The 72,089-nt window shown below is 42.3% G+C and overlaps 1 long non-coding RNA gene across 6 annotated transcripts; it reads right to left on the bottom strand.

Annotated features, from left to right (window-relative positions):
- Nucleotides 1-21,146: 21,146 nt before the first annotated feature.
- Nucleotides 21,147-36,016, bottom strand: LOC147754546 (uncharacterized). Of its 6 annotated transcripts, XR_015317253.1 has the most exons (4): nt 32,418-35,484; nt 27,134-32,307; nt 26,585-26,671; nt 21,148-25,912 (listed from the first exon to the last, which is right to left on the bottom strand). It is a non-coding gene; the product is annotated as an uncharacterized LOC147754546 (long non-coding RNA). The 6 variants fall into 6 exon arrangements; XR_015317250.1 differs by adding an exon at nt 35,495-36,016 and having other exon boundaries at nt 21,147-32,307; nt 32,418-32,593; XR_015317251.1 differs by having other exon boundaries at nt 21,147-25,912; nt 26,585-32,307.
- Nucleotides 36,017-72,089: the final 36,073 nt, after the last annotated feature.

Raw genomic sequence — 72,089 nt, 5'->3', positions numbered from 1 at the left:
GCAGATCTCACTCGTACATCGAGTGTTTTTGAATGGCATCGAAATTCTACTGTTTTACAGTTATATATGCTCCGAATCTGCAAATCAGTGCCGTTTAATTCGTCACGAACTAAACAGAATTTTATCTAGACGATCATACAATTGCCGAAATTCTCTGAGCTATTACCCCGTACCACCATCGGTCGTGTCGAGCACTCAGAGTTGCTAACATGCTTTAGGTTTCCATTGTACTAATTTGGTGTTGATGCTGTGTTTATACGCTACTGAAGTTAGTTGGGACGAACACGTCCTTTGGGTCCTGAAACTGATATTTGAATAATGATTATTTGAATTGATAATTTAATTAAATCGATAATGTAGCACGCTAATGTGTCGTTCCCCTGCTGCGTGTGCTTTCTCCCCATTTCTAGATTACAATGCACTGAATTACGGCTGAACGAATCTACCACACGCTCCATCATCTAGCCTTCAATACAAACATGCATCAGATCAACAGATGTTGCTCATTTGTGCTTCGTATAACATACCCACTTTTTCACCGATCACGATCATCTGCCACTTGGGCAGTCTATGAAACCATTTAAGTAACAGTTGATGAGCACGATTTAATACAGCTGCGTATTTGCTAGCAAATGCTGTCGGACGAACAGGTTTATTTAGTGATCTATTGAAAATCGTCTGTTGTGACCACCGCATTCTAATATAGGTTGATTGCAGATCAGTTCCTATAAGAAATATCTCAGTTCTGCCAAGAAAGCCTCAATGCGTTTGCCGGACGTCGGAACGAAGTGTATGCTGCAGGGTACTAGTTGGACATTTGCATTCAATACGAGTAACGGCAAGTAGTGGAGACAACGAGACATTGGTTCGGCAGCGAACTTCGGGGCTCTCAAAGTCTCTTGCGATCTTCTGTCACTTTTCACATGTAGTTAACAACACCTCAACTCTAATCCGTAGCTAAGCCGGATTATGAGCTAGATCATGTTGGCGGAGCCCGAGATAGAAAAAACGAGAGCACTGAAATCGACGCTGACTACGACGACGAAAATGACGATTAACGCAATGCGGGTTGTAGTGGTTGTGGAACCCGTGCAGTTGCCATTTCTACAACTTCGATCGCCAGTGCCGCCGCGCAACAAAAGCCTGTTCAGGTGTCGCAGCGGCCTCTCAACTAGTTGAAAGATCTCTCCTACCTACTGTTGCGGCTATCGTTGCTGTGGAAGTGTTGGACACTTTAGAGCTAAGCCTTTTTAAGGTCTGTACCCAACTAATCTCACGGGGCTGGCACCGGGAAGGACGGAGATCAGTGGTGAAAAAGGCTTTCTGAAGTAGGACAAATGAGCCTTTGATACGCTAATAGCGTAGAGTTTGATTACCTGTTTGGACGAGCGTAAGTCTTGGCTAGACGATGCTGATCATACTTGCGCTTGCGGTTTATCTAGAGGTGACTAGATGAAACCCAATTTTGTTTCCTGCTCCGAGCCTCCCGGCCGGGCGATATCTGAATCAGTCGCAGACTACGAATGACCGTTCGGCAGAAATAGGCTGCATCAAAGGTTTTTGCATACCGCAGAAGCTATGCGTGTGTCATCTATAGTAAATGGATGAGCTCGGAGAGTCTAAGGTTGGACGGGTCCGTTTTCGTGTTGTGTCTGATAGCCATCCGATACTTCGGGCAATCCAGCTAGCCTGTGATGCAGTGACAATAGTCAGACTTCTATTTAAATGCACTAAAGTACACGCATGAAAAAGCCGTAAGAACAATCATAATATTATTGAGTAGGACGATTTTAGCATCGAAGGTACAAGGACGTACCAATGCGTTTCTGTTCAGCGTATCTAACAATGATTGTCTCATGCTCGTAAATGCCTGTCCTATTTAGGTGATATTAAGCGTTAAATGCAGACCAGAAAGTTTAGAATAGGCGGGCAAGTTAAAGCGTACAAGCAAAAGGGGTAATTTTATTCTAGTAATACACTTAACCTGTTCGCTGAGTACATAGCAGATTGTTACGTAACCATTAACCCAACAGCTAGGGATTATCAGTTGTTCAGGTTCAAATTCAGGTTTATCAATAATGTATCAGATTCCGTATTCGATTCCTATAATAACTGCGCCTGCACGCTTATTATGATCCTAAATTATTATTAGGGTGCATTTCGCTTGCTTATCATAATCTCAATTATATCTACCATTATACTCAGATTATTACTTTATTATTATTATTTTTTTTGACTCTTTCTCGTTCCTTCCCCCTTGAGCTCTCTCTATGTTTGCCTGTACGAAAATGTATCGCTATCCGTTCATACTTTTTATCCTTTCTTTCAACAACGAGATGAATCATCTCCTTAGCCAGCGTACCATACGCGTCTTTATACGCATCTGCTTCTTGTCCACTCTTCAACTTTTGACGATTGTTTCCTCACGAAGTAGCTGGCGCGCGCGACCCGCTTCGCTATGATTTTATCGGAAAGGGACGGAAGGACCGAGCGAGACCCTCTGCTGTTATTATTATTATTATTATTATCATAAGAACTGCAGCCTTTGTCGCATACAAGGTCGTATCTGATAATTCCTTGAACTTCTGTAGCCTAATCGATCCTTGTTCTAAACAGGCCACAAATACTGCTACTATCATGACAAAATAGCCATTTTACTTAATACGAGTACACAAAGACAACATATTAGAAGGGAAAATAACGCAGGCGATGACCAAATATCGGCACTGTTTGCTATGTTCATGTATTTAGATTAATCTTGTTGTTTTTGGATTTTTCATTTCCTACAAATTCTGTATTGTCGGTCGTATCGGTGTACAGGAATATCGAAGAACCATTTTTCATTTTGCTTCACTCGTAGGTGAAAACAAAACCCAGATTAATATCCATTTTGGCTACTTACTGTTTATTTCCGTTCAGTTAATTTTGTGAAACGTTGAGACCTAGGGGAAATTTGCCAACGTCACTGACTTTAGCGCGCACCGGCGACTAGTTACTAACAGCTAGACTCAGGCGTTGCGTCGCCATCGAATGGCGGTACCTTTTGCCAAGAGCACCTGAAAACGCTACTTTGTAGGGATGTTTAATAATAGCGTACTTTGACTTGACTCATCACTATTGCTGCTACTAGATATAGCTGATGAATCCTTATTTACGACATTCTTTGGCCTATCGGCCATTCATTCTCTGCCCTATGTCGTCCGAGAAAAAGACTTCGCCTGTGTTCGTTTTTTGAGAGCCGATATTTGTCGATAGAGACGGGAAAGAGAGAAAATGTTCTATTTGCGATCTTACTGGTGGAGAACACGATTATTACACGGAAGTCAGGATTAAATAAGAGGTTTAGTATCCGACCACTGAATGTCGTTTCGAACCAAGAAAGTACGCTATATTTCCAGTGACTTAAATATTCGAGCATTGCACTGGCGTGCAACGCAGATGTACCTGGCCACAGTTTACGTTGACTATGGCTCTCTATGCGCATATGGAATCTAGACCACTATAATTTTCTACTTAATTCGGCTTCACTGTTTCATTCCGACCTTCGATGCGGGCAAGTTTGCAGTGGCTGACTAGATTCAGCGGTGTCGCACGTAAGTATGCCACAGCTACGCTGACAAGACGTCCGCGTCCGCTATACGAGCAAATATATGTCGGCTAACTAGTCAGTCACCTCCATTTAAGTCAATTAAGGGCCTGTTTCAAGCGGCAATGACTTATTGCCATTGTTCTGCGCGTGCAACCAACAGCACCTCTATCACGATATCTACTACTATCAGATCTTTTTATTGCGTTGGGTCGCCCCATAATCCACAGCAACTGCTGCCGACAGCTTGGACTAGACGGTGGTTTCTCCGACGCATCTCTCGTTTAGCCAACTGTTCTCGACGCAACGATGAGCGATTCGTAACTAGTCAAAAGTCGCCGACGCCAGCTGAGCAGCCTATAATAACGTTAGCAGTAGGGAAAAAACTAATATTGATATTAATAATAATAATAACGGGCGAGGGGAAAGAAAGCTTGCTGGACCCGGGCGGCTTTCAAGAGCCTGCCTGCTATGTTGTTCTCATGAGAACTGTCATCACACTCTTACGAGCACCAGTGGGTGACCGTTCGCGTGAGGTGGCAGGGAAATTAATGGTGCAGCCAATTCGTTACTTCTTTAACAGACTGGGTCGCCGCTCACTCAGTTTCAAACCGCGTACACCAAATATACAGAGTCTGCTATTTTGATTAGGTTAGCGATGTGGCAAGTCTTTCGCTGCCAAGTCGCGTTTCAGTGTTAGAGTGGCCTTACGGACGACGAGAGGCGTAAACCGGAAGGAAAGCTGTAAAAACTACCAAGCTCTAGCGAAGTCGATACGTGTTTGAGCCAATCTATAATACGTTCCACATTCGCTGCTCGATACTCTACGCCATCCCGGCGAAACGTCATAGATTTATATTAAGTATACAAAGGGTTCCTTACCCGGCCAACGAACGCAAGTGTCTTGTCGGAAGGACGCTGACTACATAACGAGTTAGCGCTAATTTCATCCATGTTCAGCTTCAAATCTGTTATACATAAAATGACTAGATAATTCACCTGCCAGCCTTAAAAGCTTCGTTTCACATCTGCCAAAGTAACAGGAAAATAAAAAGTAAGGGTTCAGAATTAAACCGACCCTACAACTGGCAAGATGCGCTATGTGCATGTCCGTACCATATTGCACTTAGACAGATTGCGAGATTTATGAGAAAGCTCGCCAAAAACAAGAAACATTGTCACAACATAGGTATTAGCATCTACAGTGAACGTTATTTTACTGTAAAAGCCTTGGAAACTGATCAAAGCTCAAAGGCTTACTGTCCTTCCAGGCTTGTTGAAGTATATTAGCGTACTGTAGGACGCCGTTGCGCGGATTCGTTAATCTGCGCTTTTAGTAGAAGAGCCTGGATTCCGGTGCAATCTGTTAGTAATGTTATTAAAGAAAAAAAGAACAAAACCTATTACGACTTGAAGCTACACATTCTAGTAGTCCTACAGGTCAAGCAGAACCGCACGTTATCCCCAATTAAACTAAATTCACAGTAACAAATTGGCCACACCACGGAAACCGAATGGACGTAATAATATCCTGTCATCCGTATATGAATTCCTCACGCACATAGCCGCACGTAGAGTGAAGCTGAAATGAGCATTTGAATACAAGCACTAGATATTATTGGATGCTCGTAAGTTACTCCCGATGATACTAGTAGTAATAATTATGATTATTAGTACTATGAAACCCTCAGTAGAAGCTACCGCTTGCGTCATTATCAAGCATTATACGCACCTCAAAAAATAAAAACACAAATGAAAAATTGAAAAAGAACGAAACCATCGTGACTAAATACGGATTAACATCTACTACTGTTCGAAAACGAGTGGGTCGACGGCGCTAGCATAACGGCAAGTTAGTTCTCTTTTGGGTCGTCGGCTTCATCTTTGCAGACCCATCAAAAGTAGATTTTTGAATAGCACAGCGTTCGAATGTATCGCCATATGCCACTGCCGAGCATACGCGTATACAAACCAGACATATGTTCGCACACAGCAATATGGGGCGGTTTAGGCAGAAAGTGCCTAAGGGGTCAGTACATAAACGCCATACACCGCTTGACGACAATAAGTCAGTCAGCAACATCTCAAGCACATACAAATATGTATGGTGATAAGAATAATAGTAATAATCACTGTCAGTGATAGTAAAAAGCATAGGGACAGTCATTATATGACACGTCTGGTTATCGTTCGTTTCATGCTTCCTTGCCTTCGGTGTTCGTAGTTGCTGAGAATATGACAATAATCTCTTTATGAGTGCGAAGGAGATTTGGCCACGGTTGTTTGCGACGCCGCTGTTGCTATGACAGCGCTGTAAACGATGGCGATCTTTTACAGCCGTTTTGCCCTACCTCTTTCCGTCCTGCTGAGCGTTAGTGAGAAAAATGAAATGTCACGCGCACCCGTCGCAACACAGAGGCGTTCCGACTTTTCGTACGGAAATATGCATGGCATAACTGAACGACAGTGGGGAGTGCGGCATAAGGATAATTGACAGGAAGCACCGCGGGCCCGAGAAGTCTCAGGCTTGTCTGCTTCGGCGATGCCTGACAGGCCCGTGTGTTAGTTCGTTTTGCCGGAAGAAGACAAGCGCTAGTCTCTATATCGCTGTTCGCCTGCACAAGGTTGTTCTGTGATATGCTGCGATCGTATAAGCGATGCAGTTACGTTCGTTTTTATATACGTATACAACACAGTGACGACGCACTAGTACCGGCACAAAAACGGTATACTTGCTCCATATATAGCAATAGCGAGTATAGTCCTTACATAGCACTAGCAATGGAAATACCGAGGACTTACTAAATTAGCCTTAACATTCGGCCGGATTACCCACGTATGTGTCCAGACATACGTTTAGAACGGTCTGTACCCTGGGCTAGTTTCCTTTTCAAAACGCTAAACCTCCAGGCTTATAAGAAGACTCGCTTGAGAGCTAGCCAAAGTTTGCTGTAACAAGGTTGGCCAATCATGCACAGTATCTTCGTACCGTCCTTCGAACACTAGGGCGTCTGTTCTGTTTGTTCAAACCGGAGTTCTTTTACTGCTGAAACCGCCCTCGTTGAGCCTTGCGCGTGCGCGTCTCAGCATTCTCTGCAACCGATCATTTCTTTGACGCTAGGTTCCTTTGAATAGAAGCAGACGCCCCAGTACGTGCGCTTGCCCTTCCAGCCTTTGAGCTTAAGCAACCTTCAATGAAGCATCACTTTCTTAACCTGAGGCTACACGTCGGAGTCGATGTAGAAGAGCTTTAAAATCCTCTGTAGCGTTTTTCAAATGCTTGCATGCCCACCCGTCTTCCTAAATAGCGGAGCATGATTGCGACTTTAGTCTGGCATGCGCAATTCGCGGCCGCTCATCATTCTTTTGGATTGGTCACAGGAGGCCATTGACAAGTACGTACTGGGTGCATCTACCGCTGACATTGTTTAGGCGAAGATCTGCCCGTTGTACCCTCCCAACATTGGCCGCCTTAAGACCTCCGAACTCCAGAGTAAACACCATCAGGAGCCTCGTATCCGATACGGGTCCTTTGTTGCCTGCCACACGAATTCATCGGATTTGACTGCTTTTCGCGCTGGGACCCTTAACTCAGAAGCGATTCGGTACATCACAGAAGACACAGAGGCTCTACCTACCAGCTAGCTTCCCCAGTCGCGTGCAAACCTCGCAAGGGCTGTGAAGTGAGTTAGCGATGCCATAGTCCGATGTTTTGCGGAACCGTCTCACAGGCACGACTCCTTGATGTCTTTCAGGAATTTCTTGAAATCAAATGGAAACCCAAAACTCTCCAGCAGAAGCTGTTTCTCCTCAGTAAACGCGTACAGGTTTCCATCATCTCGTTATTTTAACTTGATTGAGCGAGGGAAAACTCTACGAACACGGTGTATTAGCACAAGAAGCGCTTGAATATTTTGGACATTAATTCTATACTTGGCAAACCATCTACTAGTAATAAACTAACCGTTAGATATTCCAAAGCGCATGATGACAAATATGCTGTCAAAAATCTGGAACTGTGGTTCTGTCACGCTTGTTCAACTTACGCATATCATGCAGAACCTTTCCTGGCTGCAACAGAGTCCGTTATAATGTTTACATGAAAAAGTATTCTGTTTTAACTTAATGTCATTCGAGTCCCTGTTCAATAAATCTGCTAGTCTGCTATGCCTTAGTAGCTGAGAACGTTTTACCTAAGTTGGAGGATGTTTGTTTCGTTTCGGAAATGCGCCCGTGCTATTTCGATTCGTACAATAATATATTACATATCTTCTACCGGTCCCAAAATTGCTTTCGTCGGACACGGCCCTGGGCAGACCAAACGAACTTTGACTTTGGTCGATAGGACAAGCTAGGACCAGACAGACCAGCCGTACATCGACGGAAGCTTGCACTGTATACCGTCAAATCCTTCAAACAGTGTTGCCTAAAGGACTATATATAGCATGAACTCGGTGCAAAGTAAGGCAAGAGAAGGTTTCGGCTTTGACGTTGCCCTACGCGCTTCAGCCCATATCTCGGTCAGAATGTTACTCATTCAAACGGTTATTCAGAGAGCGAGTGCAAATAAACTGCTAAACAAAGAGAAGCTTTCTTAGCAAACGACTAAAAGGTTCAACATCATCAGCGGTGTAGAAGTTTTCTTATCTTTTAATGTATGGACACTGCGAAGTTGCTTCAACATCCACCGAACCAGCTGATGGAAGAAGAACAGCTTCCAAGTGGGAGTTTGATCCTTCTGAACGACTACTGGTTCAACTGGAAAAGTAAATTAAAAAGAGTAAAAGACGAGTAAAAAAGAGAGAAGGGAAGACGTAGAGGTTGAAAGGAAGAAGCGGAAGGACTGATGAATTTAAGGGCTACGGTTGCGACATCTCAGCGCTGTAGTGTAGAAGTAGCGCTACGCCCTGCAACAAGTAGAAGCCACACGATAGGATATTAAAAAAAGTACGAAAAATCGCACATTTGGGAGTCAAAATCGTAATGGAAATTCTTTGTTCCTTATCACTCTGTTCGACGCCGAAATTCCAGCTTTGCTACTCGCAGCGATGTCATAACGCCTTCTGCTTCTGTTTGTTTGTACGAGGTTACTAACAATGTGGACAAGGGGACCTTCAACGAAGCAGCAGTTTGCAGCTGCTATAGTTGTTTTAAAAAGTGAAATGATGATGTAACTGCACCTCAAAACCATAAACGAAAAGACCGATTCCTATGATGACGGAAGCTTTTGAGCAAAACAAAGCATGGAGAATGCGCTTTCTATCGGCTCAGTATGGGACTTCCAGAAGCAAATGCTGTGAAAGTGTAGTGAAAACACTGATTATAGAGATGGAAAGCAAACAGTGGGCTTCTCATGCACTGGAAACAGATGGGAACCTGTCTGTTGTACTCTAAGGACAATCTATGCAACTTTTCCCAACAAAAAGGCCACTTAGAGTACACCGTCGCCATTGTCGAGACCTGGTTCAGTCCGTGCTATTCACCCGGGGAATAGTCGGGCAGTAGAAAGAGAAGAAGAAAGAAATAGAAAAGAGGAAGCAACTTGGAATAGGTTCGGGCGTTAGCTGATGCTCATACTCGTAATGAATGGCAGGAGTAGACAAGATGTTGCATGAAATATTCTTCCAAACGTTACAAAATATACTGACAGTTATCTTGAAAGCTTGTTGGAAAATGATACGGGACCGGATTCAATACGCCGTGTAAGACCGAAGGCCGCGTATGATGGCCTACCTGTCGGCGATGTCGGATTATCTGAGTAATGTCGTCCTGCACGCCTCAATTGCATTCGTAATTTAGATTAGATATACTAAAATCTCTATAACGTTACAAATTCCATTTCGACACAAAAACATCATGTACCGGCGCCTACTTACCCATACACTTCTATTTGTGGTACAATGACCGCAGCGTCGTCTGTTCATAAAAGCCTTGCTTATATAGTCTTCCTTCAACGTACTCGTTTCTTCCCGCTCGTATACGCGGTACCAAAGGTGTTGGATTTATTGGCTTGACTTCTACAATACTTCAATCGGTGTTTCATTGCGCGCTACGGTGCATGGATGACAACAAATCGCGAACACTCGTGCGAAGTGCGTTAAATTAGATTACGACGGTGCATAATGACATCGTGCACATTCAATGCCGCGCACGACAGAGAACAAGAGATAATCCAAATATCTTCCTAGTTTGATAAACGCCCGACAGAAATGATCGTAGTGGAGTAGTGCTATGAAGATAAGTTCGTGTTAAATGTATGTACAGGCGTATGTGCTTACATGCACACGTTGGTATAGATGCGTCCAGACCCTTAAACATATAGTCGTCACAGCGCAAACGGAATAACAAGTTAGCTTCAGTGCGGATCATGGCGTCTGCTTAACCGTACCTTTTTTTGCATAGGATTTTGCTGCGTGCGAATGTTACGCATACGGAGCACATCGTCTCCCGCCGCTGAAGCAAAAAATTCTCTTATATCAACAGGCTGCAAGGTTGGTACAGGGCCTTTTTAGGTGATGGCGGTGCATTACATTTAGCTAGGGATACCGAGTCAGAGCACGACCCATCAGAGATTACCGGGCAATCAATCCTCGGTGGGTTGCAGGGGATCATCCGTATTAACGAATTTTGCGTTACTGCAATATTGTCCGTGTAAGCTGCAATTGTTTTCAGATAAAATAGCCTTATGGAAAACGCGCCAGTTCCCTGGACGCTGTCCTATATATAGAGTTGTCGTGCGCTTAGAACTGTTTGATCACTTACCCGACGGCGGGCACATGTATACCATTGCTTCTGCTTTGCCTCAATCTAACAAACACATTGCTTGCAACAATGTAACGCATGTAATAGCCAAGACGAGATACAACTCATAAAAGAAGAAAAACAACGTAACTAATCAGTATTGGTATAACACCTTATTATCAAATTTCCGCGGTCGTCTAGCAAAAAAAAAAAAAAACGCGTTACTCTTTGTTACCCGGTAGACAGTTAGGATAATAGAAAAATATCGAAATTATTAAAAGATGTTGGTTTTTTACAATTCCGCCGATAATCAATAAGACTGCCCAAAAATCCCAGTGTAGTCACAGTTTACCGAACCATGCAACCAATGTTATTCGGAAAAGCTAACGGTATTGTATTCAAAATTTTTAGGAAGGTCGTCACATATATTTAAAAAAAAAAAAAAAAAAAGAAAAAGAGATATGTATTTAACAAATACACGTACCTCAAACACTTCATTTTCTCCGAATAAGAAAAACACCGAAAGCTTCAATAGCAGCCTTCAAGCTATATTGCTTTATTTACATAGACAGTTATCGTAAGACCCCTACACGTAGGACTAGGGATATGGTTTTATACCATATGTGCAGATAGTCGTATGTAGATAGATTACAGCCTATCTTAGTTACATGGGGATCATTCGACTGAACTTTGATCGCCAGTCGTTTCTCATTGTGAAAATAGCACCCCATAATGTTGGGCGCTGTCACTGTAATATTCATGCAATATTAACTATACACGTAACTACGATGAGCACGGCTTCACGTAGATTACGCTTACGTTATTATTATTATTTATTACGTCTAATTCAGCTATCAGCTGAATATAATAGATGGATGATAAGGAACATCATTGTATAATGCAACGTCCGTTGATCCCTGGCAGCTGATCCGATGTCCGTTCCGCCATGCCGTCCCTTCACCGCAGTGAGATTCGATGAAGGTGCACGACCTCACAAAAAGGATTTGAATACTTGAGAATCAATATTAATTTCAATTAATTACGCCGACCTCACGGTATTCATTAGAATGACGAAGGCCATACTTAGGCACCGTAGCGTACCTTGGACATCGGATTACTGTGTCACCTTCACTGTTACAAAATACAAGACTAATAGGGTCGTGATGACTTTGTCTTTGTTGTGAGGGATCGTGCGAAGAAGAAGCGTCGCGTATTCGCACATGACATACGCTCACGATAATGGTATTAGTAAATATAGGCTTCATACGCAGTAATAAAGGTTTTTGGCCATGACAGGGTAACATCTTTTTATGTTCTATTATATTCGAGTCATGTTGACCATTGTGCAAAAGTTATGTATGAAATCCTTTTTCTTTTTTAGGAGCCGGCATCTTCCTGGCAAATAAAGGAAATCCTGAACAACTGTCCATATCAAAGTCAGAAAAGCGTTTACGCTTAGCTCAATTCGGATCTTTGCTGTCGGAAAGTTGTTGTCTTTATGAATTTTTATGTTGCAACAGTTTATGACCTCGTCTGACCCAGAATAACTCTAACTAAAGTCAGTGTATCAGTCACCCGCTACGACCCATAGGGCTAACGCCATTTAACTTATATTACACAAACTTTGGTTATTTTATCGAAGGCCCTCTCACGCACAAACATCTATCTACCAACCGACTTATAACAGATATCATGGATTGCCATATTATCTGTCTAATAGTATATATTAGACGTCAGGTGTCGGGATGTCTCTGTTCACTCGCTGGGAGTTCCGTTTTTTGGGCGACACTTTTTCTCTCTCGTTTTAGATCGAGAGGATGCTTTATTGACACATACTACTAGCGCTGTCTTCCTCTTCTTTAAAAGACGCCGCAGACGAAAACGAAAATGGCGGCGGCAGCGACAACGAAGATGAAATAGAATAATAGAAGTCTGTCAAATTGAAGTCACACTCGACGCTAGCTTTTGCTTCCTCCCATATTTCTACAAGCGACCATCGCATCTACAGTCTACAACTTCCAGCTCCTGTTACCCTCTCTAAATGCCATCTCTTAAGATCGTCGTCGCCTGGTAAAAACGTTTCTCTTATTAACATCGAATAGAGGAATACTAGGAGGATCGGAAGCCCAGGCGTCGGCGAATAGGGACAGAGCAGCGGGCGACGAAAAAAGGTTTAAACTTTAGATTTCTCGGTGTATTAGCGCTCTCGAACAGCGGACGAATGCGCGATCAGCGAAGATGACCACCACCAATCCCGCTTGATAATAGCAACGCTTCTTGGTGTTTTTTTTTATACATCTTAGTCGCTATAGCTACCCTTGCTCCATTGTTTTGTTCCTGTATGTCTGTATGTAGGATCGTGTCTGTACGTCTCCGGAGATACCTATATTACGTCTAAAAAAAGCAGCCGTGGTAGATATACGCGAGGTGGCATCGACGATCCTCTGTTTCGCGTCGTTACCTTTACTGCTTTACAGTACGGGTACGACTTGATATGCTCCTCGCTCAGTGGTATGTCAACCAATGCCAGGCTGTCTTTGCCCTAGCTCTCAGCTTCCAACTAAACTTCAGCAGGGGGCGTCCTGCGGCACGTCTCCCTTAAGGTTCCTCCGCTAGTAGCTTTCCTTCCCACTTTTATTAGGAGCAAGCCGTTTCGTTCGTTTCGCTATGAGGCAGTAGCCGACGATGTAGTGAACCGGTCAAAGTGACACATGATATCTATATCAGAAGTGACCGCCACCTATGGATAAAGAGGAGAAGAAGTACTGAAAAAATTGGCAAACGAAAGAACATAAGGGAGGGTGAATATGTGTGTATGTTGGAGAAAAAATCAAATAGAAATAGAAAAAGAAAAAATAACAAAAAAAAACAGCAGAAAATCAAATGAAACGAGCCGGTGTGTGTCTATGAGAAGGCAGCCCTATTTTCGGACACTTCCTTCTTTTATCGCCGCTCCACGAACAGCAGCAGCAGCAGCAAAAGCAAAGCGTGAAGGAACGCGCCTATTAACCAGCGAGATATTACTAAAATGGCCATTGTGTTGTATGCACTTATCGTTCGTTTTTGGCGCTGTCCTATCCACCCTTCTGATCACCAAAGGCCCGTGGAGACCTGACCTCAATGACGCCGAGAAAATGACGCCGGCGAGCGAAATACAAATAATGTGGCGGCGTTGTGTATAACGCGAAGATATGAAGGAAGTGGCATCGTAAATTCACAAAAGGGAGTTTTCTATGCTGCTTTTGGCCTCTACCGCCACTTCGCCAGAAGTCGAGGCAACGGCAACGAGGAAGGCAACGGTTACGATAGAGACGACGACTACTGCGGACCAACTCTACCTCTTCTATTTCGTTGATTAGCCCCGAGGGTGTCAAACCAGAGCACGTGTCCAACGGGGAGGCAGTCCATGAACAAACGGGGGGAAAAAGAAAGAAAGTAAACAATCTAACAGCAGTTGCTTTTCGTTTTCTTGTTGAGGCAAAAAAAAAAATTAAAGGGGGTGAACGAACGCAGAAGGGGAAATTTGACGAACGGAATTAAACTTTTAGCACGTTTGGGCTTTAAGGACTCAATTCTATTCTGAAGGAAGAAAATCGCCGCTGGGAGAAAAAAACGAGCACGCTATAAGTTCGCAGTTGTATAATGGCGACGCTCGCTTGACTTGAGTGCATTGATTAGGTGTGCAGTACGATTGTAGTGCTTAGTTTATTTTGCTTAACGCCAATATTACTGCCCAACTATCTGATCTTGGCTACGATTGCTGAGATCCGATTGAAAAGCCGCAGACGATATTGCAACTGCTTGTTGGAAATAATTTAATATCGCTCGGGAAAAAGCTGAACCATATCATTCTTTTTCGAAGTATCTACCGAGTGGCAAGTCGCTGACAATGAGCTGTCAGGGCCCTGTTCAACCCCCCACTCGTGGGGTAGTGCATCAGTCGTTCGCACAAGTTGTCGATATACCAGTCGTTCGTCCCTAGTATTAACGCTGGACCACCTGAGCAATCAAACAATTAATCGATGGCGGCAATATCAATCCACCGCCTCGCATTTGGCCTATGACGACCGGGCCTCATTTCGGCTGGACCGCATCACCAACATGGTATAATGCACGCGAGTCCACCAATTACTGACAGGTGAAAGAATGCCAAAGTGATGCATGTATGAGTAAAATCAACGGTGGCGTAAATACCAAACCGTGCTCCCTTCCTCGATGTAAAATAGGTTTTGTTGACCTAGCGACTGACAATGCACTAATTCTACCTGGAGTTACTATTGCACTGCATACATATTGCAACAGTGGATTGTGGCTGTTCGCGCAGGATCTATAGATATCAAGGCATCAGAAACGCAGGCATAGTAACACAGGCTTTTAATACCTCCTGCTCAGAGAGCAGGATTCATCTTGTTAAACATGCCGCCAATTGCGACATCTGTAAATATCGTCTAGTTTCCAATTTTTGGCCTAATTCTTAAAGTAGATGAGCATGGTGCAGCTGTTAAGGCAATTTTACACGACTTATGTGTGAGCAAGACTTACATATCTGTCAAAATGTTGACTTATCGCTCGGCAAAACCATAACAGTTAATGGGTAAGCGAATTATATAATACTACAGTTTACTAGGGTATTTACAAGATTTATCTCTTCGTGTGCATCTACACATACGATTTTGTCTCTCCCCTCGTAAACATCTTATATTGGGTAGTTCAGCCTCCGTGAAAAAATAATCTAATAGAACCTTCACAAGTTTTAACACTGCGGCAAGGCGTATTGTTCGATGGAAACTCACACTGCCACGTAATAGATACGTAAAAACGTCGCGACAATTTGACACTTAAGTAAGCGAAGTTTCTTTTTGTGACATTTAGATCGTGTTAGTTCCATGAAACCTTGTTAGACCTAGGGGCGCCTGCGGGTTGCTAGCCTCAAATGTGGCCAGCTAAAGTCGGCCACATAATTTCGTTAAAGTTAGCTGAAATTAACTTACACAGCTAATAATCGATATTCATATTCGATAATATCGATAGCGCGGTTACCGACATTAGACGCTAGTTAACGACAACCCTTTGCCGCGTGCAACATCAAAGGACCGTTTACACGACCGTCAGCAGTTTCTTCACAGTTCTTTGATACGGACCTTGTAATTACTATTATTATCAGGCCTATTATTACATAGTGTGCTTACAAACACGTACCGGGAAGAGTTACACATAACTGAAGCACAGACAAAATCTATGAAGGTTGTACCTTAAATCGACAACGTAAGCCTAGGATGCGTCGACATTTACTGATAACCTATCAAATCTTGTTTTAAACCACTTTGACGTGGAGGAAAGTACTCCATTGTAATACTTCCAATAAGCGACCGCTCTGCGCACCAGTCTGATTTAACTGCTATCCGGCTATCTTTAAACGGCCACTTCTGAAGAAGTAATCGATTCTATGGGCCTGCTGGAACTCGGCTCACAATTCAGCTAGACAGTTTCTGCTACCGCTGGGTTTCGACAGGCAGAAAGTTCAAGCTTTTGTCCGTCCGTTGTTTTTACTTCTCGCCAACGGACTGCCAACCATTTCGACAAAACACTTCCTAGAAAATTTAAATTGCAGGGACAGTGTGTTGAAATCTAACCGAGCGAGTGTTGGTCAATCACAACCAATTATTCGCTTCCGTTTGTGGCCCCATGTTATTTCTTATGTCCATATGATAGGACAAAAGGTCGCCATTAATTCCAGGATGCGCGACGATAGGCTTTTATTATGACAGTCTCCCCGCTTGGTATGATGTAAGATCATATGATAACCTATTTTAAAAACAGAGAGATCAGAAAAAGAAAAAAGAGAAAATTCATAGCTTTTTTTTTTTTTTTCGTTCACTTTTTGATACTGCTCACTAAATGAATCGACTTCGCCAGCCACTGGCAATCGTAACGGGTCCGTTCCCTTAGAGTTGCGGAATTATTTACCATATACTAAGCCACCAGTTCCTGCTCTCGGAAGAACACAGGCTGCAGACCATCCACCATCGTTGACGTTTTCGTAATAGCGGATCTGCGGAGGGGATCATAGCGACAGCAGCAGGTCGGATTTGTATTTATACGGCGGAGTCGGTACCTAAGGGGAGCTCCTAAGCACTTTCTGCTACGTTAATCGAAACATAAATGAGGAAAACATAAATCAGAGAATTCAACAAACTGCAGGTGCTAACAGAATAGCTGGGATACGGGAAGGTAGAAATGAATACTTTTGAGAAGTTTTATCGAATCGAAGTCAACTCGAAATGCCTAAAACGAACACGATACGCTTTCCACGGAACATATATTATGATTGTGTCATAAATGACAAGTAGAGTTTAATTCGGAAGAAATACATATCTGTAAAGATAGTCAATATTTATGAACACTGCAGTAAAAGAATCTATGCATAAAATATTTAGATAAGCCTTGAAAAGGGCTCGTTGCTTTCAAAAAGGGAATATGTTGGTCTACAAGGTTTACCAAACGTTAAACGAACTATCGTTATCGATCGGACACTTGCTCAGTAAGTGCATGAATACTGCAAAACAACTGCATCGTAGAAAATCTCTGGTTTCTAGTCTAGCACTAATGGCTGTCTCGCTAACCAAGTTGAAACCTTCACCCAGCCCCCTTACAACTGCATTCACACAATACGATACCGCAGTGTCCTCTCTTCTACCTTTAATTAGCCAATTCTGTCTGCTTCACTTTTACCCCTAAATCAAACCGCGGTGCTTATGGTTGAAGCGCATAGAGTTTCGAAGTAACGGATCAGTTTACCGCTAAAATTAACCTCAGCCGCATATAAATATACATCTCCAATGATATCGGTGTTTTGGCTTCATTATGCGAGCTTGTCTATCACTGCCGCCAAACTCCGCTTCCCTGATTCACCCACAATCTTTTATTTCGGACCGAATTGTTCTCCGAATCCTATTAGAGAGGTTTGTCTCGGCTCGAAGGCACCGCTATTTCATGAACAGCATTCAGGTTAGCAGCAGCAGCAGCTGCAGTACACTATGAAGTCAGGCTCTTCATTGCCCTCGAACACCTTCATTAGACAGCAATTCCTTTAAATGGATACAGCAAAAAGATCATCACCATGATTCTTCGGTCGGTCTGCGGTTGTATTGGCCATAGAAGCTCTATGTGGTAGCGTTGATTTTTCGAGTACGACTTCACGATGCATTGACGACTATTGTTTGGAATGATGAGAACAGGAGACCTCAAACAATGCTATTGCTTACTGAAGGCAATTTCCCTGAATTTTGCTCTGCAAATCGACAGATTTCATCGTCAAGAGAAGATACTTCGACTAGCTTATAATAGCTTGCTATGTTCAGTCACGTTTAGTGCTGTTTGGCTAGAGAACTCCGTGGGGCCAATTCATAATACATAGCTTACATGGAACAGAACAAGTAATGAACCTTTGAATCTCTGAGCAGAAGTATAGCCTGTTACTTTAAAAAGCTTCGTAAGCACGTGCGGTCATATTATGCAAACAGAAAAATCTGCGTCTATATAAATTCCAATAGGCGAACATAACTGTGGCTTAGAACAATTACGTATTTGCTCCCATCAGCGAATTTTGAATAGGCTTGCGTTGTCGACCCTCACCTGTTTAGCTAGGTATACTCATTTAAAATAATGTATACCTTCATAAAAGCGTCTATACTAGAGTTGTGCGCATGAATAGAATTCGAACTCATAACTCCACTTGCGACACTCTTTTTGATGACGCACAGCTGACAGGTAGCTTCATGACTTATAGAAGGCCTCACATCTTATACCAGGCGCGTAACGTCAAAGCTGTACATGCTCCATCAGCTGGTATGACAAAACGTTTATAGTTTGTTCAAGTTTAGTATCATTTAGCTATAGCTTTGTCATCGTAAGATATCTATTAGTTGGGTGGCTATCCAGGAGAGCTGTAACGTCGTAACTCGCGCAACCATTTTGACAAAGTTTTACGTTAGGTTGCCCACTTCTAACTTGAGTAAGTAGCTGTATTTAAACATACGTATGTATTTAGTACGTTTTTTACGCCGCAACTGTATGTTTCTTTCGCTTCTCTTTAGTGTATACATCATATCAGACTTCACGAATTCTTCGTGAGCACTCTCCTGTGAGGATGAAACCGTAACCTAAAGGAGGAAAAGGGTAGCATGGCTCTTTTCGTTTTTCAAATTGAGCAGTGACGCGAACTTCTATTTTCGAGAACAGAGGCACACGGCAGTTATCTGAATATTAACGTGAGTTCCAGACCGGGTTTGGTCGAGTCGTGGGCGCGTGGGGTCGAGTAGAAACCACTTTCATATATGTGCGTCCGGATGGACTGCGGGAGAAGCATCGGCAGAGCGCGACTGATAGGCCCCGCCAAACGCTTTACCCACTGCCCAACCAAAAAGCGCTACGGGGATTTTACATCGAGGTGGAATAGTAGCCAAAAGGAACGCTCCAAAAGCAGCTTCGGCAATAAGAGAGGGAGTACGGAGAATTGAGGCATTCAGACTTATCGCACAGCTGACGGGGTGCGGGTAAGGGGGCGTGAGACAGGCCACAGGCCATAGTGTTCGCATTGCATCAGTCTACAATTGGACAGTCAAGGCGCGACCGAATAAAGACAACGCCCGGAGACAGCTAGGCAAAGTTTTCGTCCTTCTTAAAGATCAGTGAAGACCGATGGGCGAGAGAAGCAAGAAATGACAATGGAGTCTGCTGACCCCCGCGATGCTACTAGCATTAGAAATGAAACGGAGACATGTGTACCAACTACAAAGCCATAAGGGAAGCGAATCCTGTCCTACCTTTGCCATGTACAAAGCCCAACACGACTATACTGTAGTCGTACACAACAGCTTTTATGAGAAGTGACTTCGAATGCCGAGAAAAGAGCAGAAGACAGAAGATAAAAGAATACGGCGAGGTCAACGAGCTGTCCCGCTTAATGAAATGGAGGGTGGACAATAGAGGAGCTTTAAAGCAGAGAGGAAATATCTTTATTACAGTAAAGGTATTAGTCGAAAGGCGTGTGTCGAAATGCAGGGTCAGAGGGCTATACATTAGGCAGAGGGCTTATTCAGTAAAAGTCAGGTTGAACAGTAGATAACAGCCGCGTACCAACTAAGAATATGCTGATATTCGGAATATGATATAATTCAACCTTCAACAGATGCCTTATAAAATTATACTCCAGTACCCTTTTATCTCCACATAGCACTGCAGACAGTGCATCTCAAAGCAGGTCTTATCCGCTTCTACGGTGTTCTATTTTTACCAGACGCCCACAAAGACTACTGCCGTTGTTGCTGGGCGCATACCTGCGTGCTTTCGATTAGAGCGCCCGACGGAAACGCACGCTTGCTTAAAATATTAAGTGTATTATCCACTTCACTATATACGCCTGGTTACTCATATAAATGCTTCAACTTCATAATCCTTGTAAATAATCTATGTCGATCTTTGACGCAATTTGTGCTACATTGATTAAATGCGATCTACGAGCGGTATTAACCCGACATTGCCTATTCAGTCTGCCGCCTCGACAAACAAAACACCCATGCATGCCAGACTCATGAGAAAGCCGTTTCAATGTAACTCGTAGAGACCGTACCAAACATGGCTTTCAACGCTGTGTGAAGCCTAATAATAACTACACAGGTGCGTACTTTATTGAGAAGACTTACATAGTAGATAAAATCCCGGAAATGTTCCGCTAGTCCCCCCATCGTTGCGGAGCCGGCGGACCCAGGGCCAGTGGCTATAGTCTCAGTTCTTGCGTAATCCTCTAACCTTCACTCGGGATCGGCATGCTCGTCATCTCTGTCGCCCCTCGTTCCTCAGAGGCTCTATCAGGCTGTTCCTTTGAGTTACAGCGGAACATGTTATCGGCATTGGCAGCAGTAGCAGCGGCGGATGGCTGAAACGGGCAGAGGAGCTAGTCTTTTGTGTGTAAGAAATTTTTATGTAATAATTAATGCTTAGAAGTGTTGAGCCCCAGCTAAGAGATGTTTGCGTGTTTCAGTTCAGCTCGTCAGCCAAGTCCCAGGTTTGCAATTTTCCTGCGTTGCTGCTACTTCTGCTGCTGGTGTCTACAAACTCGCGTCCGCCCCTGCTTTCCCAGCTGGAGTTTGGTGGCTTTAAGCGAGACTTGGTAAAATTATTTCAGTAAACATACGTGTCGTTTTTATGTTGCATCCCTCCTCTCCCGTTGGACTTCAAAAGATCCTTTACCAGCCATGATTTCTGCTCAGCCTGGGGACACCGTATAGACGGCTGGTAGCCTAAGTGTATACTGCTGGAACCGGCTAAGGAAGGTGCCGAAAGAAAGTAATTCGGAGAGGAAATCACCCGAAGCGGGAACTCAAAGGGATATGCCGTAAGTCGACTAGGAAGGAAGTACAAAAATAGGAGCCTATGTGTGTCCTCTGGTGTATTCGTAAATACGGTCATGTGTCTATAAGGAGTTGTTGAAGTACCGCTAAAAAGAAATGCAACTTACATTTTCCTTTCCCCACTATATTATATATTTTGCATGGAATAAAATTTCCGTTTTTTTGTCCATCCGGATTAGCAATTCATAGAATATATATATACATATATGTCTCAGCTATTTTTCTAGTTAAATGCTGCCAAACGTATGTATTTAAATTTTCAACCCGCTTTTTCTATTATCAGCCCGTGCTTTCAGCTGGGTTATTTCTAGGGTGCCATTTGAATATAGTTTCACAGCTTCTTAAATTATATCGAACTAAAAGTACAAAAAAAAAAGACAGTTCAGTGATTTGAAAACTACACTAAAAAGTATTGTTTATATCTTTCACGTAGACTGCAGCTAAAATTTTACAGAAGCCAAAAAGTAGGAGTCTGGGCTTTTTTTACTGTTGGATAAATATAACTAGGAACGACATTGTTAAATGTAGAACATTCATCTTACAATCCATTCTTTTACTTCAGATACCTAGTTCTATTCCAATCTCTGGAAGATTTGTATCTGCCACCATACACAATCTTGTCGTCCTTTTTTTTTAGCTTACCCGGTGAAAACATGACGGTATAGATTCAACCCATTTCAGGGATGTGTCGACATTCGCTGCTATAGCTGTTTTCAGACCAAGCTACATACAGTATAAAGTCATCAGAAAGAACTTGAATCGCACCTTTACAGTGTAGCATCGTCTAAGTTATACGTTACATATTAACGTTTGGTAAACACAGAATGAATTTCTTTATATGTGTACATCAAATGGTACGAGTTTGTATATGTATCACTCGTACTAGAGCGCTTACAACAATTTTTTCGGCTTTTACAGAACGTGAACGATTTCTCCCGTAGAAATAGTACCGTACATCGCGTTGTGCGACCTGAAGTCAGGCTATCCATGATCCAAGATCAACGATATCAAATTTTCCCGCGCTTTACAAATCTGCACCAGTCAACCCGCTGTTGACGATCTACGTTATTGCTGTTTTTTATCCGGCTTTCGAAGGCGCCAGGGAGAACTTTCAGGGAAAAAAACCAAAGGTATTCAATAGGAATTAGACTTCAAGGGCTCGAATGTCTATGTCTATGTTCTTGGTACAGAACACAACCGATACTTTAGAGACGAAAATATTGATTAATTAATTGGTATTTTTTAAGAATTGTTGCATTTTTTCTAACTTTGAAGCTATTTTGAACTTTTTCATTTTTGGGAATTTTAACTTGCTATCAAACTAAAAATTCGGCCCCGCTAAAATCTTTTTCCATGCATCGTATTTTAGTAACCCTAACGAGCTTATGCCCACCAATATCACGTGACGCACAGTTGTTAACAAAAGTTATTTGCGTCTTTTAAATTAAAGGCGTAATCGCGGTAAATAGTGCTTATATTGAATAAACATGACCATCAGCAGAAATGACATTTCTAACAAATACAAATAATTTTGTAAATTTTTCTTTTATTTACGCAGTCTTAAAAAGAAAGTCCATATATGTATGAACGCATCGTTAGGCAGATATGATTCTGTATATGTTAACAAAGCGAGAATGAGCGTGAGACAATGTGTTGCATCCCGTATAAGTAGATAGTCTTCGAAAGAGGAAAACAGATTCTGTTACGCTGCCTTATTGTTCAATTAGCACACATAGCTTAGTATGGTAACGTATGGTATTTGTTTGCTTGCTAATATTAGGTATGCGTAAGAGTCTAGGTCCGGACCCGGGCATAGGGTTCGTTTCGTGGTGAGAACCAGCAGTCGATCTGATCAAATGCTTAATGATGACAGCGGACGTGATACTTAGAACATAGAGAGAAAAAATTAACCCTTCACAATATTGGCGAATGTATACGAAACCTCCAGTAGCAGCAAATAGTTAATGACCTCGTGACGCTGCGTTTTTTTTTTATCATTGAAGGCGCAATTCCATTTTTGTTCATATTGCTGAAACTTGGTCCTTTCAAAAGACTTAATGACGCACGACCTCGGGCCATACTCAACCCATTTTATAGGCTTTGTTCAGTTGTATTGATTGGCAAGGTTTTCTCATAATAAACAAGTTCCTATCCCAATTCACTTGCACAATATAGAGTTCTTGCTTTAGCGGGGTACCCAAACGGGACAGCAATGCGACCAATTAATTTGATTTGACCCATTTCCGTATCGGTTAAATGATAATTTTTATAATAAACAGCCATAGGGACGCACCGCTTACGGTTACTCGATGTGCGTCGAAAATGTCATTTCCACAAAGGCTGGGTATTGGGGATTCTTGATGGTTCGGTCAGCAATCCCTTTGCTAGTTATGGCTTTTCCTGAACCGTTCGCCCCAGAATAAAGTGATTCTGTATGTAAACAATCATTACGCGTCTGAAAGGCAGGCTAAATTAGAACAATCCAAATTGAACGATACAATCCAGCTGCACTATAGCAATTATTCATGCCCGGATATATTGCCGAATCAAAACATTTCGGCTTCTTTGTCTGGGACGTTCTCACCAAAAAAAAAAAGGACAGGACCCTGCACATAACCCACTAACGAGTAACGGGCTCGAAAAGCAACGTAAGTTCCAAACTGCAGCTCACCAAAAGCATACGAAACATTTTATACATTAAATAAATCGCACTTCTTATTATAGGCTGAAAAAAACAATCTCTTCTGACTCTACGTACAGTGTTTCGATATTGTTGTCTCTTTTTTTTTTGTCCATTTTTATTGGTCAGTAGCGAGAAAAATGAGAGAAATTTTCCAGTGACAAAAATCCCCGTCATCATCCAATGGGGGCATGCCTAAACGCGGCAAGCCTACGAGTTCTCCTGAACCTGAAGAGCAACCTAGATTCGAATATTTTATTCCAATGTTTACTCGTTGCTGGTTTCTTATTCGGCCAACATTCATCAATGACAAGCAGATCATGAATGCAGGAAAAACAATATTAAGGCAAAAGACTAGTCGCGGTGTATAGTACTTTGTTGATTATCATGTATGAAGAAATATTACAAAATGTGCTATATTGACAAAAGGTAAGGTGGTTAGATAAGCTGGCGGTAATCTCAAGTAAATGGATCGCGCGATGATAATAAAAATAAGCTGCTGACAGTCAATTACCTGCGGAGCCCACATGTCTGCTCGAGACGCAGCTCTCTTAACGTTTTTCGTGCGATTAAAGTAAACATCAAAAATGGCGAGTGAGTTAGGTTCGGCATTCGGCAGTTGCCAATCTCCAGACGAGATTTGTACAGAAGCTTTACTATGCATGTACCGTCCGGTTGATGACGCCAACAAACACGTAGTTTACAATTTGTTCCAATGTGACTTTTCAAGGCGAAGCAGACAATGTCGCAAACGATAATTCTGAGGCACATGTCTAGCAGGTCAACTTTTTACTCTTTGGTACTCTGTGTGCTGTACATAGGAAAACGCTGATATAATCAGTAGCTGGCCACCGGCTGCCGCTCACAAGAAAGCTCACTTCCCTTCTTCTCTTTGTAGAAGCTCTTCGTCGAGATGAAGAGTTTTGTAATCCGCATTCAAATCCACTACGCACAAGCTTCCCAAAGTTTGGCGATTTGCAAGCTGGACCCCAGTAGCACATTCTACGTGCGTCGCATGAGCAACACAGGTAGCCATTTACGATCGTGAATAGAATACTGGTGCAGACTTGATCTATATACTACGACAGAAAGATATAGTATTTTGAGTCTCGTTCCAAAAGCCTCTTAGGAACTTCGTGCGACCGATCAAGATACGACCGTCGTTTCACGAATTCTACGCTCCACCGAGTGAGTGTACCCTATGTCTATCGTCAGTTTTCTTCCTTTTGTCCTACTTTACCCCGCGTGAAGTATTGAACAACAATAGAGATAAATTCGAAAGCCGACACCTCACTACATCTGGGCGACAGATATTGGCCCGAGCGTGTCGAGCGAATAGAGTCATTCTACTGCTGCTCCTCCTCAATGAATAGCTCAGCTTTTGAATTAAACCTGGTAGTATGCTACCTTCATACTTCCTTTTCTGTAAAGGCAAGTAATACTCACACCGTTCTTCATTAGTCACTCTTACTCTTCTGTCAGAGGATAGGCTGCCTGTCTCTCTGGCTTTTCTTTATCTTTCCTTCGCCCTTCTCTGTCTTTTGCTCTTTTTGTTCAATTTTCCTTGTCATTGGGTAGTTCACCGCTTCGTCTTGTAGCCTGGCTGCCCGCTTCGCTGGTTAACGATTTGCCGGTTTGTGACAAGTATTTCGGTAGTAGGCGATCTGGGGCGCGAGGTTTCGATAAGTTCGACATTTGCGCGGCGCGACATAGCAGCAGCGGCGGCCACTGCACAAATCGTTCGGTTCATCGCACTTTTCTATTTACACACATACGGAATGAGCTTCGTAGACGTTGTCCTTCGTCTTCAAGCCCACGCGTCGGATCCAACTTCGATTTGCAATTGCCAGATAGCTCGGTACGATGCGACTCACCGACTACTGTCATTTTCCTGCTGTCAGCCTGAGCTTGCTCGATTGTTGTCCGCTTCAGGTGTTACATTTCCTATGTAACCCCATACACCATACGCTGCACATCTACATTAACATTGCTCTGTCATTTCAGTTGAACAGGGCCACGGTACGAGCATCCGTACGCAGAGGCTTCGTGGAAAAGGAGCAGTCAGCCGGGCAGCTTACAAGCTATGCCTTCATAAGTGCAGTTGGCTCTAACGAGATGTCTGCATGTCATATCTGTCTGTTCAATGTCACAATATATTTGCACTTTCCTCGCGTGATCCTGTTCGCTGAGTCGGTATAGGAAAGCCTTTTTCGTCCTCCTTACTTTTGTGAAGGCGCTCCGAGGTTGGGAGGGCGCTCATGTTGTACTCTACATGGGCCAGCGTCGTCCTTATCGTTATCAGGCTCCGTCTACACTGCACGTAGAGGAAAGGAACATGCGGTAAGCATCCAACTCGTCAAAAAAGCAGATATAGCGAAAGCGAGACAAGGCGGAGACTGACAGCAATGCAAAACAGCGACAGTAATAGGAACGCTTCCGACTTCCTATGTGGCGTTTGTCCATCTTTTCTGATTAGAGCGTCGGCTCAGCGCTCTGAAGATGACATTATATGACACGTCACATTTATAGCCTATCGCAGTGGAGATATCTTTTTGTCTTGTTTTCGTGCTGGTTCGCGCTCTGTAGTTGTTAAACATATGGATCTGACACAAACTACTTTGTAAATTCAGCGTCAAATGGGGGAACAGGAGGCTCCAAACAAAAACTTATTTTAATGTACAATAGTATTTAATATGATAATCTGCTGGGGTTTCGACCATGTCGTGGTGGTAGGATTTGTGCGTACGTTTCCTTCGACTGCGGCGCATCAACACTTATTGCATGCTGTGATATTATATAGTATATTGTATAATGCTGCACAGTAGCTTGGCAGACGCATAGCGTGTATGGCGTAATCTTATGTCCAATGATTGGGAGGTGTGCTTTATAACAACATTGGCTGTTTGTTTTAGTGTGAAGTACCTTTTTTGTTATAGTTTACGATGTGCTGTGGTAAAGCCCTCTTTGGGTTTGCTTCGATGGTATATGAACAATTTAATTTGGTTAGAGTTATGCTGTATTGTGTTCGAGAGGTACTAATTATCTTCAGCTGTTTTTTTTTATATCAGCGAATTTCTGCGGGTTGCAATGATCTTGGCCCAACTACTCTCTTATCTGGTTGGGTAGCGAATTGTACATTTGTAAACTGTTTGAGCTCCTAGTTACCTTCAAGCGCGCTTTCACGAGCTGGCATTCTGCTGGTTGTGGGCGTTGTGATTCCGGCAGTCTGTTGTCGCATTGCTTTGTCGAATACTGAAGTTCATCAATAGCATTTACAAACATATCTGTAATACCATTAGTGGCTCTTGGACGCTCCGAGAGGCGACCCTATATGCCAACAAATAATATCTCAAATACAATTCAAATATGGCTCTGTACACAGTTATTATAGCCATTAAACAAATAAATTTACACATTTTTTTATTAGCCCAACGATCTCTGCTCTCTATTTGGGTTTCTGCACGTTCATTTGCTCTTGTCGGGTCTTTTCGTCTAGTGTGATTCCTAAGCATTTTCTCATAAATGCATTATTGATTGTGACGCAGTCGCACCTGCTTCTAGGTTGGTTCCGACTTGCTGTCCTGAAACTTCTAATTTCCCTAGGAATTTATTTATTTGATGACCGAAAGTCATGTACTGAGTCCTTCTCCAGTTCGAAACAAATTCGTTTGTGCAATCCTATGTCTAAATATCGCGGAAGGACTTTTTCGTTACCTCTTTATTTGCCTGTGCTTGGAATCCGTACACGATGCCTGTGTCATCGGGATATCCAATGCGGTTGTCGCTTTTCACTTCTCTATTGATTTGTAAGCCGATCGTTTATGTATGCCGTGAATGCTATCGGCTATGCTGTAGTAGCTTCTTAGGCTATGCCATTTTCGAAGTTTTGCTACTATTTCCGTGGGAAATGGAAGTTAGGTGGAAGTTTACATTACTTTTTTTTTGCAATTGAGTTGTATAAGACGATTCTGCTGCGTGAAATATTCAGAGCTCGCCACTAGCGATACACCCTACTATCAAATTGGCCACGGATTGCCTCTAGAATGAAACCGACTTAATTGTAACGCGGAATGTCTAAACAGACATTTGTTACATCTGGTGCTGGCATTGGCTGTTACTTCAGGTTGGCTTTTACCACGAATAACGGTGAATTTCCGTCTGCTTTCGAACCTAAATCACCTTAGGAGTCCTTAAATTTGATCGAGCTGAAATCAGATTTTTAAATATGATAAATAGAACAAATGATTCTACTTGGTAGGCAAATAGGCTGCGAGTTCCTATTTAATTTGAAAATGACGCGTAATTAGATGTATCGCGTGCGTACGTGACCTGATTTCTATGCTCTTTTAAAACCATTTACTCAGCCGTCATTGAGGTGATAGTGTTTCCATAAATAGGCTAGTAGGTTTAAATGGCGTCCTTAATTTCAAATAAAGTTTTTCAGACAATAAATTCAGTGCTAAACACATTCTGCACGAATTATAAGTGCCTTTTAGGTTTTTTTCTTTTGACTGTAAAAGCAGCTATCAATTTTTATATGGTAAAAAGCCTAATTTTACGCTGATAGTAATATCATAGCTACAAGGAACATCTCCATAGGGATTCTTGTAAAGCACCAGTTATGGTTTCACCCCAATATGCTATCAATGGTTCGTTATGTACATGCCTCTCCTTCAATTTTTTAGGTAAAAAAGAGAGGTGAAAATTGAGTACGCAAAAGGTACTCAAATATATGTATGGTCTCACTCCGTAAAAAAAATTTTGTTATTTTCATTTATAATCTCCCCGAGGTTATTCAAGTCTAAGTTCGAAAATGTTTATTAGTTTAGTTGCTTTGAACGTTTATTTAGTAAGCGAAACGTACTTGCTTAATAATATACAAACTTCTAAATATTTACTGGTATTCTTTTTTCTACCGTTTTACTTTTAGTTTACACATTTAACTTGGTGGTGCTGACTTGAAGACCTTTAGCCAGTAATTTTTCACTAATATTTAAGACAGCGAACATTTCTTTCGTAAATTATCTAACAGCTCTAACTAATCTGCTCGCGTACCTCTCAACCGTGCTTAGTAGTGTCTACATCATGTCCAAATGTGGCACTTCTCCTAGGGCGCACATTAACTACATTCGCCCCTCTGTAAGCTCGTATATTTAATGAATTATCCTAGAGTTTTCATCACTTTGTTGAAAAGTTCCAGTGTTACGGCTGGAAAAGCGGAAAATCCGCGCGACAAGAACCTACGGGCTCTTTACCTTTTTTTTTTTTAATGTCAATATTGATGAAGGTCGACTAGGGTAAAAAAGGCGTTAGCTACCGGCTTCTCGAGCATGCCAAATCGTTTGCACGGCACATCCACACTTTTAGTTAAGAGAAGAACTACTTCAATAACGATGATAATGATATGATGATACACAAATGTGGATCAGACGACATACTGATTTCTACGGTTACATGACTAGTCCGCGTGATCTTTTTTCAGTGAACAAATTCTAATCAGAGAAAAATGGGTAGCAGAAATACTATATATAATCCGGCAGGGGGGTACATCGGAGTGTCATGAGTTGCACATATCAAAAATCAAGTAATTTAGAAATACTTTATACCGCTCTGAATATATTCCTCTCAGCCTAAATACGTCTTCCATAGGGTGAAATGGTAGAGACGAGGTCAAGGGCGCAAACGTTTTATGATTCCGTCTTCTTCTGTAGCACCTACCTGATTCTGATCTTCGAATCATTTTGAAGAACATGCTCTAGGTGCTACCAATATTAACAGGCTAGCTTTTCTCAATGTGCCATACGTCGATACTAGATATTCTACAATAACAGACAATGTTTACTTATTCTTGTAACAAAGATAAGGTTACAATCCTCCGCTGGACAGAAGTAGGGTGGATGGATAACGCCAAGCAATCGACTTACGTTTGTATGACTAATATTCGCTTGAACATTGGAAATTGGAAAGCGATCAGTAATTCCTATTGCGCCTCTCTTACACTGAGACATATAATGTAATGGCGCCTAATGATTAATTAATCGTGCGATTCGCTGAGCAAAATGTAGCCAAACAAGATTGCCAGTGGAGCTGAGTACGACTTAAATATCAAGGAAACGAACAAGACACAAGAAAATAGAATACCGACTCTCCTAGATAAAGATCAGTGGATAGATTAAGATAACGATCTCATTTGAGGATACCTACCTGCTCCGTGAGAGCGTACTGGCATGTTAATACAGATGGTGCATCTTCACTGGAAAACGAGAACTACAGTGGTCGTTCATTGTAGTTAGGTCTTTTGTTGTGATTTCGTCGAAAGAGCTGGTCTGTGAGTATTAGTGTGTGTGGGGGGAGGGGGATCTGCTCTTAAAGAAATACCAACAGAATCAGCCACAAAAGTCTGCCCAGGATGCTGCTGTCCCATTATGGGACGCGATGATGACCGCAAAATGCATTTACACCGACGCGACTGTTTCGTTTAGTAGATGCCGTTGTTGTCTCAGGGACAAGACAACAACCCGCTGTTCAGCCGAAGATTCGTCCTCTTGTCGCTGCAGGGGTTGCCTCTAAAAACAATTTTGAAAATGGCGGGCCAACACGTAGTCGTCAATTCTCATAGGGAAAAAGAAGCAGAGGACCAATTAGCTGTTGTACCATCTCCGCCGTCCAGAGACGCGAAGCGGCTCTGAGAATGATTAGGAAGAGCTTTTCCAGATGTTAGCCTAAGTTTATATGAATACTCCTGCATAAAATGTGCTTATTGCGATGCTACTGATCTCATATATGATAGCGCAATATAACGACCCTTTGATCTAGCATTCTCGTTTGTAGGTTATATTGAAAGCTTTACTTTTTGGAGCCTCATACATTTAACTACACCTATAAAATATAATTGGTTAACAAATTTGTAGACATGTATGGGAACACCATGTGTTGGGAATAGAAATCAATAGTTTACTTATTGTTTGTATTTTTTTTTTAAATTTTTTAGCTCTACGTTTACATTACGTTGAAAATCTGTAACGTTTATAGGTCCATCGAACGCTGGTCGGCTTCTTTCGTGATAGGCCGATGCGTCTCCATTCTTATGCAGAAAACTTATTAGTTTTGAGTATGCAGCTCACATATTATATACACTTACAGTCGGTATAAGAGTAGACCTGCACATGTTAATATTTTATAATGGGATTAGGTTCGAGTAAAGTCAAGTTAGAAACAAGAAAACATCAAGGTTGGGTTGTATATAAAGTCTAAGTGATATCAGCAGGTCCTGCCGCTACACAGAGTGACCTCACAGGGCAACTAGCTAACATCAGATAATCAGGCTTGTTTTTTAAATTACTCAGGAGCCTCTATATGCGTACTTCAGTAACCTAGTTATAAAAATGCTTCGCTTAGGAACTTTTAAAGGCGCTTCGAGATAAACACTGGGGAAGGTGTACTTGACCTCTAAACATTCACCGAACCTCATTGCATATGCCTATTAAAATGCTTAAAAAAATCCTCCTAGTAAAAATGCTATACGAAAGCTCATCCCATTTTACATGTTCAATCTGTATCATATACACTGAAGGATTCGACAGAAAATCAATGAGTGGCATCTCTTTACGATTGGTAAAAAGTTCAACAAAACACTTTTGTAATATCGTCTGATTTTGATATCCAAACAGGTTAATTAGTATAATAACTCCTCAAGACGAACTAGGCCTGTTGAATAGATTTTAGCTAATGTCTTCAGAGGAGGCAATTTTTTGCCGCCGAAAATATGGCGCTGATTGATTTCAACGAGGCCGTTTACAAATAAACGACTATTACGATGACAATCACATCAATGACAAAAGTAAAAATAGCAACTTTAATAACAATGATACCGCTAAGCGCATCCGCCGCAACTCCGTGTCCTATACAAAAACACAGAAGCATGTTACCGAAATGTCAGCTGTTAAGCTGAGGCTGAAGATATCTGATGCGTTTAATAATATCCGGATCGTCTTTCTTTGTCAGACATCTGTCTACCGCGTAAAGTGACATAAGGTTTACAGTAGGAGTATGGCAATCGCGTTCGCAGAAGTAGCCACTTCAATTCTTGGTATTTCTGCAGTACAGGTCGACTCGGTATGAAGCTCTTTTACACCATATTACCTTCAACGGTAATTCGCCAATTTGTCTTAAATAGCCGTCCTACCGTTTGGCGCTCCTGTGCGAATGAAAAGTACAAGTTTCTACAGCGAAACCTGCTTATAATATGATACGTGTAGATATTAGTTGGATATGTATTAACAGATTCGTTATTTTCTCTATTCTGGATAAACTGTGTGCCTTCGAAGAAAATTAGATGGTTTCCACTCGTAGCGGTCACGCAGCCTCTGACCTAAAGTTGTGTTTGATGACGTATACTCGTGCCTTGGAGTAAAGTATACTTGTGATACTTCAAGTGGTCAGGATGGTGACAAGGGATTTCCTTTACAATGTGAGATTCGCGTCAAGCAACGAAAGCACATCAAGACGCACCAGCAGAGTTGCTTGCTATTAGTAAATAGCTGGGCGAGCTAGCCCCGCTAGGTGCTTTGCCACGCGAAGTTCCTTTGCGACACCCGCGACTGTCACCAAACTGAACCTGTCAGACGCTCGCATATTTTGGTCATCTGAGTGCAACTACCGGTTTTCGTGGCTTAGGTGGTCATTGCGACTAATTAAAGACGTCTAGTTATATTTACGTCGATAGAAGTCTAGAACATCGACTCATGAAGTTGACTAATTACCGCGATGGTGGTAATACAAATTGCTGCGGCTACCGAATGAATAAATGTGGTAGCCAAAAGGAAGTGATAAAGACCGGGATGAGACAGGCGGTGAGAGTCGACAGACGTCTGCGTCCGTGATGACGCCTGCCAAAAAAAACGGGTGTCATTGTTGTAGTAGGTAGCGAACTCCACCTAAGTGTGTAGTTAAAATTCTAATAACAAGTTATGGCTAACAGGCTCGGTCGAATACTCACAGACGGGCCGAATCGCTCTGTCGTTCACATTTGACCGTTGAGGGAGCAAAGGATACGAATGATGGCGCGATGCCGACGTCAAGTGAAGGGTTCCTTCTTCGCTCTGTTTTCAGAAACCTATAGGCAGACATGTGACACGCTCTGATGCCAGGCGACATGTTCGGTAACATCAGCAACTTTAGCGGCAGTATGTAAACGAGAAGGACGGATGAACAGCGAGGTGCTAGACAATAACACGAACCACAGCAACCAAGACTCCTGCTAGGGCCAACGGTAACATTTATCTAATGATAACTACAGGGTAGAATGGCATGAGGGGCCAGGGGGTGGGGTACGTGATCTGGCTGGTGTCACTTAACGGCGCATGACCGATGCGATAACGTCGAAGAGATGTCATATGGGGGAGATAGAGTGAAATACAGACAATCATCAAAAAGGTCGAGCAAAATTTCGAAGTGATGTCGACTGGAATGAGGGCCTGCTACGCTAAGCTTGATTGTTAGCAGAATTAGGCAGTTTGAAAGGAATGAAGAGAATTGATTGTAGACTAGTCTGTTTCTTTCTCTTTGTTTGTCGGGGCAGAGGATTGTAAGTCAGGGGCTTGATGTCTATTTAACGGATGCGTTGTGCCAGTCCATTGCTTAGGGCAGCTGAATGTACGGATATTATTACTACGGAGCTAGTCTGTATGCCTTCTAGAGCTGAAGAGTTTATAGAACAGTGGCTTAACTGAATTTGTGTGTAAGCACTCTATGCATCATTTTATTTCACTCTGTTTAAAAAGGTTTTATAGACTCTAACGGTTTTCTAAGGAAGAGTCATGTGGCCTTACAAAAGCCAGTTCTTGCTCAGTGCTCCCGTTTAGATGTACAGGATGCACACCGTAGGCTAATCAGATTTAAAGGCGTAAGGTGAAAAACATAAACTGTTACCACCAACTTATCTAATCTAATTAATCAGTAATAAGCGCTGAAATAAAACGTGGCTTGAGCTTGCTTCTGTCGGAAAGTATTGATACCCCAAAGATGCCAATTGTGGTCGGCAATTCAAATCGCTACCTACTCTTTTTTCTTAAGCAACATAATTAACATTTAACATGCAATAACAGGTTTCTCAAGATCATGATTCCCGCATCTTCCCATCTATAAAATCAGCGAAAATCAGGAATATGGCGTATAAAAATTAAAAAGCGCGTTAGGGGAAGAACGCTAACTACGATAGGCTTACATTAGTTTTCTAACACTCTACATGGCATGATTGTACGGTGACGTAGCGTAAGTTGTTCAACCACCATAGATTTCGAAGAACTAGACAGTAGTACTTTACAATATGTTAGTCTTTGTCCTTGGCTTTAAATCTTGTGTTAAATGCCTGCCTACGCCTAAACGGCTACGCGTGGTTTGCAATGTCGGCTCAGATATTCGGGTGATTTAGGCCCAGCTAATAGGAAACGCTTCGGTTTCGTTCTGTTAATGACAGTGGGCAACAGCCGGAACATTTCGCTGAGTTAATAATTTCCTGCATGTGTGTACATTGTGTGTACACGTGTGCGTGTGTCTGCGTGCGCGACTCCAGGTGCTTCCGGGCCGTGCCCCTGGGAAGACTAACTAATCCCAAAATAGAAGCTGATATCCTCGAGCAGCGTGTAAGACTGCACCTTTACAGGCCAGCCAGTTGCTTTAAATGAGGTGAATCTCATTGGCTGTAATTGGCAATTTGTGTCAGAAGACCACGGAGATAGACAACGTCAATGGAAGGCTTAGACATCACTTTGACATAGCGTCCGACACGTGTGTATATGCCGATTATCCAACACAACAGCAAGACAAAATACAAGCCTATGTCAGCGTGGACAGTTTCCCGTTAGAAACAAATATATAATACTAATTTAAAACACGAAGCTCAAATTGGTCCTGTATGCGTCGCATCTGTGGTGAATAAGGCCACCTCCTGCACAAAGAAAGCAGGTATTCCTTATACGTATATTACTACAGAACGTTACATTTTGAATGTAGCGCTTCTTTATGGAAGTGATTTTATTCCTAACTATTATAATTAAATTATACTATACACTGTTAGACAAAAGGATTTTGTCTTACAATCCTTTATTCCATATATATATATATATATATATATAGGGAGAGAGAGAGAGAGAGGGAGATCTGAGTGCAAATCCGTGGCCACAACTGGTCCGCCACAGCATTTCGCTTTGTATTTCGATGGTGTTAGCGCCTACATTGTCCTTCAATGGAACTTCACGCGCTAAGCGATTTCGTCTTTTCTACCCAACTTTTTCCACTGTCTGAGCGACGTAGGCCAAGAGCGTTCGAAGCGACCACCCTCATACTCGATAGCGACATAAAAACAGGACGGCCTTGTACCGGCGCGTGAAACTGACCGGCACCAACACTATCATCATCGCGCAAAGTATTCTCGACGCCAGCCCAGCCGTAGCAACAGCTTGACAATTGCTGGGTTTCGATGGACTCTGCATCTTGCCTTCTCTACCGTTTCCGTGCGTGTGAGGTCTCGCACCTCGTTTGAGTAATTGCGACGGCACGCACAGTCGCACAGTAGTTCCTGTCTCTGAATCACTCAAGAAGAGCATCAAGTGTACTTAGACGTCTGCCTAATCTACTAGCTAGTACTGCTTGTAGCGATGACAATTGCCAACGTCAGAAATGGCAACGTCACAGTGATGTTTAGACAGTCGAATCGAATGGGTTACGGCTCATCAACGAGGCGACACGACCGACCATCATGTATGAGGTCTAGCTCGAGTTGTCTGACGGACTAGTTCTAGTAGCTTGGTAGTACCAACAGCATCCCGACCCCTCATCGGAGACGCTGCTGTATTTCGGACATCCAACGAAGCTGCCGCCTTGGCTACTAGCTCTCACGGACAGGTAACGCGCACGTAAACCCAACAAATACCATCGCCTACCGGCTGACACGTTCAGCTCCAAAAAAAAAAGAACAAAGAAGAAGAAGAAGAAGAAAAACTGAAACAAGCTATTCCGCCTATAAGTTTTTGAAGCTTTTTTTTTGTTACCTAACGACTCGGAACGATACGTTACCACCATCGTAGCGTCACTGTTGTCGGATGCCGCTATTCACCGATTGCTGGGACATCGCCTGACGTTACGGCGACCGCGGCACCGGTATCCGACGGAAAGAGATCAAGCCCGTGCGCGAACACGAAGAGTTCAGTGAGCGAATAGCGCAGTTGTCACGCGTGTGGTCCGGCCAGAAGGATCCAGCATCGTCAAAGCACAGGTAATGGCAGAGCACACGGCGGCATAGACAAAGCAACGATATCACAGCGAAGTTGCTCCCGATTGTTCGATTTATACCTTCTCAGTGACTCTATAGGTAACAATAACAAATGCCTGATAGATGGGTACGTTGATGGCGTATACCTACACATTCGACTGAGCCGATGGCGGCTAACGCTGGTCGATCTCCTTATAGTTAGTACAGTGACTTCTTAGTGAAACTGGCTGTCAGGGTTACCTACGACGTGTTCATGTTGAAAGGGGGCTATCGGCGCTGTTGCTGGCAACGGAACCTATTGCGCTAGCACTGGCGGAACCGGTGGCGTCGGTGATGCCCGCAGCAAACAAAAGCCGTCTGAGCAGCCATTAAAGAAGGCCGGCAGGAGAGAGAGAAGGGAGAGGGAATGGGGGAATGGGGGGGGGGGGTGAATGACATGGAAGCTGTCAATCAAATGGATAAATCCGGCCGAATTCACACCGAACACAATCGAGACCGATCAGCAGACCGACATTATCGTATCGCCGAAAGTTGTTATTGAGAAAAAATACTTTGATGTGTTATTACGGTGGCGTATATTGTTAGTTAGACGTTATAGTTACAACGATGATGGTTTAATATGGACGGAAGTCTTCGAAAAGCAGCAAAAGATTTAGAGTGATTAACATAGGCTCTGAAATAAGGCTCTGCTAGTATCGTTAGTGGAAGCAGTTGGAGAAGTATCTATTATGGATTGAATGCATAGAGATAATCGTACTGAGAGATCGTTTTGACGATATGATAGATAACTAGAAAACGGGGAAAAGCGTTATTCGAATGCATAAAATAGGCCATTAGAGATTAAAACGGTGCTCAAAAAGTCGCAGTCTGTATAATTTAGGCTAGCTAGAATATTCTTTTCTACAATAGTAGCTTTGTTTTAGAAAATAGCGACTTAAGCCGTACAGGACGTACCACATATCTTATGGTGATAAGCTTGTACTCGCGATACATGCTGTTAGCAGCTTGGTTATAGCAGGAACCGCAAAGCTAAGACCAATTATTAAACAAGCTTTTCCATAAGTTTTCAATGCATCGCATGAAAAGAAGGTTACCCGCTGTGCCATAGTATTGTAATAGAGACCTATAGAGCTCACCAGGCACAAGATAAAATTTTGAGCAGGTAGCTGACAATATAATGCTTCGCTGAATCGCATGATTTAATCAAATATTGCTTAACAACTATAATGGACGCTGAATAGTTGAGTAATAGCTGCTTGAACATGAGCATTATTCTCTTTTTTTTCCTCTGAATTTACATGATTCTTATTTTGTTTCTCTATTCGAAATTGGCTTCCATTTTTTTCTTATAAAATACCACAGATAATAAATGTTTCATATGCGCACTTTATATAACTTACGCTCAATTAATGCACTGAAGAAATTGCGTGAATCAGTCATAAGTATAGATCTTCATCATCAACTACGGCCTGTACAAGGCCCCATCCACCTTTAGGAATCTCAATGCAACACCTCTTTTTACACAGACTCTGCAGATGATACTCCCTGGACATTGATTTTAGCCCTGAATTTGTCGAGGGGATGTATCATCATCGTGCTATGCTTGGTACATCCACCGACCATCAGCAACATATTGTCGCGCCCATATATTCGCCATTTTTGATCAGAATCCCCCAAACATAACAAAAGGAAATCGGTGCTGATACGTACCAGCCGACGACACATGCGTGAGCATATACAGACTCCGTGCTGGTGGACATCCACTAATTGTGCCGATGGATTTGTGAATTTATTAATACGGGCTTAATTATTAGAGACAAATTCGCTCTTTGTATGCCATCCCAGTGATAGGGAAAAAACGGAGGGTGTATACAGTCCAATCATATCATTGTCTAGATACGTATGATATAGGTAGGGGTTTGGTCTATACAAATGGAGCGTTTAATAAAATTGGCAAAATGGTTCATTTTTACAAAAAAAAAAAAAAAGGTACAGCTGCTGACACTTTTATTATATTTTTGTCCGGCTAACGCAAAGCAAACCCAAAACGCCCTAGTAAACGAAACGTAACTAAACGATTAACTGATCTGTTTATCTATTACCAATATAATACGTAGCTCTTCTCTGGTTTAGTGGTGAATGATTTCACCTTGCCGATCAATATTACTGCCTGTTCAGATGATAACTCAGATCACATAAATCGCCTACTATTTACCTCAACAACAGACAATCAGGAAATTTACACGCAGAGGTCAAACAACCGAAAGCAAGTCCGTTTGACCGTAGTCACATATAGCATTCTCTCTTTTCTGCATATTTATATACGGATATAAGACCATACTTTTTGCTGTTATCTCTCTGGGGTGGATGGGGAGATCTGTAAGGGGCCCAAGAAAAAACGGCGTCCATTACTGGCATAGAATTTGCTTCAAAATAATTGAAGGATCGCCTGTTTCCACTAGGCCTGGTGCAGCAGCAGCAGCTGCTGCTGGTATCAAAAGAGATTCGATATATCAAACATGGCTAGACCATCGTCACAGTTACTACTATAGCGTATAGTGCACCACTAGCATATATTCAGTGTAGCGGTGGGCGCAGAGGGTCGACCGTCGAATGTGAATTTATAATGGCCTCAATAGACACGTCTGTCAATGACAACTATCAGGTATTACGTATCTGCTCCTGGCTGCGATATCCAGTGTCCTATACGATACAGTGCCCTGTCCGTCCGATCGTATCCAACAGAGTAGATGATCAAAAGTGTCATCATTATTATCTCTTTTTTTTTGCTTGGCATGGTACTGATCCAGCTCTTTTATAGACGTTATGTCTATATTGAAACCTGCCCCGCCGCGCTTATATTGATTGGGTCGCACAACTTCGCGGTTCATCCCCTCCCATGTTTTTGGTCTAACGATCGGCCGATCTGCAGCCGCCGTATGGTCGGCTGAAAGACTCTCGTATCTGCTGTCGACGCTTTGCTAGAACAGGAGTAGATAGACAGACAGACAGACAGACAGGGTGGCATTTCTCCCACTGTACTTAGAAAGAGAAAAATCTGGCGAGAGTCTTTTAGCTTATTCTCTCGCTTTTTTTCGTCTGAGCACCAAAATGCCCCACCAAGCACCAGCTTAGCTAATTAACTAACTAACTAAACTAATTTTGACTTACTTAGATATCACCGAATATATCGTCCTGTAGGCACGTCCGTTTGGCTGAATTCAGCTGGAGAGGAATGGACTGAAATGCAATTTTGCTAAGGCTTTGATACCACGACAGTCAGTCAGCCTGCCGTCTCGTCCAAAGGACAACGCTCGAAGACTGCGTCTTCCGTTAACAAGCAATCTCCATTAACTGGTCGAACGCTGTGACCAGCATGTGAAAGCATATACCCTGCACGATTCTTAAATGGACGACACATCGGAATAATTTGAACTGTAACCGCCGACCAACTAAAGGCCGCCAGTCTCTACTCAGCGTTAGCCAGCGGGACCTGGTGAAGCCGAAGGTCGCGTTTCATCGATCCACAACGCACAACTCCATATGTAGACCACTTTGGTTAATCGTGCAATCTTGAACGCGATAAATTCATTGGCCTGCAAAAGAGCAGAAGTGGCCGGTTCCTAGTCATCGCGGTAGCGCAGAGTAGATGACACAATCATCGCTTTGACGATATCTGGCAGCTCTGTCGGCGGCTGTAGTAATGGGAGAATCAAGCAGAAAAGTCGTCGGTCCAGTGGCGATTTTCATCGATTCGACCCTGATCGTCCGTAGCGGGTGGCCCGGAGCGGCTCTGCGACCGATCGGGATAATGGCGACACCGCTGGGGCTTCGCTCTCAGTCGTGGGGCTACGCCGACCAAATTGAAGTAAAAGCCGACGGTGCGCCACGTGTAAGCCCTTCGCCACCGTAAAGGTTACTCCACAGTTCCGGGTGGTTGACGTTAGTTCATATAGGATGATTTAGCGCCTTCGACGTGTACACAAAACCAGCACAGAGCTGGAAAGACTTCTGCCAGTACAGCCCGACATTTGAGCTACTAAATTACGAACGGTAAGGCCGACGCCGAAATGTATCGTTCAGGGTTTAATATTCGACTAACATGCTACGTCGCTGCCCTTGTCAAGGAATAGAAGCTACGTATATCCAGGGGGCGAAGATAAACAGTCAAAAGCCTCCGCAAGATCCCAGATGGACGTGGATTATATTTTTCAAACTAGAAATGACACAAACCGCATTGTGTACGTATCAACGTACGTTGGAAACGGTACATTGTTATAGCTATGATATGTTGATAAGAATTTCTATAGCAATCTTCCATTTCAACTTTATAGCAGACATTGCAGAAACAATATTTCCAAGTTATCAGCTACTCCCCCAGAAAGAATGCTTAGTTCAAGCTGATCCTGTTTGTAAATAGTCAATCTATTGTGTAACTGCACGCAACTGAACAATACTAATTGGCAGTTGATGATCTTATTTATTTCCATGCAATTTCTTCGTTCTCTTTCCGTCTTATCTGTTGCTAGAGCTTCCAACCAGCTCGATAATTATTCAGTTCCTTTCTCAGAAAGTAAATATGTAGCTTTTACTCGCCTGGTACAATTTACCCCGAACAGATCGTGGCCTGTGTGTCATCACAGCGTTAGTTTCACAAAGGGGCACCGTTACCCAGTCATAGAAAGGGGTAGGACAGGGTACGTATTTCATTTGTATTTGCCGCTAAAATTTCTTAAACAGCGTAGGAAACGGACAGCGCTCAATTCATAATTATCTTCGCGTACCTGTCGATGCATAACGTTATCAGGGTTTAACGCTTAATCTTGTAGAAAGCCAACAGATTTCGCTATACGAATTCATTTGCACGGGCTGTCAGACGGAGTGTGATTTCAGATCACGACGGTGCACTCGCCGCATACTATAGACTGCATATCGTATCCCTGGCTTATCCTGCGTGACGTATATATAATTCTTTCCTAACGTCATAACAGGCCATCGAATATTCTAAAGAAGGGCTTCACGCTTTCTTTGACCATTTTCGCTACGAGTCAGCGTCGATTTTACCAACAGAAATCGCCTCAGACGTCAAAGACAAATCAGAACGCATTCATTGCTGTTGTCGGAGTCGTTTGAAGGTAGAATAAAAAAAAAGAGAAATTTGTTCGCTTCTAGCAGCGGTGTGTATGGTTAGGGGATGATTTACGTGAAGACAAGCTGATACGGCTGCACGGGAAAAACACATGACAGCGTGTCACCATGGGGAGTCTGAACGACTAGCAAAAATTTGCTTGCTGAGGAATTTCCGTGTCTCAGAAAAGTGCACACTGTTTATCGTACGTTTGATGTCGGTGTTCAGAAGACCTTCAGATTACATAAGCAATTATAAATGATAATTATTGCTATTATATAACTTAGCGATGCTAATTTGTCGTTCGATAACTTCTGCTATTTTTTGATATTCTAAATATCACGATGATAAAGTTATCAACGCTTTCTTTTGAAGATGATCTACATATAAATTTGTGTCTGATCATCGTCATACTCACGCATGTGACCAATCAATCATATAATCTTTAGGCGTAGATTCAGTAAAAGAAAAATTAATTTATAATGAGTATAAATGTGTCTCCACTCATTCACTATCTGTACAGGCAAGCGTGTCAATCAATACAGATTGATTACATGTATATATATACGTTCTACATTGTGAAGTAAGCTTTTCGCGGGCGTTCACATCCGCTGCGTGAATATTATGGTATACGTTGTAACCGAATGACGCTGCCGGTAAGCAAACTACAAGCTCTTCGAAGACTGTCGATTTTTTAATAAAAAAATAAATATAAATGTCTAGAGTGCTTCTTCGTACCGTTTGTAATACGGTAGCGTCGCTGGCGTACGAGGTTCATCTATGTGAAGCAGGGTCCTTGAGCGAGATTCTAAGTCTGTTATTTGGCATCCAGGCAATGGGTCGCTAGTCCCTATGCAGGGAATGGACATGTTAATAGAATACGCGCATAAATATTTATTTGATTCAATACGAGCGGAGCGCAACGGATACAACCTGTTGGTCCGGGCGAGCGTTGGGTGCACAAGGGGAAAGAATTTTTTTCCCGCCTCGATTATGTCCGATAGGCGTGCCATGCGGCAATCGAAGAAAATTTGCTCAATGAACGAGTGAGCAAGCCTTACGGCCACGCAGCTGTGCTTTCATTACCATTTGAATAAAGGGCGCGCACACAACATAGCTATGTGTATAACATGTTCTAGGTTTTCTCTGAAATCGCTAGGCAGACCGGACATGTACGATGTCAATTTACACCAACATCACCTTGCCAGTATCCGTATTACAGGATTTGAGGATGTATCTGGTATCTGTCAACTCTTGGACAACAACAATAACGACAACAACAACAACAACAACAATATCCCGGCATACGCAAGACGTTCCTTATTTTCCTGCTTTTGAGCTTTCGCCTTTCTTTGCTAAGTGACCGGGCCCTACTTTTTTTTTTTCTTTTTTGAGAAATACAACAGTCGAGCAGTATTTGTTCGCGGCGCATATGTAAAACACCTTCACTTTGTTTATTGCTGGTTGTTGCCTACTGTTTGTATTGATAACTATGATTCCTAACTCAAACGCTGCCAGAAGCGTCTTCACGCCATTGAAACAAGTAAAGTGTGTCACAGACATGTAGTATTTTGTGCGATTAAATTGCACATAGACGCACACACGCGCGCTGACGTTATTGTTTTTTATTGGTACATGCGGACGTATGTTAGAGTAGACTATGACCTCTAATTATATTGCCTGATAAGTTACATTGGAGAAAAGTGGCCAACTCAGTACGCAGCTATGCGACTATTATTCATTGGCAACATTCAAACGAGTGCGGTGCCCCGTGCTCGTAAAAAAGTACAAAGGTTAATCGTATTTAAATCGACTATTTGTCTTTGTGCAGATCGTTGCGGTCCATCGTCAGTTTCGGACATATTACCTGCTCCCAGCAGTATTCTCAAAAGCTATTTGGGGTTCACCTCAGAGCCAAATATCTCAACCTGACTAGCAGCAGCCTCAAGTAATCTCAACGGGACACGTCCTACAGAGACTTCTAAACTAGGCCACACTGGTTATCGCAAGCCGAACGATCTGCAATTAGAACGACAGCGAGAATTTGAGAGCGAGAACCCGCCCATAACTTAGCCCCAGAGTGTTAGCTTGCAATAGAGGCTTCTGATGACCTGGAACAGATTTTCAAGAAAAACAAAGCGGTCGCAATAGCCAGAAGTCGTTGCCTGGTTCGGGTGCGCTTGGGTGCTTGCTACGTTGGGTAAGGCTAACAGGGTAGACAGGCTCCTCTGAAAAAAGCCCTCCTTTTAGAACTTTTGGGAGCTGTTTGATCGAAAACTAACAGCTGTTCTAGTCGTACCCGTCCACAAGAGTAAACATAACTTGGTAACATTTTGTCGGTCTAAAGCAAGTCTTTGGAAATAAAATGGGACACATTCGTATGCACGAAACTTAAGGAAACCCTTATTTTTCCCTTATAAAGCGCTTTGACTATAGGTCCGTAATCCTTACAATAAAATGGATATTCATCCCATTGCGGAAGCTTTTCTCGGGCCATTCCTTCGCATCAGGGCTTGATATCGAACACGACTTTTCAGAGCAATTTCTATTGTCAAACTTCTTATTTTCTGATCATTACGTATAATTGGTTTTTAACGGTCGCATGTAATTTTACTCTGTTGACGCTCTCAGGACTTTCAAGTAGACCTTCATCGGTACGAAGAAACCACTTGCCCAGTGTTTTTGCCTCGAGCTGCCCACCGGAAAAGCAAGGTCAAGACGCAGTAGAATGAGTAGGCTCTGAGTTTTTTTTAAATGTTTATATTATAATGCTTCTAATGGGTTGGGTGAGCTCTCTGACACGGTTTCATTAGCTGGCTCCTCTATGAAAAAGACTGGCCTGCTATGTTGTCCTGATTACCGCAAGGTAGGGATGTAGTGCATCGGCAAAAGTGACCGCATTTAGAGTTATAGCTATACTATATATATATATATAAAGCGTTTTATTTTATTACGAAGGCGTTACATTTTATTATTATTATTATTATTATATATTAACCATTATTTACGTTTTTTGCTAGGAACTGTGTATTTGAGCCATATCTCATCAAATGCATGAAACAAATGATAAAGCTATACTTCTTCTTGTTTCTCTACTGCCGTATCGGCTAGCTGTGAAAATAGATAATCGTAGAAGGATCGCATTGACAACTGAAATGGACTGTGCGGAACTTCCTGCCTGCATCGATTGTGTTGGACTAACTGGCATGAAGGACGGTCTTTTTAACACCAGAATACATTATATCGCCTCGTTAAAGGTTCTGGGTATATATTCTGCTTTTGAATAGAGTAGCCATATTTGTTCGTTCCGATTAATATAGTTTTTTTTTTTATGCGACTTGAGTGTGCTGTTTTATTTTTTTTTTTTCTATGGCATGGCGGTTATCACAAATTGGTGCGTTTACTAAGGCCAAGGCGAAGTTTCAAGTTTTTTTTTTTGGATCAACCAACTAGGGCCAATCGAACACCAAGCAGAAATATGGGTGTAATACATACACAGTTTTCCTATATCAACAAAGGAAAAGAGGCTCTGCCTTGAAAAAAACCTACTCACCTCATCTTTGCTAATACGTTTTCGTGAGTTCGAATGTCGTTTTAAAGATGAGCTCTCAGTAGGGTTCCGTATTCGGGTAAGCCAACATACAACCCGAATGCTCGATTTTCTTGCGGACCCATTTGTCGTCGTAGTCTGTGTTACAATTCGATGGAAAGACAACCTGGACAGAACGAAATGCACTCATTCTAAAAAGGCCAAGGTAGGCGGGTCAGGATATAGATATATACATGCAGAGAAAAGAGAGGAGAAAACTAATGCAGGTGTGTGTCATGTCTGACGGTAAAAGACAGTGACAGAGCTAAATTTTTTGAGACGAACGAATCCTTTGTGGGCCGCGGCGGAAGGAAAGGTTTGCATCCTGTAGGCGGGGAAGGAGTACTAGGAGAATAAAATACAGAACAACGGGAAGGAAAAATAGGGAATAATAAAAAATGACATGTAGATGCGGGAAAATATCCCCGAATGGCCCTGAACGAGAAAAAATCAACGCTAAGTAACTTGCCTGATCTGCTTGCCGTGCTTTTGAAGATATGAGTGTCTATTCTTGTTGGTTCATTATGATTACTAGGATGGTATTCCCTTTGACGTTTCCGCTATACAGTGTCTGGCATGAAGCTGCGGTCCTATTTGAAAACTACCAATAAATCAGGAATAGTACACGCGCATCCAGAAGCAGAGGCACATCCTTGACCCTTGATATCTCTGGGCCAATAACGAACCAGAGGATATTGGCTTGTTCACAGTTTCTACTTCCTTCTTCTCCTCCTGGTACAAGCGTAATTGAAATGCGGGAATATGCGCTAGGAATTGTGAGGCAGGTCGACAAAGGAAATCGAGTTAGCCTGCAGACTGGCCTGTTCTGTATACATATATCGACGGCTGTGAATTGGCTAACGCTGATTTGATACAGCCCATTCTGAGCAGTACAACCTAACAGCAATGGTAACGCAATAGCAGTAAACTATCGAGAAAGAAAGAAACATATCAAATACCATAATCAAACATATGGTATATTCGGCCAGAAGTGGCGCCCTTTTTCTGCAAGCTCGTGCGGCACGGAAGCGATTCTTACGTTGATGTGCGAGCGCCATAGCTTTTATACGTGACATAGGACAGGCTACAAAGGTTTTGCCGTCATCAACCACGCCGTGAGCATATGCTTCTGGTGACAGCTGCATAACAACCGAGAACTGGTCACACTTAGGCGTATTCTCGATAGACGCCCATTTCACAGCAACAATCTATGGCCGACCCAGCCTATAGAGCAGTCAGTTTTTTGGCCGTCTAGCATGACCCCAAACTTGCTCTGGATTTCTCGATTCTTTTCAGTGTTTATCTCGGAGCGGTAGACCCGAAAAGTCGCTTCTTCAACTCACTATTCGAGGCGCGTCTTTCTTTCATGGCACAATACCGCCAAGCTGGAAGGCCAAACTCAGCAGAAAATGGAGACTGAGCAAAAGCAGATTTACTTCTGCCATACATGTACATTATAGGTGTACGTATCATCAATCATTCCACTGTGCAACAAAAACGGAAGCAGATCCAAGCTCGTGACTAGAAGATCAATACAACTGTTTCGCCAGATATTCTAGTTTTTAGGAAATATGACCACAATTAAACCGCTAGCTTATTTCGATTCCAGCTTAATATTGTTTAAGATATTACACATGTAGACAGAAACGACAGGATCTCACTGATGCCATCAAACGATCGTCTAAACAACGCCTTAAATATATGATTTTGAGCAACACTCTTCGAAAAGCCCTTTCCGCAGGCTGCGACCAAAGTCGAGGACGTTGCACGCAACTGGTAACTTATTAATGAGATAGAATGCAGTTCAACGTGTTCGTATCGTGGACGCCTCTATTTCGGGCTGTCGGATAGGGATGCTGAAGTGGCCAGCTAACTTTCTAAAACTCTTGAAGGGCATTTGTTGTTCGGGTAGGCTAATCTCCGTCGAGGTTATGGTTGACAAGCGATGAATAGCATATGGCAGCACGAGAGCGATAAGTACATCGTAAATACACGATCTATCGTTCTTCGTGCAAACGAGCTATTTTGCAATAAAATCGTTGGATGATACGATAGCTGAGTTGCTCATCTGTCGGAATTGCTCGCCGACAGCTATATCTAGTAGGAAGAGGTGACATAAATCACGATCTAAACTGAATTGTGTGATTCGCTACTTAGTTAGATATATATAGTTTATATTTTTAGCGGAAATATACCACCTATGCTCGCATGTTTAATTCATTATTATGTCACACTTTTTTTCCATTGTTCGAACAACCTAGATCTAATATACGTAACACCGTTAATCTAAAGCGGAGCAACATATTACAGAGATATTCTCACGGTATGATATCGAATCAGAAGCTGTGACCGATAACCGTCGAGTTGCGTAGTGAGCAGCGCCATGAAAGGAAACTGTTCGATGGCACGCCGTTTAAGTACTCTTATCGGAACAATCAGATTGGAAAAACCTCATATCTATTGCAACGTGTTAAAACGTGCAGACTCTAAATACGGCGATAAAGACGGGCACGTTCGTTCGCATTCAAGTGTCCTTGACTGTCCCTTGCAGCAAACAACAGAGAGATTTCTACACCATGGTGATGGTCTGATCACGGCGAACATGCAACCCACGAAGAATGTATCGATTTGACGCGGTCTTCTTTCGACAATCTTACCCCCCCCCCCCCCCCAAATATACCCATCACGCCACGAAGCTTTAGCCATATCTAGTCTGTGCCAGATAACCAGCTAGTTATGTAGTGGAATTATAAGTTCATCGACTGCAACACAAATTCCAATCAGTATCGTAAGTTAGCGATAACAATTGTGGGTATTCCCTTCAAGATCATTCGCACTCACCGAGAACAGTCAACGGGAGGTCAGTGTAAGACCTTAGAGAACCAGCGATCGTGTATTGAAACAATCGGAATCGCACAGTATCGTGCAACGGATATCACAACGATGAATACGCCCCTGCTGCCAAGATTGCGAGACGCGCCCAAGTAACTAGGCTGGTAATGTGGCAGTACTATAACATATAAGTAGCCGTTGGAATAGTGGACGGGCGATTTTTTGGAAATATTGTTCACGCAATGAATTTTTTGCTAATGCTAAGCCAATGAGCGTCGTCTGGTTGGCGGTGAAATGGTTGTTCGGAGCTACTGGGCAGAGCCGATCCACAAGCAGAATTTACGATCAGTGAAAGCAGAAGGGTGAGAAAGGCTACAGCTGACCTGCTCGTGTCGGCTCTGTGGCAGCTCAACTCGATATTAACTCAACAAATGGCAATCAAATAATCAAATACATAAGCGAATCAGAGTTTTTTTTTACTAATGGTGCAACACTAGCAGGATGCTTGCTAGCAGCTACGCAGAGTGTATACATATAGAAAAGGGATACCTGTAGTAATTCGTTTATGTGACCATGTTTTAATAGTAGATGGTTCAATGTTTGCGTATTGTGATGGGCTAGTCCGATGTGCGGGGTGAAAAAAAAAGTATATATATATATATTTTTTTTTTTTTTTAATACCGCAACCACGTCCAGACTAGGGGATGTTTGCATTTATGAGTCAGTGCATAAATGGTCTCGCGTACTTAACGCGACGCCTCCTGGCTGGCTGGCTGGCTCCCTAGTAGTCCACCACAGTCTTCGGGCGACCACACAATCCAGTTTATCGTCCTTACACGACGCTTACCTTTGTGGAGTCTTTACGGTCCGACTCTGATGACTTCGTACGGCATATGGCTGTTTGCTTTGCGTACGGCACACTTTTCCTTCAGTGCCTACATCACTTCTCATTGATACTAGCCCTTCGTGGCCGAGCTCGTCCTTGAGCCTCGACGTGAACCGTTACCTGACGCTGCTTTCGATACGATTTGGTCGGTAACTAATATGATCCTCGCTCGGTTTTTAGGCAGTTGGTCGGTCTGACGGTTTAGTCACTTGCACAGGGTTAGTCGAGCGCGGACTCCGCTGCTGCGAGAACTAACGATGCGTCAGCTAGCAGTTAGGACTTTTATGCTGTAACACTACCAGATTTTTGTTGATGACATTCATAGCCGTAGTAATATATAGGCAGGGCAAGAAGTCCGGCCGTCTTCTTATGCCTCAGGCTGGGAATTTTCTTCGCATGTTTTACAAGTGTCATTTTTGACGGTCATGTGTACTCAATAACTACCAGTCATGGCTATAACAGCTCGTCAGTTATAGTTCGCCAACTAAACCGCAGGCAGGCTACTTTTAAAACATTTCATCCTTTATCTGTAAATCATTTTTTGACAGCAGCCGTGCGTTAGGCAGTAGAGTATCGTTCTAATAGGCTGTATATAAAAAAAATGCTATTGAAAACACCGGAAAAAAGTTCTAAGAAGGCTAACTATTGGACTTTATTTGGACGTTTCGATTGGTAATTGATATTCTCCTATTACGACTTGGGCGGCCGCGTTCATTTCTCCACCGAAAATCCAGGTGCATCAAACATGGAATCTTTTGCTTTGCTGAGCTGATGAATTGTTAGCTTTTTTCTTCAAAGATCTTCTGGTTTTCCTCATAGAAATCCTCCTCAGATTTTTCAGAAACCACATAAAAACTGGTAATAACGTAGACCCTTGATTTTGGGCAAAAAGGTAAATTCCCAGTCTTGTTGATGTAAACAAAAAACGATTCAAAAATAGTTGATTTCCTTCCAATTCGGAAAACGTGGCACTGCTTGAGCCGGTACAAGTTGGTCTTGTTCTAGGAAAAACTAGTTTCCTTCTAGTATTATAAATAGCGAACGCATGCCCACTACCACAAACAGACCACTAAGCATTACCGGAATCTAGACGCCATATACATATATATGTATATATGTATATATATATATATATATATACAAGATATTTTACCCCAAGCTAGCTTTACCGTAATCTCGTGCGTTTCTAGTAGCATCGATCGGCCTAAAGAACACGTTGTGTTCCTCACTAATAAATTTGTCCAACAACTAGGAAATTATGATTCCTTATCTTGCGTTAAGTTGCGTAATACGTTTGTTTGTTAGGCTGAGTTCCTTCTGTCAGTCCAGGTTGGCGGCCATCTTTAATGGAGAATATCAAGCATTCTATAAAAAAAAAAAAAAAAAAAAGGTATAGTGATAAATACTTAATAATTTCGAGAATTCTTAAAACAGTACGACGAATTTTGTTTGTTAATTTGTAAATAACGCAATAATTCGGCTCCTGATCCGGTCATTGTGTGCAGTGAGCGAACTTGACCGCTGCTGCCTAAAAGTGAGCTGCGTTCACTGTCGTCGTAAGGCAAAACGAATTCAGGCCATACACCGACAGACTTATGATTTTTTTTATATCATAAACTGACACTGTAGTCCCCCTGAATACGTCTAATTTATTTTCCTTTATCTTCTAAGTGCTTTTTGTTTCTTTTCTACGTCTCTTTGCTCTTGGCAGCTCTAAATCACATCTCTGACGTTTAGCACTTTGTCAACTTTACTGTGGGTACCATTGAAACAAACTTAGTAAAAAGGCGATTTGGTTAAAGTTGAAAACACCCTTACGGGACGGGGCCGTTGGAAAACCAGTAAATCTTTTTCCATTTCATCCCTACTTCAGTCCACGCCACCGTAACGTAGCCACTTAATTTCTATTTCACCTGCCACACACAGATGCATATTGAATTCATTCCTATGGGTAACGCATCGGCGTTACAGGCGGTGCATTATGATACATATACTTTGAAAACGAGATAGTAGCCGCTGATTCACACTTCAGTTCCTATGCAAGTATAGAGCAATAGGCTGCATAATGAACAGCTACGGCCAGCCCAATGCGATTTGCTCGCTAACCTCAGAGTCCAAACGACAATTTGTAACAACACCAGGTAACAGTATAACGTCGCAAAATATCTGTCATCCTTCAGAGTTACGACGAAATTTGCACTTGTGCTGCTTATCTGAGAGAAATAAATATCTTCATTACAATGGATCTGTCTGCGACTGCGAGAGGTCATATGATCAATCGATACTAGCTGACCTGGACTCACTGGCCGACGACTTCGGCATCATTGAATGTATAGGAGTAGCACCTGACAGAGCAACGCAATAATGGAACTTAAAATAGATGGGATGCGTGAGACGCGACATTTGCCTCTACTCTTGAATTAAGACAAGCCTCGCATACGCTTTTGTCGAAAAATAGTAGGAGATACGCCTCACGTTTCTTAAATAGAAAATTAGAAAAGATATTAGGAATCCTACGTGCCATAGGGCTGGGGTCCGAAACGCGCTCTGCTTACGAAGCGAGCTTATTTTCTGCTCAGACATTCGTATACCAGAAGGTCTCAAACCACCGAGATCGAACGAACTAAGCCCTTTCAGGAACTTCTATTCGAATTATCACTTTATTATAAGCATTAAAGAGCAATAATTTTTCGAGAATCGTTGTATGGGCACAACAATTTAGCTTTTTATTCAGAAACGAAGCAAATCAGTTATTTTTTATAAAGTCCTTAGGCTTAGCTATCTTAGCCGACCTAACGAGTGACACCAGTTGATCTTTTCATAGTTTTAACACGGTTTTAATAATAAGAATAATAGTAGCACTGAGGCATAAGAAAATTACCGCTGCAACTAAGCTTATCCCCAACACCTGCAAGAGAATAATCCGTTTTTTTTTACATCGAATACGCGACTCTGAGCGAATCCCACTTGAACAAGTCTTTTATGTATGCAGGAGTCTGGTCTTCGACTGACTCAGATATTTTAGCCGGCAACTTATTTTTCTGTTTCGACGCTACGGGCTGGATCACATGGAAACCTTGAAACCCACCACCATCGCCATCATCGACCTAACCATGGCATCTTCTTCTGGTTTTCAGCGCTAACTTCACAGGTATCTGTCAGTAAGTTAAAGTATGTAGGCTTCTCACATTTCAACAAGGACAACCTATTTCTAAACTGGTGATTGCAGATATATGTCGGCGAACGTCTGCTTAAAACGGTCGGGTTTCCGAAGCTGTCTCACGGTAAGGATTTCAAAGTCTAAGGGGGAAAAATAGGGGACGTATGTTTGCGGACGAGCTATGTCAACGCACCGTACATCTGTCAAGCAGACGGTTTTTCCTGTCAAGTCCTAACAGCTCCTAACAGTGTTCTGTGCTTACTCAAGCGAAGAGAAATTATGTAGATCCGCCACCTCTTTTAAGGTCAACATTGGCCGGGAATCCTGAACATTGCTACTATTCATTTGCTAAGTAAAAATTTGCCTCACACGCAGAGATTTTCGGCCAACAGGCCCTAGCAGCCGCCAGATGGCGACACGTCACATAAGATCAGAACACAGTATATTTGGAATCGTAAAACATCGACATTAGGACGTATGTTTGTTTACTACCAATAGCTTGTATGATCGTCGCCTATCGAATATCCATAAAATAAGAAAAAGCCTTCCGAGTTGATTTTCTATTTAAAAAAGTTTTTAAGGACAACGGTTCAAATGCGAAGTGAGTTAACATAATTTCCAGCACGAGCGTATGTTAAAGTAACCACTTGTCTGTGCCCTACGTAGTTGCAACTTCGTTCCAAATCGTTGCTATACGTTTGATAGAATAGCTAAACATTCATGACCACTTTTATGTTTCAAAAGGACTGTGCTCGCTGTTCGATAATGGTATCAGGGTTTCTACGTGTGAAGGCTCATAAGGTGAACATCACGGCAGTTAGTACCGCTTGGCAGGCTCAGATCAAGAACGTATTCTTTAATTCTCCGTCAAAGCTGTTATAAGTAAAATTCAACTAGGATGTCTTATATAGAAAAGTACAGAAACAAGCATCGCTTTACGCAAGGACTAATTGGGCTGTGTTAAATACTTCCTACGCTGCTTTTCCGGTGCAGATTGACCCGAAGCGATCAACCTCTACTATTACCACCGCAAATATGAGCAATGATTATTTGAAATGTATCTTAACTGGATTCTTGCAGACAAGTTGTTGTTGTAAGCAGATGAAACTGCAATCACACACGGTCATCATTACCATCACAAGCACTGCCATTGTGACGATAACGTTGTGTTTATGCTAATTTTCTCTATTTGTCCGTCCCTCCCATGTGGAAGATTTGTTCACATGCGAGTTCACCGGTCTTTCCTGCTTGATCCAAGCCTGCGTGCACTGCTGCCATTAAGTAGGACTTCGATGGCCAAATGGAATCACCGCACACGAGGCCAACCTCGCCGAAGGTTTCCTGCTTCGTTAAAGGACTTTTTCTACTCAGCTCTACTGGGACAACAGCATGGCAGCACAATAGTTATGGTAATACTGATACCACAGCTAAAGCAGCAGAAGCTACTAAGGAGATAGGAACAGTCCAAAAGAGAAAATCAGTCTACTACAGCAAAGGATTCGAGGTTCAGTCTAACAACACGTGAGACAAAGACCATACTAATCACTATATGCGTGCGGCTCGTATCAAACAACACGTTCTGGTTAGCCCTAATCAGAACGACTCTCGTCATCAGCAGACGCCGATTATGCTATATATGTTGATGAAACTTCGCGTAACTTGTGTACAAGGCCACTCTTAAGGAGGGATTCGAGTCAGGCGACGTACCAGGCAACGAAAGAGACCGGACAAAGCTTCAACTCGAATAAGACGTTAAAAGAATTGGTCCTCTTTCCTTGCACACTGAACGTGTAGAAATATAGGCCCGTTTGTGCTAACAAATGATGCCTCATGTGAGGCAGATCATTTCAGCTATAACGGTAACAACCGCTACAACGATGAGGCCCTACGGTAACCATCAATGATTTGTCGTACATATGTCAATGTGAGAACAATACCAATTACACAAACGCGCAGCGCACTCATCGACAAGTGTACATCGGCACGGAGTGCACGCTATTGAGTCCGGATAGATCCGAATTGCCAACACGAACTTCAACATCATGGCACTCCCGTTACAAGTATGCGGATCAGTCCCGCTGAGCCATCGATTGAGACATCGCGATGGGCTCGCCGATCAAAAAAACGCAACAACAGGTACAACAGCGTCAAGCAATATTTCGTAGATTGTGTCAGCGGCATCGAGTCGGCACGAAAATTCACGAAGAAAAGATGCCCACTCCAAACACAATTAGCCAGCCGCAGAAAGCAAAAGCGGGAACCCGAAAAGAGAAAGACTGATGCTAGCCAAGGGCTAATCTATTCTCGGTCTGAACGCTCGGCGTTGGCATCTATTCATCCGTATATTACGCCTCGCGCGGAGAGCGTCCGATCGAATTCGAACTGTGTGATACACTGTGGGCATAAGCCACTAGCCGCTATTCTATGCCGGCTGGAGATCGCATAAAAATTCCGAGCAGATGTAGCTGTACGCGCGTTGATGCCAGCGCAATGGACACTGGACGTTTCGTGGAAATACAGAAAAAACACGGCGGCAATAGAAGAACGGTGAATGAGGTGGGGATAAAATGAAGATGTCAGTTCAGGCAAACCCAACTCTGATTTCGACAAATACTTACATAGATAAATGACCACTGAACAACAATCCGGTGAGGCGGATCGACAACGTTCGTGGCCGACAACCATTCAGTCTGCGGAAGAAAATGGTGATATCAGGACGGAATGGGTAGAGTTTGCAAGTGAGTTTACTTCGTGCGCCTCCCAAGATAAATTCGACCCAAACTAAGTTGAATAGGGTACACTTTGTTCGGTAGAGATGTATTAAAATTTAATCGTACATGCTGGCTGGGGCTATTCTTTTGAAATAAGTATGCCTTCAGCGCGCGTCACAGCTGTTTTATAATGATCTAAGGCTAATTATGTGCCACAAGGCTTCGAGGAACCAAAAAAGTTTTTGTCGCAAATGCTTTTTTGGAGTCTGTCGCATAATCTAAGAAAAAATTAGCTGAATGAATGATAGCCTATGTCAGAGCCAGGCTGAATCTGCCATAACTGTGCCATGAAGGTCTATATTATGAAATACTATATCGTTAAAGTAAGTCGAGAAGGTATAATCAAAACGGAGTCTATTATGTATATGAAACGTTACACAAATTTTACTATTTCTATTACAGGTTGCCGAAAGGTGACGGACCTGCTAACATCAGAGAAAAAATCAATTTTCTATGTAAAAATCAACCTTTGTGCATAGATAAATGCAGAACATCCGGGAAGCCGAAATACCTGTATAGGGTTGTGCTGAAAAGCTCGCCAATTCGTCATAGTAATTCTATATAAGCTGCTAAAAAAGAAATAGCTTGCTGTTGTTTCTGGAGAGAACTCTATCTAAAACGAAGTTAGAAAAAACACCTGCATCGATACAAAAATAAAAAAAAAACAAGATTTTTGTTCACTGTTCATTGACCATAAGCACAATGCGGTGTGACCAGTAAACCACAGCGATCACTGCATTATTTAGAGTTTGTCATGGAACGCAAGTACCAAAATAAAATACTCAACTCAGTACAATACCCTGTAAATAAAAAAAAAAAAAAAAAAAAAAGTTGAGACGGTTCCGGGATACAAAGTTACACTGGCGAAACTAAACAATCCGAGATGAGATAAAGAATTAAATAGTATTATGCCGATCTGCCATAAAACCAACAAACGCATTGGTTTTGGGAATACCCTTTCTATAAATATTGGTACCGATATGAATGAGCTAATCAATCTAATGGTACCTTTAGTATGTTACCTTAGTATTTTAAAAAAAGTTTAGCGTGTCCAAACTGTGCAGGCGCTTCGCAAAATTTTCCCAAGCAACACCGTCAGATACTAAACCTGCACGGCATTACCTGGGAATTTTCGAATGATATTGTTAAAAATGTATGGATTTGTCGTGAAAAAGAAACGACACTTGGTCGAGATAACTTTGTGCCTCAATCTCGATACTTGGAAGCAAAAAAAACTGCGCAGGAACGCGGAACTGCTTAAATACTGCGAATAAAGGTGTCCCTACGGATTATGTGGCAAAAGCGGGCCCTCTAAGGTATTAGCGATACGAGCAGGAAATTTCAACCGTTGACAAAAGTCTGCAAAAGATTGCCAATATACATAACGATTGTTTATATGAAGACCCTCAGAGCATATGCCACCGCTGTTGCCATCAGTGCCACCACTGGCTCGGTAGCTGTATAGAGAAAAATCATAATAGAATGTTTAAGGACAACAATAACCCCAGTTACAGAAATTGTTTCATTCTGTTTATGCCGCGAATAACAAGTGCTGATAAGAGTATACATACATTTTTGACACTCGACTTGCGTTTAGAGACAGGATCTCAGTCGCTTGTCGATCACCTACAAGCGAAAGGAGTCCAGAAAGTTGTGTCTAACCACTCTGATAATTGTTGGTTTCGTGTGAAGAACCTGAAATACTCGCTTGTGATCTTTCCGAAGAAAACTGAAACGGATTGATGCCAACCGCTCTCGCTAGGCTTTCTTTGTTTGAAGAAACGATTGCGTTACATCGCGCGATAAGAATCAAGCCTACTATGGTTTACCAGGCCGTACGGTCTTCACTGGTATTATTTCCATATGTCTATTATACTATAATGAGATATATCCATCTCATCATTCCCTAACGCCCCGTTTCGAACTGGTAGCTGGGATGGACGGAGTAGGATCGGCGGTAGAGAGCATAAAGAGCGAGCGGAACAACCATCCGTGTACTCGCTATAAACCCAAACGAGGTGCTACTATATAACTAGTAGATCAGTTGTTTGCCCCTTTGTTATCATATTATATTTTATATTATATATTTGTGGGTTTATTAAACTAGACGTGCAGCCTTCGCAGTAAATACAATTGTACTCATGATAAGTGCGAGATGTTCTGAAGATATCCCTGACGGAGCACTGTGCATTAATGGAAGGCTTTTGTCTGTTAAGTTAGATCACGATCCGCCCAATATGTACCTTGAAATACGCTATGGAAGCTACCACCGGAGCATGATTGCAAGTAACGTTCGCGTACTACACATGCTCTAAATTGTACCGCGACAAGCCTTTATAAGGCTCAACCACAAGTCGAATCGTATTTGGTAGCCAGTGTATTTTAGATGTAGCAAAGCGATCATTCTTGAAGGGCAATTCTCATTTGGTGCGGCCTGCATGATCAGATGGTGTGTGCCTGATACGCCTTTAGTGCAGTACCAGTAATAGAAGAGAGTCGAAATGTTCCGAAACGAAAACTGATTCAGCGAAGCAAAGATGAAAATCATAATGATAGAAGCAGCGACGAGGAGCAATAGGAAAAGCTATTCGTGTTTCTTAAGTTTCTTTCCTTACGTATATTCAAACTAGTTTACCAAGAAGTCAAACTGACCATCGCCGCACGCCCATACGGGTATGATCCGAAACAAATATGCACGGTGTTGCCTGTGGGGGTATTCTTGTAGCTGAAGCTGGAAGCTTGCCCTCAGCATAACAGATAAAATAAAAAAACAACGAAGTGGTGAAGACTGGCTTTGGGAAAGCGCTTAATACGTTTTTGTGGTATCAACATACGAAGAGATTTAGCAAGGAGTATTGCGTTAGATTAAGCACGAATTCAGACCCAACGGATGTATACAATGATATAGTCCTACAGAATTTACCGTTATCGCTACCCACGTAACAGAAACAACAGCAGAAACTAGACGAAAACCTTCGGCACTTCTGTCCATATCACGCCGTCACCAAAACGGTTCCCAGCTCCTAAACGCGTGTACACAGACATGCGTATACATGTGTATATGTATATATGTATGTTCGTCACTCACGATAGTACTCGCAGGTTCAATGACAAGAAATACGTCAGCTGCGCGCGCCATACGGTAGCTACGTAGCTGCCTAGTTGGCGACTACTAGCGGAGCTCGCAGTAGAACTAATGACGACTTGAGAAGCTGCGTAAATATCGTATAGCCATAGATTTTGTTCGACCGGGCCGATCGTGCCCCTCCTTGCCATACAACAATAGTGACACCAAGTTCTAGTCGTAGTCTGACCGGTACGTTCACCGGACGTACGTCGCTGAACAGAACAGATAAAGCGGCTCGTCAGAAACATATGCGCAGGAACAGAAATCGCTGTAAAAGTAGCTCATGTAGCATAGGGAGCATGCATACGTTCGACTGTACCGCTGTAGAAAAAGTGTCGAAGATAAGTTACGCTAGGCCAGCAAGAAAGTTTGGCTGGACTAGTTGCTGCTGGCGCTTTTAGGCGCGGAGGCTGTACGACCAATGACGTGGCGCTCTTGGCTCTCGTTTGTATCACGCTTGCAGACAGCTGTCAGCAAACGGAAGCCATTATGCGCATTTTCCTTAACTAAAATGCGATAGAAGAAAGGAGAGAACGGGAAAAAGAAAGAGCTGCTCTAAGGTTTTTGGTTTCAAAGCTAAACATGACGGCCAGTACCCATCCTCTATTCGTTGACTCTTCGTCATCGCCATTATGTGGCAGTACGGCGCTCGTGCGAAATCTTACAGACCAATATGCATACACAAATGTTTTGTGTGTGTGCGTGCGTGTCTGATTTTGTATGCAGGATCTTTGTCGGGGTACGTCGCGTCCAATGATATCATAGACGCTATTAGCGTAAACCTGCCATAGCTGTGTGCAGCGGGCGAACAGGCGAAACAAAACTAAGAATAAAATGGATATGCGCTACATATTGTGCTATATATATATATATATATAGTAAATATTTGGTGGGCTCGAGATACTGCGACTACTTAGCTATTACACCGATGTTATCCTATGCCGGTGTTAACGATATTCGAAATGTTACTACAGAATTTATTCGTTGTTGCTATTCTGTGATTTTTTATGTTATGATCCAATTTTTATGCAGTTGCTATGGTAGCCTTCTGTCTAGCCCAGAGAAAGCCAAACCCTTTGACGTTTCCAATGCTTGCAGTGCCGTCTTTTGGCCCAACGTTTAATTACGGCCCGCCATACGTATGTATTGCTCTCACTGCTGCGATAAACGAAAATGAGCCGGAATATTATTTTTTTTTACGTTACCGCGTAGCAGTCGAATCTTTCGCTAGTAGCGAATAATAGTAGTAGATGATTATATATGTAGATAGTAATAAAGAAGTCTTACGTTTTCTGTGTATGCACCTCTTGGCATACGCACGTGTGACCTATAAGCGATCACTACGCAGGCCGTTCATTATCACATCGTCATAGTCCAGCCTGTTAAATAGACCCCCATACTTTCCCACGGCGCGTCTTTCCTGGCCCAACTGAGCAAAGTTATTATGACCCAATTATTTTAAAAAAAAACCCTAAATTGGTTACGATATTCACATTGGAAACCGCTTCTGAGGCTCTCAACGTACCGGCTTCAGTTCCTCGTATTGCTACTACCATAAGCAGACTTTTCTCTATACGTTGGTTGGAGGTTGGAAATACTCTCAAATGGGTTCTGATCTCGAGGGTATTGGCTCAATACGTGCGAAGGCTATGCAATCATTAGGACATGAAAGTCCGCTCGTAGCATTTGGGTTGCCTGTAGTCCGTCTGCATTTGCTGATTCTATTGAACAGGGCCTTGCGATATTCTGCTATAAAAGTGATAAGCAAACATCCCTTCCGAGCACTAATTTTCCGCAGCAATGTTACATTCTCAAAACTAATTATCGTAATTATTTTCCGTGATGTATGAATAATAACAGTAGCGATGATCGTTGCTTCGAAGAATATTTTAGACTTTAGAAGAACAAAATCGAATAGCATGGAAAAATAGGTAGATTGGTCACCCTCACTTCGACTGGTGATGTTGGTCGATCACGGTACCAGTAAAACTATTCACATGCTGACCTGCTTTATTGAAAACGAGTTACTGCGACATTTCTAAGCCTTCTCCTGGCAGGTTTAATTTTTAACCGTATTATAAGCATATTACAGTAAACGCTTCCGTTATCGGTAGCCCGACTTACCTGCGAGGTTCCGGAAGAAATATGTAAGTTTGGTGTTAATGCCATATATATATATATATATATATAACGTCTGTATGTGTCTGATATGTTTTAGAAAGGCGGACTTGATACGATATGTGGGGAAAAAGCTTGATGCTGAGCTAGTTCTGAGCAGGAAGTTTTATCAAGTAACGAAATTACTGATGCCACTAGCAGACACAGACCAACGAAGATCTATGAATGAAGATAGCGTCTTACAAGAGGCTGTCGTTAGTGCAGAATGACGACCCGTTCACATATTCAGATCATCGCTTTTTCCGCACAAACGGCTGATAGGAGTAATTATTCGATCGGAAGACCCAGCGCAAGTGATCTGGCCCGATTGCTAGAATGCAAAACAACAAGTCGGTCTAGCGGATCATAGATCTAACCAGAGACATTTAGCAGGGACATCGAATGAATAGATGAACTTTCCCGATCGATCGAATGATCTATTCATACTCATAATCGGTATCTTTTTTTCTGCTGATGCAACTTATCGGAATATAATATATGTAGTTAATGATAGATATTAAATAAAATGAATGAAGCGCATCGAACAATAATAGCCTACGCATGCGAAAATTCTTGGGGAGCTAGACGTAGGTGCTCGATTCCAGCTGTTTGCCTAATATTGTCCTGAAAAGCAACTGCGTGTGCAATCGAGCAATGCTTAATCATGCCACAAGAATGAGACGAGCTTCACACATAGGATTTTACAGTCGTGCTCAAAAACAGAACTAAATTCAACATTAAATAAACGACCATTTTATTTCGTATCTGTTTATGTTTCTATATTATGTAAAAATGTACGTTGTTCATTATAACATATAATATCTTAGTACGAGATGAATTATTGTTCATAATGAGAGAACTTCATTGCGACGATCAGAGCACGACCCCGTACGACCGCGATATGCGTGTACGACCCATAAACTGAGTCCAATCATTTTCGAATTATTCGACCTAAATCGGATCGAAATCTACGATTGCAACTTCGGGATAATGGACTTGACCTTCGTTTGTAATTGTTTACCCGTACACGACGATGTTTGTTCGCGTACGGTGACATCACAAAAGATGAAACTCTCGCGCAAATACATACAAGTATGTACGGGGCCGACAGTTCAGGAAGATTGGTCAAGGAAGGACGCTTGACAATAGTTCGCATGCTTACGCTTGAGATGCTCTCCGTTCTCAATGAAGACGATGGTCTTTACCCAGAGAAAAGTCGAAGGAAGACCGAATCGAATGAACAACGGGACAAACAGGATCATCATGCGGAGAATCAGGCAAAGAGGCAAAATGAAAAAAAAAGAACATCGCAAAAAGAATTGGCCAGGCCAAATCCGAGAGGCGTACGTCAGCAGAGAATACTGTGAGAATGTTGACAAGGCGGAGCTGTCAACAAGACGCATTCCGCCTAACGACGCCCTGCGTCGCGTGATCACATCGTGCTCTCTGCCACTGGTGGAAGTGGAACACCGAGCAGGACTCTGATTCGAAATTGACCGCTGTTACGATCAATATTGTTTGTTTGACTATCCGCTCTCTGAGGAATCGCAGAGGCGTGATTGGCGCGTGCGGTCATAATGACGGATGGATGCCACACATAGACGGGTACGCAGTACCGGTGAAAAGGTGACGAGTTGGACATTACTGACAACCACTCTATAGGTCGATTGTGATGAATAGAGAAGGAAGCGTTAGAAGAAGATTAAGCATAACTTATTGGAATTAGACACTTTGGTTGGCATGCCTTAACTGCAAGGCTTTCGGTAGATGGTTTCGGGGAGGTATTGGTGCACATTATATTCTATACGAAATTAATGTACGATAAGTACGATAAGAGAAGACCTTTAGAAACAGTACAGGGAGAGAGAGAGAGAGAGAGAGAGAGAGAGAGAGAGAGAGAGAGAGAGAGTTTAAAAATGAAAGACGCAGTGTTGTCCACTGCGCTGCCACAGAGAACCTAAAAATCATATGTTTCCATGTACAAGGTGATTAAGCCATGCGTCCTGGCAGCGAAACTGTCCGGCAAATGAACATTGTTAAATCGTACATTTCAGAGCCGCAACGTGGTACAGCAGTATGATGAAACAACCTGCTTTTGTTAGAGTTAAAAGCATAATAATTGAACTACATGTCAAGTTTTCATAATCTAACTTGACGGAACCTCTTTTCTGGACGTCCTTGAAAAGTATTTACGCTGATTGGAGATTTTGTGACTTGTCGAACATTTTCTATTTATCTACACGACTTGCGCAGGTAAGTCGTCGGTCGAAATATGATAGTTTGTATGGCTCATCTCGTGTGGTCTCATTTCTTTCTAGTACGATGGTGAATCCAAAGAGAAACCCACACAGGCTTTCTTAAATCAGAAGATTCAACTTGAGCAGCTTCAAGCATGCGATTTCTAGATTAGTAGTTGAATGCTCGAATGGATCGTCATACGCATGGCCAGCTTTCCAAAACTGAGAAGCATTCGACTATCAAGTAAAAACTAGCATAAAAGAGCAAACGTGACCCTATTTGCTCTGAAGTTCCGATCAGTGAAGGACAATGTGTTTAAAAGGACGTTAGCATCATGCTTTGCCCACCTCCGGATCGGCAAACTGTCGTATACTGGTTATCATTTCGATTCAGCCTAGTCATATGTTATGCACGTTTTTTTGCGACATCGTATATCAATCACTTACCACTTCAAATGGTTTTGACTTCGTTCTCGATTAGGCCTAAAACCGAAGAGTGTTAGGGGTATACCATCGTGGAACGATCTCTTGGCAACACTTCTTCAACAGAGCAATCCTTCTTGACTCTGTAATATTACTTTGATATATCTATTTAATGAAAAGATTGTGCCTAAAGTTACTGTCCCTCCTAGCAGATTGTTTTTCGTCTACGACGAAAAGTGGACACCGATTCAGCCTCGAGTGTCTACGGATACATGCATCGTTCATAGGGAACCATCTTATCTGTGACCTGTATCGCATATACGAACAAAATTAGGTGGCCGCAGGTCGCGTCAGAATTATAATAAAGCAAAAAAAAAAAGAACGCGCTCATAACTGCAAGCTGCGCCAACAGGCCGCCTCAAGGCGCTGCGATGTCTTGTGCAAAGTGATACTTTTTCATTTTGGTTTGTGTCCGACTTATTCTTGTCGACGTCAGGAAGGACACTATGCCTCATAGGGGGCAGCTATTGAATGATCCATAAGTCACCAGCGTCCACAACACGATATGTCGGTAGCGAATAACGTATAGGCGTTTGAGTCCCACTGCTGTTCTGTTCTCCGGCCATGCTGCACAGCGCTGCAGGCATTGGCAGAAACGAGATGTTTTGCTAAAGGACGAGAGAATTTAAAACCGGAAAGGAGAAATGTAAAGTTAGACGATACGTCTAGATGTACTACGTCCTGACAGCTGTACGTCGTCATACAACGCCGATAGCCATCGACGTACCTTGCTATAACCAGCAAATAATAACTGTCGCGTTGCGTTCTACAATACAGTGTACTCAAACGCTTCAGTGCGGGAACACATGTAGTTTAGCCACGTACTAGACCATTGTTGGAATACTTTTTGTGGAGGGGTGACGGAGGCGTGAAGCTAATCGATGGACAATATCTTGGGAAAGATGACAAATGCGAAATTGTCTACCTATGACCTTCGTTTCGAAATTTAACTCCCTCTGGCCGGCGTCGACTTTGCAGAACCAGTTGGATAATAAGAACTAGACAATATCAAGCAGATGCTTTATAATGCAGTTAATGATCATGAAAATAAGACCTCCCTATTCCCTTTGACGATGTTTTGCCAGCTGATTATTTTCGTGGGGATATGAACCTGAGTATGTGGCCAATTCCTCCTGTGAAAAAAGAAAATTTATTGGCATTATTCCTTTGCTATCTTGTTACGCAATTTTGTTAGATTACGCGACGTCTACTCCGCGTAATTCGCAAGAAACTAATTTATAACTACTTATGAATAGCTTTCACGTTTGGCGAACGCCATCGCTAGCCAATGCCAGTAAAAACGGTCTGTGAGCTACCCTAACGTGATTTGGGATGATTTCGCCAAGCGGCTGCAATTCTAATACGGATAACTTCTCCTTGATGGGCGTCTAGAGACCAAAGCAGCGTTATAGCCTTTTAGAACCACATACTCCTTACTTGTCCCTGTCTTCTTCGCTAACAAATAACGAACGACCTAACGATATCTACAACCGATGTGCACCCTGCGCGCAGCGAAAACAGTGGCTAGCAGACTTCTGTAAATGAAAAACAAGCAGCAAACGGGATCAGCATTGTCATCGTCGTAGTCGTTATAATCAGAAATAATATGGATTATCTATATATAGTGTTTGTTACTCAAGTCTTGGTAAGTTGTTTAGCATCCGTAGAGACCAACAGTAGACGAGACGGAAAGCTACACATAAGGATGGAACGTGACATAACAGACCGGAATGAAAAAGCGACCCATATAGCTCTGGCAAAAGGTGAACTTTGGCTTCAGGAGCAGTGGGGCGAAATTCGAAAAAATAACGGACCTGTATGAGTCTGAGCGCATGATCTGCGATGAGTGGCCAGTTTTTCTTTTTAAAATGCTTGTCCCTTCTTTGCCTGTTAACCAGTGGAATCACAAGCGGCGTCCCTGTTCCATTGCTCAGAACTCACTGTACCTACAGATTTATTCTGGGGCGACGTTTATTATTACAAATGCGCTGACATACCCAAGCATGATCTGCATAAAGTTGAATGAATGTTTTGCTCTTTATAACGTAACACAGGCACCAGCATTGGCAATGGCAGAGTGACGGAACGACAGCAGTCGCAGGTTGACTAACTGATTCCGCACCTAAAGATGTTGTTGCTTAGAGTATATACGTACGCGTACGACCTCTATCGTTTTCGCGATTGTTACATGGGCACCAAACGATCAACATGGGGTAGACCGTATATGTATATATGGATACATATAGCGCCGGCTGATTGAAATTTAGATATCCAGACAACTGTGCAGATCGGACGCGTCTGTCTTTCCAGCGCTTAGCATCACCAAGATGAATATTGTACTACGAATACTGTTTTAGAAGAAGCAAACATATATATATATATATATGTATATATGGGCTGATAGAAACGTGCGCGTTATTTTAATGTATGTAGAATGAAGTCCGGAAGCTTTTGTCTCACCCTCTATCTTAACAGCAGAGTCGCAGAAATTTGGCAGCAGCGTCTCTATATCACCGTTTCGTTTAAATCCCTACACAGTCGTATCGTTTATTCTAAGCTTTCTATATGTTTACTTTCAGGAAATTTGCTTATTCAGCTTCTTCCAAAAATCTATATTATTTATATAAATAAGTCAAATCTACGTGTTCGTCCTCTGCGACTGAAAGGTTGCGAGGCTTCAGATCTATTGAACACATCCTTATAATATAAACAATATTCCGATAATCATTGGCTATTGTAAGAGAGTTAGTTGAAAGACATCCCATGATTCTAATGCAGCGTCAGTATTATACGTTCTGAAGCTTGGGATAGTTTTATTTCGACTTCGTTTATTTGGTGCAGTCAACAGTATTTCATTGAAGTCTTGATTTCCAGATGATTTTTATTTCACCGAGTCGTCAGTATCGCTTTTGCTGCATTTGATTGGCTTCGGATAGGATATAACTGGTATGAAAATAGGTGCGTATCAGCTAGCTATGGACAACGCTTTACAAACGCTGAACACCTTTTTTCTTGCGTTTGGCGTTCTGGCGTGAGGCTCTATTCAGTTGATAACGTTTAGTTAGGTATCTTTCATGGTCAACCTGCCTCGGCTAGTCCTTTATAAGTGGTATTGTACGTCCTCGCCGTTGGTGACGCGCTCTAATCTGGGGTCAGCGAAAGGCCGGTATTGTCGGAGATTTTAATAAAATTAAGCTTTCCCGCAAATTGGTTTTTGTAACGGCACGGTATGTTGATAGCTAGACAAGCTGGGAGTGCTATAGCTTGTAGCTGAGCTGCCACGATTTGCTGCGTAAGTGCCTAGAAACATATTCCGCCGGAGCCTAGATATCAGCGACACGATCCTGTGTGCGATAATAGAATCTGTACCTGTATTGTAGTCGATACTCGTTTAGTTGCTATGTCACCTTACCACCTGCCTAATATAACAGGTCATTTGTGGCAAAAACAGTGACGAAACACTAGTTCGCTGCAAGACGGGTAGTAGCGCTTCTGCATAGTCAAGGTTTCTGGTAACAGATACAGCCCCCGGATGTCTCGTAACATAACTAGCGGGACGAATGAGGAGAAGAGACTAGATATTATGGTCAGAAAGGGAGGATTAATCCTGACCAGCGGGGTGGTTGAAATGTTCTATGTCAGACCATGCCTTGCTAACATATTGAGGTACGGAACCAATTCCTTAATTGTGTTTTAGTCAGGAAAGTCCCAAAGACAGTCGGTATTTAAGAGCTGAAGAACAGACTGAAAATAGGACACGACAAATCTCGCAAGTTACTGGGCAGGTTTGCCTTCGTTATATCGTACCCTATGAGACGTAAATTTTTGACATAGGTGACGTTTTTAAGCTTACGCACGTCTCCCAACAACGGGGCGACAAATCGGGTGGTTCAGTGTACGCGTTATACTGGCGCTGGTGCACAAGGCGCTGCAGGAGCCAGCGCTGCTTTTGTTGCAGCTACTTATACTATGCTACCAACCAGTGGCGTTCCGCCAAAGCCCGATGTTTTTCCTCTTCTTACCCTATTGTTTACTAGGAGCTTCTATGGGCTCGAAATGATGCCGTCGCTTGCCACTATAAACTATAAACGTCAAGTGTCGTGTGGTGGTCAAAATTTTATCAGATTGTCGTCTTAGCTAAACGATCTCCACACTATGTAGAAAATCGTAATATGATAGTGTAGGGAACAGGTAACAATGGCGTCGTCTGTAATACAAGCTATTGGAAAACGTTTCCAGACACGCCTCACTACGAATGGATGTATCGTCATAATGAAGTGATACCTACCCGGTTAGTACCCGGAAATTGTACATGAAGTTGTTACTACTTTGGCACGCGAAACAATCCTGTAAGTATACGATTACACAGAGTATATTTCGGACATTAGAATATTCTTCACAATCAGTACTTTCTAATTTACTATGAAACAATGTACAAGCGTAGCAGAAAATCTTCTCGCTAGACCATCTCAACATAACAGCTTGCGGTCGTTATCCTCGCACTTTTCTCGGCGAGGCTTGTCAGAGTTATAAAACGACCAGCTTGGATGTAGTGGTAAATAGACAACATAAATATGGAACCTTTTAGCGTTCAGCCCAACCTTCGTCGTCGTGGAAAAGATATCCACGAGGTAATTCGATCAATTCTCTTGGCGCCGGACAAGCTACAGCTTATGTATGTATGTATGTATGTATGTATGTATGTACGTATGTATGCTTTGCGCTAATACACGCACGGCTAATGCGAACCCCTAAATACTTTTGTTATTCGATACAGCAGAACGTGCATTGGCTACTGCAATTGTTCGGTTGTATCAGCGACTGCTCAGACAGGTAGTCTGCCGTGCGCCACGGGGAGCAAACGGACAATCAGACTAATTTCGCAACTTTGCTAAGACGTACGACGTATGACAATGCACCACTGTCAGGGACCTATCCAGAAGGGAGGACTGAAGAAATTGACGGATTCCCATTTTCATCGTATTTATATGCAGGATTAAAACAATGAGAGATTACTTTATTACGCAACATAGTGAGGGAGTAAGAGAACATGTAAGCTATTCCTATAAACTAACTGGCAAGCATGCGTATCCATATGAACGCGTCGACCTTTATTCATTTAGACAGGGAACGGGGGAGGAGTGGAGGCATGACAAAGTTCTAGTGAAACCACTAACATAGAGATAATAAAACTTTTCTTATCTCGGATATCACAGCAACTCTATTTCACGGGCCTTAGATCAGGAGTATAGGATCAATCCAGCTTTAGAGACACCTTTAGACACACGTTCGCTTTACCTGAACCCTTTAAAAGAATGTAAACACTAAGCGTAGCCACATCGATAATCAAGCAATATACTCCACACAATGCTCCCACCAGCTTCGGACGTTCCACTATATTCTGGGTGTGAACCATAGCGGACCCAGTTTTGCTCCATCTTCTAAACTGTAATAATAACAAATGCCTATACGATTGAAGTTTTAACAGTTGGCATTACGGTAACTTTAAGAACCATTTACCCAAAAAAAAACGTTGACTTCCTACTATATAATTTAAGCCAGCAGATTGGAAAGTTAATCATGACAGTGGACGACAAATTCTTAAACGAAATAATTTATTTTGTTTGCATATAGCAATGTTTTATTTTCGCCTAAACTTAGGTTATTCTTTGCTTCAGGCGGCCCTTGTCTAATAAAGCTATGACTGCTATCCAAGCGACACCTCTCTGCCAACAGCTAGACCCGCCATCAACAGCAGATCAGCCCGAGGTAGAAAAATCGTCAATCACCGTTCTGCTGGCTTCTATTGCCTGTGAATTATGTACGCCCCCCGTCTTGTCTAGAAGCCAGATCATCTCTGCGGGAGACCTGCACAGTCTCATAGAGGGGCAGAAGTAAACTTACTTACGATTGATGTTTATACACAGATACAATATTTATACATATAATGGTAACTAGGAGAATGTATCTATTATTTTCCTGTGACGGCGTCACAGAACTCACCGTCACTGGTTATTGTGTAGATGGCCTTCAATGGCCCTCGCATAATTGCTGGCTCCCTAATGCTTCGTTGGTCCAGGTAGTTTTTGCTTAATTTAAATACGTAGTATACTACGCTAAGGTAATTCCATTAAAGTTGACATTTATCGTTTAATTTTTGCCGCGATGACAGATGCGAAACAGATACATCAACGTAGCATCTTTTAAGCAGTAGCAGTCGGCTTGCTATGGTACGACGCGAACGCGCCTATCAATAAGCTGAGAATTATCTAGCAAAATTATTATGACCTAGTACTAAAATACACAAAAAAAAAAATGTTTTTGCGTTTTTACTTCGAACACTGTAGATATTGCTAATTCTTCATTTGATCATTTGAAATGCTAATTCATTTCGAAACTTTATTTAGAAATTTCACATTTGCAGCGCCTTAACGACTTATAAAAAAGCGTCAGGTTAAAAACACCATTTCAGCTCCGTGGCTAAAAATAAACATCAATGCAAATTTTCAAGGTATAGTTAACAAACGTTAGTGAAAATGTTTGGACATCTAAACTGCTGTAAAAGTATACATAAAGTCTCGGCCTTTCCATGATCGCTATAGCAAAGCAATGTATGACAGATTAAAATAGCTAATTGATTCACTTGCGTTGTATAGGGGTTAAAGTTAAATTCCGGGTTTAAGGAAGTTCTAGGAGAGTTGAAAATCGGTAATGACTTATTGTTACGAGGATGTACCTAAGAGTTTCTCAAGTCAAGAGCGACCTATTTCGAGCGATCTAACTATGTATCATGTTGTAACTTATTCCTTTAACATACTATAGACTAGTTCTTATTCAGATATGTAAACCAACCGTTGCCATTTTGCTCTTCTATTGTAAATTAGCATAGTGACGCAGAGGGTTCCCTTACAAAAGCATCGTGCACGAATGCGACTATCTTAAAATGCTCGCCTTTAATTTTCATTGGAAGAGCATCGCTGCGGGGGTGTTGAGACCAACGAATTTAGGTGGGGTAGATGCAGTCGCCGAATTGGAGGTTCTGTAGCTGATCTTGACGAGCATGGCGGCTGTTAAAGAAGGTTTTTCCTCTAAGACATTGATGAGGATGCAGCTCACTAAGTCAGTGTTCTTTGCTTTGATTCCACAACTGTTTCCTTGAAGCTAAATAACTTAACTCATTTCACTGGGGAACGCAAATTAAACTAGGTTTATAACCTACTGGCTGACACAGCCGGCCGCAGGTTCAACCTATTTCGGCAAAGTATGAACTGGTTTAAAATCACCTGAAAACGCGCTATAATACACATGTTTATCGAACCCCTAAAACCCTTAACTCAGGCCACCTAAACGAATGAAATGGAATACATTTATTTAGATGTGTGAGGTTTCCACGTGGAATAAACCGTGATCCACACAGATAATGCAAAAGCGATATATAGCTTTTTTATTACTACACTGCATGCTGATACTCGTAAGTAAGCTAGATCTAGTACTAAAAAAAAAGCATCACATAGGGTCTGGCTTGTGGCCGGAGTTTGACTCGACAATAAATTATTATAAGACTAACATGTATTTCAAATAGGATAGGAAAAAAAGAAACGGAACCATCATGGAGTACCTGATCGCTTTGATAAATGAAGCAAATCCTTATCGGAGCATCACTCATTCTCTGTAGCAAGCGACAAACAAATTACGGTAATCGAAGGCAACATAAATAGGGGTCATATTGTCAGTCACCATAAGGAAAACGCTCGTATTTACAATGATGAAAAGGGTCGCCGTTTAGTACTGGAAGCTTATCGTATAAACAGCAACAAGGACGATCGATACTGTTATAGCGTCTGCGTTTAGTCTCCTATAATCGCAGATGGCTAATTTGTTGCTAACATATATCTATAACACAATTCAAGTCTGGCAGCCTTGACGGTGCCGTTCGGATGTGGGGTTGTTACATTGTTGTGTGTTCGTGTGAATTGGAGTTAGCAGAGTGCAACATCTACGAAAAACAAACAAATGGTAAAAGGGAAAAATAAAAACAAATGTACGATCAACATGTAGGAGACCTAGTTGCCCCTTTAAGATGGGGCAAACCGAATTTCAGTCGGTTATGACTAGCTTGACTAGTCGGTTGGACTAATTAGATGACAATGTTCTATATCTGATCAAATCTCCACTGGAGAGCCACATTACGTAGTAGAGGGTATTAAATTGAATCGACCTAGAAATACAAGAAAACAATAGCACGGGTTGCCAGATCTGAGGGTTAACGAACAGCGTGTATAACGTAGGTAATGGACAAGCAAAATCAGCGATAAATTTAGGCACTTGTTCATATTTTATCTCGATAATATCAGTAATCAGATGACTCTTGATACTGATCCTGAAGGTCTTCGAACTGGAAAACAGTTTTCCGATATTTCTGTTAAATTTAATCTTAGACGTATCGTACGGGACGTGGCGTATCATTTTCGCTATACCTGCTTAATTGTATGTTAGCATTTTTGTCGGGATATACTTCAACATTTCAATTTTTTTTATCATTTTCCATTAGATGTTGTCTTGCGGAGCAAACTTCTCAACTAGGCGATGTAGAGCTAGGCATATTGTTCCTCCATTAAACTGAAAGGACCGCTAGATAGAACAGCCGTTAAGAGAATTGTTGTTGTCTTAACTTCATTTTATTCATGTCATCGTGTATACAGATTGCGATCGATTTCGGTTGTGTCTAAGGGTCGTTGGCCAGCAAAAAGTAAAAAAGAATAGAATCCCGATTCGAACTGGACGTATATGCATAAACATACAGAAAACAAAATTATTAAAAGTACCGCTATTTTCGACGGCTTCCACATGTTCGAAATCAGCGAGATCATCGATGCCAATTTACTTTGTTGTACTGATGGATTGCGTAGCTAATTTGAATCAATCACTCTATTCCCATGTCGCCATATTTGTGAACTCAGCCTTTAGATGGTTTACCTGTTCAGCTGACAATGCAACCATCTGAAATATATGACGATATCCGTTAGCATTGTACGTATTTTGCTAACACTATAGTCCTTAAGCGTTTGCTAGATCTGTGCATGACTCTGTGATGATGAGCTCTAGACCTACCTCGAACTAGTAAAATAATCAGAGAACGATTTTCAACAAATGTCATTTATTTTCTGATTAGAAGTACGTAACGTACACGCGTATGGCCGGGCTATATGGCTTCTTTTAATACTCCGGCTAAGCCACTCGTTGAAAGTGATGTTAAGTAATACCAAGTGCCTAGAACAACCCAGAAACCACATGCAAGTCGTAATAGGAATGGGTAAGGACAGGCCTATACCGTCGGAGGTTAACGGTTTACATAAACCTCAATGTAATATACGTAACAGCGATGGCGAACAGAGAGGCCCGGCCTTATCTTAAGCTCTACCTACTTTTTTTTCTCTACAAAAGAACACGACGCGAGCCGTCCACTTTGATCAACACATATTACAAAGGCATTTTTTGCGCCACGTGTTTAATAGACGACACCATTGGCTGTTTCTCCATCGTGAAGATGATCAAGTAAGATTTCAGTAAGAAATGAAGGTAGAGATCAATGGTTGCCTGGCCTCGTTTCACGTGATTCCCTTTTCCTGACCCATGTCTCTCTCTAGTTCCCGCTCATGTCTTATTCTTCCGCCTGGCTGTTCGTCGGCATGACAACTGTATCTACATCCGTTAGAATGAACAAGGAGGCTCTTCTTTGCGTGGTTGAAGATGCCGACGAGACGGGTTGACTCAATGAGCTGACTCTCTACATGAATCCGATCAATGTAAAAAAGAAGAAAAAACAAAATATGAGAACAAACAGAGAGCCGATAACGTACTTTCTCCTTTATTTTATCGAAGGTTATATGCATCAAATAAGTCGCTGCGGTGGCCTCCAGTTGAAAGGCCTGCTTGAACGCCTAGACTTTGCTGCTACAGGTTCGCATCTTACGCCTACATATGCACTACGCAATGTCGTACAGAAAGAAAGCTATATGTACATATGTC

Source organism: Varroa destructor, unplaced genomic scaffold, assembly GCF_002443255.2.
Source record: "Varroa destructor unplaced genomic scaffold, Vdes_3.0 BEIS01000007.1, whole genome shotgun sequence".
Taxonomy (NCBI): domain Eukaryota; kingdom Metazoa; phylum Arthropoda; class Arachnida; order Mesostigmata; family Varroidae; genus Varroa; species Varroa destructor.
The sequence above is the reverse complement of the archived record's forward strand: the minus strand, read 5'-3'. Positions and strand labels throughout refer to the sequence as shown.